The 72,089-nt window shown below is 37.9% G+C and overlaps 1 protein-coding gene across 3 annotated transcripts; it reads right to left on the reverse strand.

Moving 5' to 3' along the window:
• Window positions 1-32,893: 32,893 nt before the first annotated feature.
• LOC149202975 (cytochrome P450 78A4-like) lies at window positions 32,894-34,263 on the reverse strand. Of its 3 annotated transcripts, XR_016253590.1 has the most exons (3): window positions 34,162-34,263; window positions 33,718-34,014; window positions 32,895-33,616 (listed from the first exon to the last, which is right to left on the reverse strand). XR_016253590.1 is itself a non-coding variant. In XM_089400080.1 (2 exons), exons 1-2 carry the CDS (start codon window positions 33,888-33,890, stop codon window positions 33,533-33,535), a joined length of 201 nt encoding a protein of 66 aa, XP_089256206.1. In that variant the 5' UTR covers window positions 33,891-34,227; the 3' UTR covers window positions 32,896-33,532. The 3 variants fall into 3 exon arrangements, 1 of the variants encoding a protein (XP_089256206.1); XR_016253589.1 differs by having other exon boundaries at window positions 32,894-33,616; window positions 33,718-34,227; XM_089400080.1 differs by having other exon boundaries at window positions 32,896-33,560; window positions 33,718-34,227.
• Between the last annotated feature and the right edge of the window lie 37,826 nt (window positions 34,264-72,089).

Consider the following 72,089-nt stretch of genomic DNA (forward strand, 5'->3'; position numbering starts at 1 on the left):
TATAGTAGGTGACTCGTCTTCCCTCTTGACTTAGAACAACTCCTTCCACTAGTGTTGGTCTCAACCTGGAACAACTTGTTGAAATATGGCAAGGTTAAAATATGTTGTTCTATAATATTTTTCTTTAATAATTTGAAACTTTTATTAGCTTCTTATGTCCAATGGAATTGTTGATTTCTTTCTTTAATGGTTTCTACAATTGGGGCACATACACCACTGAAATTTTTGATAAATGTTCTGTAAAAACTTGCCAATCCATGAAAAATTCTTACCTCTTAAATGTTTATTGGGGTTCATGAATTGATTATGGCCTTCACTTTCTCCTGATCCATCTTTAGGCCTTGCCTTGAAATCACAAAACCCAAGTACACTAATTTTGTTTTCATGAAACTACACTTCTTTATATTGATTAACAATTTTTCTTGTTGTAACTTCTTCAAAACCATCTTAAGATGTCTTAGGTGCTCTTCTTTTGATTGACTTTAAACTAAGATATCATCAAGATAAACTATTACAAAATTTCCCATGAATTCTTTTAAGACCTCATTCATTAATCTCATAAAGGTACTAGGAGCATTGGTAAGTCTGAACGGAATTACCAAGCATTCATCTAGGCCTTATTAGTTTTCAATGTTGTTTTCCATTCATCACCTTCTCTGATTATGATATGATGATATCCACTTTCTAAATCTATTTTAGAAGAATATGTAGCACAACTTAAACAATCTATGAGATCATCAATATGAGGAAATGGAAACCTATACCTGATTGTAATTTTATTCATTTCTCAAGAGTCTATACACATTCTCCATCTGCCATCCTTCTTTGGAGTTAACACTGTTGGAACAATGTTGGGCGTAGGATCCCCCAAGGGTAGTTTTGGGGCTAAAAGCCCATATTTTGGTCAAATTTTGTAATCCAAGTGTAAAGACTCCACATTTTGTGGTTGTGGAGGGCGTAGATCTTAAAGAATCATAGGGTTGTCCGCCCTTATTTTGAAAATTTAATGTCGGTCGTAAAAGATCTACCCATGGTCCATGGACCATGGGATTGTATAAATAGAGCTAAGCTCTAAGTAGTTTGGAGGCAATGAAGCATCGAACATGTATGAGAGATAGGTCTAAAGTATAAGTCTAAGTGTTGGGTTGTAGCATAGGTAGAGGCTCTGCAGCTAAGTGTGCAGAGGCCTAGAAGTCTGCCCCTGAGTGTGCAGGGCAGGTCAAGTCTGTAATCATTTGGAATTATCAATAAAGAGAAGTATTCCATAATTTCTGCATCTTTATTTCTTGTTTATACATCTGTTATATTGGGTATGAATTTCACTTATAATGCTTATATGATGTGTGAATGTATGTAAATGTATTGGTTAAGTGAACACAAGTAAGAACATCTATTTACGCGAAGCTTACCAAAATTGGTTAATAAGATAAGTAAGACACTTAGCCTAGTTTGGGAGATATCACAGCTCGCTGCCCTAGCAATGCGAAAGTATATCAGCCCCAGGTTAGGGATGTGCGGAAGTCGATTGTACCCTTTCGCGAAGGTACTGAAGGGTGGAACAGAGGATTAAGAAACCTGCACGAAGGCAGGTCTAGCTGGAATAAACTAACATCACAACCATCTCAAGGGTGCAGAAACTTGGTTCCAGCATCCCCCCATACTACTTCGGGTGAGACTTCAGTCCACACTCTATGGGCTGATGCCGAAAGGGCCAGTAGTGTAGGGATTTGTTTGGCTAACTAACATTGAACCTAGGTCAGGCCCCCTCAAGCCAACAAATGGTTCCAATGCCGGGACCGGAATCTGCATTAGAGATGTGTGATCTCATATCACTGGAATCCAACTAAGAAATAAATCGAAGGCTGGTTGGACAGAAGGATTCACGAGTTCGCGACACATGAGAACAGAAACCTGCGACTATCAAAAGAACAGTGGTTGGACCGATACTTGTATACGGAGATGCATGAAATCTTTTTCACCTCCTTTCCTAATTAGCTATATGAGTGGATCGCGAAGCTAGCAAATAGCCAAGGAAGGTGGAAACTTGATGGTCCTATTGTGTGGACCCCAGAGCTAGTACGAAGGTTGGAAGCATCAGAGGATAAGATCGTGCGCGTTGTCGATCATTGGCTCGATCGCATCATATGAGGATTTGTTACTAAATTCGCGGTCAACACCTCAGTTAGTTATAGTGAGGTGGAGCGACGTTTTTTCAAAGGACCGCGAGGTAAGTACATAAAATCTCTAAATACTTGGATTAAAATGTTGTTGTGCGAAAAACGGGTTATGCATCTACCTTGATGTTTGGGACTACACGAAGGGGAAAAAATTACAGGAATGAAGGAGATAAGGGTCCGGAGTATAGCCCCTTGATTTCACCTCCGCGAAGGGACAAAGAAGGGATAGCAAAGGTCTCTCCGTGAAGTGCTATTTAGTTGATAAGAAAAGTATTCCCGTGAATACCACCTCCACCCACACCACCTCCATCTTCACCACCATCGCCTCCAACATCACCTGTACCACGTCCACCTCCACCGCGATTCAGTATGGCAAGAACAATGAAGTTTCCTTTGTTCAAAGGCTTGGGAAATGAGGACCCAGACCAATTCGGGTTCGTTGTAAGGGCTATATGGGAAGCTCAAGGTGTTATAGATGACCATATAAAGAATGCGACACTGGTTAGTGCTCTGCAAGATTGCGCGCTAAACTGGTATATTAAGTACTCCAATGATAACCTGAATGCTAGAGTAGTGGACATCTAAGCAGCACTAAATAGGGAATTTAGTAGGCCTAAGTCCGAGGCGCAGTCAATTGTGGGATTCGAAGAAATCGCGATGCGACTAGGCGAGACACTGTGGGAACTGGATCAAAGATTGAAGTGTCAAATCTATGAAGCCAATATGAATTTGACATATGGACAGCATCCCGAGTGGTTTGTGGCTTCGCTACTACCCCACTTAACGAGCGCGCTGTCGCAGAAAAAGATAACAACTCAGGCAGAGGCCTTGGAGATTTCCATGAGACTACATGAGACTCCGATGCAAGATCCTAATCTAGGAGTTCAGCAAATCCACGCGCAACTTGGAGATTTCGATGAGACTACATGAGACTCTGATGCAAGATCCTAATCTAGGAGTTTAGCAGATCCACGTGTAGCTGCATAATTTGTGCCTTGAGATGCAAAGTCTGAAGCAGGACAAGACGGTTCGACCAGAGGTACACGAGGAGGTATGGTGCTTGAAATGCAAGAGTCAAGGTCATGACAAAGACCACTACCTGGTCTTTGCAAATTACCTTGTAGGAGGAGGACTAATGCCTTTAAGGCCAGAAGCTCAAGCAGGACCTAGCGCGACGCCTGCTTTATGGTGCATTATCTATCAGGTAGCTGGAAAACATGCCACGGATAACTGTCACTTGCTGTAGAAGTATGTGCAAGTACCAAAACAGTTTTTTTGCAACTTTTGTAGGTCGGTAGGACATGATGAGCATACTTGCAGAAGCTATAAATTGATGATGGATAAAACTCCCGCCTATAGAGTTCAGTCCGAAACGCGACCCCTTGACCAGAATGCAGGGATGGCGTGAATAGGATTTCAGGGACGTGGACGAGGCCGAGGCCGAGGAGGACCTGGTAGAGGTTGAAGACAGTTGATTGGCTACAATTGCGAAGGGCCAAGACACTATGCCCACAATTGCACTAATCCAACGCACCCGATGTGCAAGTATTGCACATTGTTTGATCATGAAACAAAATATTGTTCTACATTGATAGCTAGGATACGTGACAAAGTGGTGTTACCGCCTCCCCGGACTCAGAACCTGCAGATGATGAGGTTTGAGCCGGGTGAGGAAGATCTGAAAGTAAATATAGTGCTTTAGAGTGGAATCACGATGAGAGACGACAAGGGAAAATAGTTGTAAGACAGTAAATGGGTTCGCAAAGCCCTGACGAAAGAGGTTGAGTTCGATTTGGAGCGCGCTCCGGAAGCCTTCATGGAAGCTAAGAAAAGATTCGCTGAGGCCTCCACCTCAGGAAGTAAGGATAAGCCTGAGCCGGAGATGGACCCTTCTATGCTAACAAGTTTCCTAGAAACCTGTATGAAGTTGTTGCGCGATAGTAAGGCTATAAAAGGGCTACAAGAACTCATCAATAGATGCATTGGCACCGCGCCAAGTGAGCCGGGCATAGTGCGAAATATTGGCAAGCATAAGACAAGGACAGGACAGGAGATGGGGCTGGCCGGTAAAATAGGAGAGTATGAAATGGATCAAGTCATTTTGGACCTAGGGTCAGATGTGAATGTTCTACCAGGGAAAAATTTAAGGATGGAAAATTATCTTGAAGTTTAAAAACATTGACGAATCTCACTAGTCCATAATATAAAAATATAAAATTTTTATTGATGTGTTTGTAAAATTATTCAAATTTATAATGATTTTTTTATATACTATCTATATAATGTTGGCGATTTTGGAGTAAAATATTTTATATTGTAAAATTTGGGCGAATCATTTCTATAAAAAATTGAAATTGGCGAATCATTTTTTGGGAAAAATCATGGAAAATTAGCCCATCTGCGAATATTAACCCCTAAAATTTTCCATGTGTTCTACTGAAACAAACTTGGGAGCGAATGGGGAGACCTACACTGCAATGGTCTCCAATTCAGCTAAGGATGGTGAATCAGCAGAAAATCATCCCCATGGGACGACTGTAGGTGGTGACCGTGGATATTGAGGGAGCGAGTGCACTGACAGATTTTGAAGTAACAGAGATTGTTGATGACAACAATCCCTACCATGCGCTCCTAGGAATTAACTGGGCTACTAATATGAACGGGGTAATCAATCTGAAGAAGCGAAAGATGATCTTTGAGAATAAATCTCTGCACGAAATAATACACCTGGATCCTGCTGAAGGATCGCGCTATACGGAACCAGTCCACGATTATGAGAGTGATGATGATCTAGACTGCATCTATAAGATAACAGTGCGACCAAGACCGGGTGAATCCCACCGCAGATGGACGGATTACATGGGATCACGAGAGTTCCTGTACTTCGGACTCCAATGAAGAAATAAAACATTGGCAAAATCAGTTACATGAAGTAACTACGCTGAATTGCAACATGATGACCCGGTCACTGCTCTCTGTGTCATCAGAGGAAAGAAACCTTCCTATTTATGATGGTCTAAATGAGGTAGATACCTTTTTGGATGCATTTGAAAGGGAGGTTCCAGAAAAAGAACGCTTCCGGGCCTTGGACTGGGCACTGCGCGTTATGCCTACAAGATGGTGGGGTACGCACAAGGGAAGTTTTGATGATTGGAACGAATGTAGGAGGATGATGAGAGCACGATTTGAGAATCCTAAGATGCAACTGATAGACAGGTACGATGGATAGAATTATCTGCACATGCATCTGGCCAAATGGACGGAGGCTTATGGAGAAAAGCCCCAACCTGAGTGGATGCCCCTGTTCTGCCACACCCTGGATGTTATCCCAATGAATTGGTATATAGAAACAGAGCTTCGCCATGGGACAGGTGAATGGGATATCCTGCGCAAAGGATTCATGATGACATTTAGTTTTGCGGACAGGTTTGATGGTATTGATGAAGTGCTACAAGAGGTGAAAGCAACCATCTTTAGGATACCGTAGGATCCTTTAGACCTGACGTAGCATGAATGGCTACTTAGCTGAGTCGTGCGCTGGAATGTTATAATGTAACTACTGAAGAGGAGGACGAGGATCCGAGGAATATTAACATTCCAGAGACAGAAGGCCACCGCGAGGTTCATAGACCGCAGATTGAGAACCCTAATATAACCGCACTGGTGAGAACTAAATAGGTGAACATTGGTACGGAGGAAGAACTGAAATTCAGAGTGATTGGAGACTACTAGGACGATGCGACAGTGGATAAGGTCGCTGAATTACTCCACGAATATCAAGACTTATTCCCTACCAAGTTTACAGATTTGAAAGGAATAATTGGAGATCTAGGAGTGATGAAGATCACGTTAAATCCCGACGCATATCCAGTTAAGCAGAGGCCTTTCCCCCTAAATCTGAAATACAAGGAGAAGGTCTGCTTGCAGTAGGCATCATTGAGCCTATGGAAGAATCTGATTGGGTAAGCCCTATGGTGGTGCAAGAGAAGAAGCAGAAGGATGAAATAAAGATATCCATGGATCTCAGAAAACTAAATGACGCTTGTGTGCATGATCCTTTCCCAACTCCATTCACGGATGAAGTGTTGGATAATATAGGTGACCAGGAAGCATACTCCTTCACTGATGGGTTCTCTGGGTACAACCAAATCAAAATAGCACCGGAGGATAGGAGCAAGACAACCTTCATGACTGAGTGGGGTTGTTTTCAATACACTATAATGTCATTTGGGTTGAAGAATGTGCCTGCTATCTTTTCATGCATGGTTGTTGCGACATTCAAGGAATTCATTCATACATTCCTGGAGGTCTATTTTGGTGACTGGACTATATTTGGGTTGGTTAACCGCCATGTAGCGAGCTTGCGCGTGATGCTAGATATCCATCGAAGATACCAAACCACGCTCAACCTCAAGAAGTGTCTATTTGCATTCCTTTTGGGAACCTATTGGGTTATGTGGTTTGCAGACAAGGGTTGATGGTAGACCCCATGAATATCACGGTAATTCTGAACTTGGAAGCACCAAGGAGTGTGAAACAGTTGTGTGCTACTCTGGGACATACGGGACATTACAGAAATTTTATCAAAGGCTATGCCCAGATCACCACGTTGATGGAAAATTGTTGAAGAAGGATGTCTCATTCTGCTGAAATGATGACTGTAAGAAAATCCTAGATATATTGAAAGAAAAGATGGTTACCACACCGATTCTAGTCTTCCCGAGCTAGAAGAAAGAGTTTCATGTACATGTTGATGTGTCATGTATAGCGTTGGGGGTAGTACTAACACAGGATGGTAGAGAAGGCTTGGACCACCCTATCGTGTTCGCAAGCCACAGATTATCCAAAGTAGAGAAGAATTATTCCACCACTGAGTGCGAGGGGCTAGCTATGGTGTATGCGCTCTAGGAGGTCACTTTAAGATGTATACGGATGACTCCGTGCTAAATTACTTGGTCAATAAGCCTGTGTTAGGTAGGTGAATTTGCAGATGGCTCTTATTGTTTCAAGAATACAATTTTGAAGTTGTTGTGAAGCTTGGACGATTGAATGCGGGACCAGACCATCTGTCACGCATCGTAATAGGGGAGGAACCCACTAATTTGGAGGAAGGATTACTTGACGTGTAGATTTTTGCTGTGCGCATTGCAAATGGTCATTTCAAGGATATAATACACTTCCTAACAACAGGCTCTACACCAGAACGATACTCTATCCAACAAAAGAAGGAATTAGTGGTGCACGCGGGAAATTTCTCTGTCATTGGTGGGCATCTATACAAGATGGGGACTGATGAGATATTGCAACGATATGTACCTAAATTTGAACGAAGAAGCATCCTCGCAGATGCTCATGGGGGTGTCGCGGGAGGACATTATGCAACGAGAGCAACTGCGCAGAAGATTCTACTCCAGGTTTGTGGTGACCAACCCTTCATGAGGATTCAAAAGCATATTGAAAGGCGTGTGATGTATGTCAAATAACATGAAGGCCATCATGGAGGGATGAAATGCCTTTGAATCCATAAATGACATTTCAACCGTTTGAGAAGTTGGTAATAGATCTTGTAGGACTGATTCAGCCATAAGGAAAGACATGCACAAGGTACATTATCACTGCAACAGAATACTTGACTCGTTGGGTAGAAGCGCAGCCGGTGAAGGATTGCACAGGTGCGACTGTCATGAATTTCCTATTTGAGCATGTACTGACATGATTTGAATGTCCAAAGATCTTAATGAGTGATCGGGGTATGCACTTCCTCAATGAGACAATCAACGCACTAACGGAGGAATTTCAGGCATATCACCAAAAGAGCACACCTTATCCCATAGGCTAACGGGATGTTGGAAGCATTCAATAAAGTGTTGGAGACCATGCTGACCAAGGTTTGCAATGCTCAGCGAAATGATTGGGACCTACGCATACCTGCAGTATTGTGGGCTTATCAGAAAACATGCAAAAAGCTGATGGGACAGACACCCTTTAGGCTAGTATACGGGGTTGAAGCGGTGATGCCTATGGAATACATCATGCCTAGTCTATGCATAGCAGCGCTCACAAGTATGACGAAACGCGGAGCCCTAGAAGAGAGGCTCGTACAGTTGGATGAGCTTGAAGAAGAGATGTTTTTGGCTAGATTTCATCAACAGGTCCAAAACCAGCGTGAAAAAGCGTGGCATGACCGACATGTTAAGCTGTGCACCTTTAAGGTGAATGACTTGGTGCTATTGTATGAAAGTAAGTTTGATAAATTTCGAGGGAAATTCAGAATGCATTAGTTGGGGCCCTATGTTATTAATGATATTACTGACGGTGGCGCGGTCCAGCTAGTTAAGTTAAATGGAGATCCCTTCCCAGGAATGGTGAATGGCAATCGATTGAAGCCATACGGAGGTGGCCCGACCATCTGACTATGTGACAAAAGCACAGTTTTAGCACTCCAAGCAGTTGAAAGGAAGCGTGGGGCTATAAACTATACTGCCCGGGTTGGGGAGTTCCGTGATTTCATAACTACGCAAATTGGCGAAGTGTCACAGGGTCCACGACAGCGCGAAGATAGTTGCACTAGCGTGCAGGTCTGCCAGAAGGTGACTATTAAAGTCACTATTCACGATTTGATGGTTGGTTTGAGGCCAAATGGACTGGGAGGCAGGCATTTAAGGCAAACTTTATGGATTATATTCTTGGAAATCTGTCGCGAATCTAGCATTAATGGGCCGAAGGTGGGGGGAACAGTCCAATTTGAATGCAAAAATCCCTATAAATCGCAAGTGGCTGTCTAGCGAAAAACACTTGGAATTTTGAAAATTCAGTTATTGCACTATCAAGTGTGTATGGACCTTACAAATTTTGAGGCTTTGAGAGCAAGTTCAGTGTTTGAGACATTGCCAAAGGAGACGTAGGACCTCCTAAATAGAATGATGTCGACACCCGAGGAAGCCGTGCAGGAAATTGCGGTAGTAGAAGCTCCTGAGAGCACCGAAGCGATAGTTGAAGTCCATAAATCACCTAGAATAGCAAGACCAAAGAAGGATAAGCAGACTATGATCCCAGTGTGCATCTCACCAAGAAACCCACTGAGGACCAAGCTCACTTTGCAAGAAAATGGGAAGGCCATTAATCTGGAGGCCGAAGAGGAAGAATCTGAAGAAATCCTAGTGGATGAGGAGGATTTCGAAATGGAAGTCGAAACCCAAGTTGTGAACCCTATTACCTGTTTACCAGAATATGTTCCTCCGCGCAAGGGAAAAGCCAAGGTACCGAAGGACATAGAGGAGAGCAAGACCTCCTTGCAAACTCTGTTTCTCCTAGATGACATTGTTTTTTAGGGGATGCACTTAGGATGAGTTCCTGTACTAAAATTCAAAGATTGGGACCTCACAGATCACGAGAAATTCCCGCATTTAGCGACTGAGTAGCTAATGCGCCAATGGATTGACGCGATTGCTGGAACAATTGAATTGGAGCCGCGGACCTGGCTCAAGGGTGTAGAGACAATCGGGCTGCTCAACCTACTCTAGGTGCCGCATTACCATCGTGCTCTAGTGACCATCTTTGTCATTAGGCAGTTGCTCTGCTTGGTGCATGATGGGTGTTTGTGGCTGGAGGAGCCCATTCCCATCACAGACCACTTGATCCATCAAATCACACAGCTACCTTACTCAGGGGAGGATCCAACCAACATATCAGAAGGAAAAGGTGGCGAGTTGGCCCTCGGGGAAGTTATGAATAAGAAGTTCAAGTTGGAGAAGAAGAAGCGAGGATATGCCATCTCCATCATTAACAACCCTACAGTCAAGGTCACAACACAAAGTTTAGCAGGGAAAGTGATGCAAAAGTGCCGCGTGAACGAGGTGCTAGCGCCTGTGATTGGACTAGCTGCCCAATGCGTAGGAGTCCAGTTCAACTGGGTGAATTATTTATGCGACGAGTTCCTTGAAAACTATCGTGAGTCACAGGAGCAGGGCAAGACGTTTCATTGCGCATGGTTCCTATTGTCGATCATACTGGTGGCATGGGAGCTGCCTGAAGACAGCCAATTCACTTCAGTCGCGATGGACCTTCCAGAGGTAGTGAATTATGCTTTGTTGTGGACGACCAAGGAGGTGCAATGTATAAAAGAAAGCAAGATCTTTTAGATCTTGATGGAGATGAGTATCCGAATGGGGATCAACCGCAAGCTACGGTTGTCACCCATAGTATATGCCAGTTTGTAGAGCTTTGCAGAATTCAAAATCGATTTCCACCATGTCTCTATCAGGGCATAGAAGGACCCTACGAAGACATGGCATAACCTACCATATTTGGCCACTGACGATGTTATTTTTTCAGTCCTTGAGTCTTGGCCGCCGGAATGGCACGCTCCAGCAGAATCTGTAGTGGAAATAGACAAGATTGTCGTGCAGTGTAAGAAGGAAGAAACAAAGCTCTGAATGGTGCAGCTAGCTGAGAAGCACAGAAAAGAAGAAGCTGAAGCTAAGGCCCAGGCAGCACGCGACGTCACGAAACTGGCAGAATAGCAGAAAATAGGAGGAGAAGAGCGCAAAGGATAGAAGTCACCTTCACCCGAGGCTGCGGCAAAAACGGAGACAAAAAAAGGTGGCGCGGACCCTCAGACGACATCCACCCAACTCAAGCATCCGCGCTCACAAGAGAAGGCATCACCGCGGAAGAAAACCAAGGCTTCAAAGACATCCTTGGACCCAATCACCCTCACTGAGGGGGATTTGCACGACATTGGAGAAACGGTGAGGGATGTCACTGCGGAGGCCCTCTAACAGTTCAAAGAACAACAACAGTTGGTATTGGAGGCTCTCCGAACATAGCTGCAAGGGTTGCAAGTTCATATTCCATAGGCTGGCACAGTGTCCACCAACCTCGCAATCGGTAATTCAGCCTCCGAGGAGATGTTGTGCACAAGGGTGACCAACACGATAGTGCTACCAGATGGAGCACTTACTACAGAGAATGAGGCCGACAGGCCCACGGTCAGCAGTCTGAAAGGGGTAGGATTGAATATGGCTGCGCTCCCTTGAGAGACTCTCTACCTCTTGCACGATGGAGTCACCACGGAACTTCGGGGCCGGGAGAGTCACACTCTACAGGCGATGAGCAAGAAATGCATAAACATCGAGCAGTTGGGCCTACAGTGCAATGAGGCAGTGGAGCAGAATAAGCATATCATGCAGGTAGTAGAGGAAGCCTGTCGAATGGTCCTAGAGTTGGACATTCAGGGAGAAGAACCGGTGGAGGCACGTGTCTACAAGTTAGCCATAGGGGTACACGACGCTTGAGCAGAGATGGCCGAGGTTCAGTTGGAGCTGAACCCACAGATCACAGAATTTCAGTTGCAGGCTCAGCCTTCAACTCTGTCGGAAGTCAGGAAACAATGTACTATCACTATTACAACAGCAATAACGACGGTTGACAGTGCAGTGGCAAACTCCATGTAGCTTTTTGAACAGTCATTCTAGGTCCTAACCACCCTGCAGGAGGACCCAAATGTAGAGTGCTTGGAGACAGAGGTGCGTGAGCTCAAAGGGACTGCGTAGACAGTTGTTGTTATGCAGAGGCTTGCACATATGCAGGAGGCAAAGGCGTTCAAGGAACAGGTGGATGCCGCTCGGCATGAATAAACTGTCCTAAAAGCGCGCCTACAACCATGGATATATGAAGCATATACGATCACAGCTTCCATTGATGGTAAGCTCACAACACTGTAGGCCACTCAGCAGAAGATTCAAGGCAGAAGTTCAGTGATAGTCACTGAGCAACGAGTGGAAGAAGTCCAGCAGGCGGCTGCTCAGTGCGCTGTCGAAGTTGCGGTGATCCAAATGGAGCTGGGAGGTCTTCGCGCTAAGATCTCCGCACCTGCAGAGTGACTCGAGGGTGAGTCACGATGTTTGTGTTGGGGGCCTGTTGGGTGCGGGATCCCCCAAGGGCAGTTTTGGGGCTAAAAACCCATATTTTGGTCAAATTTTGTAATCCAAGTGTAAAGATTCTGCATTTTCTGGTCACGGAGTGCGTAGATATTAAAGAGTCATAGGGTTGTCTACCCTTATTTTGAAAATGTAATGTCGGTTGTAAAAGATCTATGCATGGTCCGCAGACCATGGGATTGTATAAATAGAGCTAAGCTCTAAGTAGTTTGGAGGTAGTGAAGCATCGAACATGTATGAGAAATAGCTTTGAAGTAGAAGTCTAAGTCTTGGGTTGTAGCATAGGTAGAGGCTCTGTAGCTGAGTGCACAGAGGTCTAGAAGTCCACACCTGAGTGCGCGGATCCCTGTAGCAGAATTTGTAGGGCGGGTTGAGTCTGTTATCATCTGGAATTATCAATAAAGAGAAGTATTCCATAATTTTTTCATCTTTATTTCATGCTTATACATCTGTTATATTGGGTATGAATTTCACTTATAATGCTTATATGATGTGCGAATGTTTTTAAATGTATTGATTAAGTGAACGCAATTAAGAACATCTATTTACGCGAAGCTAACCAAAATTGGTAATAAGATAAGTAAGACACTTAGCCTAGTTTGGAAGATATCGCAGCTCACTACCCTAGCAACGTGAAAGTATATCATCCTAGGTTAGGGCTATGTGGAAGTCAATTGTACCCTTTCGCGAAGGTACTGAAGGGTGGAATAGAGGGTTAAGCAACTTGTGCGAAGGCAAGTCTAGCTAGAATAAACCGACATCACAACCATCTCAAGGGTGCGAAAACTTGGTTCCAACATCCCCCCATACTGCTTCGGGTGAGACTTCAGTCTGTGCTCTGCGGACTAATGCCGAAAGGGCTAGTAGTGTAGGGATTTGTTTGGCTAACTAACGTTGAACCTGGGTTAGGCCCCCTCAAGCCAACAAACAACACACGGACTTAAGCTTTCTCAGATGAGACCCTTATCCAACAATTCCAGCACTTGATTTTTAATCTCTTTATTCTCCTTTGGAGTCATTCTGTAGGCTGCTTTGTTTGGAAGGTTGACACTTGGAATGAGATCAATATGATGGCTGATACTTTTAATGGGAGGCAACTTATCAGGCAAGTAATCCACTACAATATCAATGAATTCATTCAACATATTTTTTAATTTCTTCTAGAAGGTCATTCAGATTTGTGCTTGTGATGACTACCTTTGGTTTACCATTCAAAGAAAAAATTATCTCTTCATTCTTGATTTCTTGAAGGAACTATTTTCCACTAAGTAACATTACCTTGGATTGGTCTTCTTATGGTGTTTTTTCATTCTTAAAAGGAAAAAGAACATGCTTTTCTCCATCCTTTTCAAAAGTATAGGTATTGCTCCTTCCATCGTGTATTACTTTCCTGTCATATTGCCATGGTCATCTAAGAAAAATATGACACACATTCATAGGCATAACATCACAAAGAACTTTATCTTTATAGCATCCTATATGAAACTCAACTTCACATATCTCATTAACTAGTATCTGATGTCCCTTTTGCAACCACGAGCCTTTGTAGGGAGTAGGATATTTAGTTTTTGTTAAATTTAAATTTTCTACCATTTCTGTCGATACTAAATTATCAGTACTCCCACTATCAATAATGACTTTACAACATTTTCCTCCTGATTTATAGATAGTTTTGAACAATGTTTTCCTTTGTGTAGGTTCCTTTACTTCTTTAGGAGACTTTAATAAAGTTATTTTCATCATTAAGGATTCACTAGTTTCAAGTGCATTTTCATGTGTAGAGGATTGTACACTTTATGTATCAGTTTTTTTGCCACATATATGCTACCCTGACTAGAAGATATTTCGGGAAATTCGTCATATTTATGGCCAATTTTATTACATGTATAACATATTACCACAAAATATCTACCTCTACCTCTTTGATATGGTCTCTGTCCTTTGAAATCTCCTCTTGATGATGATTCTGCCTGATGTGAACTGCTGCCTTCTTCTTTTTGAATGGGAAATATTTCGCTTGAATATCCTATGCTTGATTTTCCTCTTGATGGTCCTCTACTTGATTGTCCTCTGCTCCTTAATGTACTTCATCCTCTTCCTCTTTTAATTTGCTTCCTTGCCATCTTTTCTTTTATCTTGAGAGCTATCTCGTAATATTCTTCAACAGTTTTCAAAGATAAAATATCCAATTCATCTTGTATTTCAAATCTTAAGCCATTAATAGATCTAGCTAGTTTTTCATTATCTTCTTCCGCATGACCAGACCTTATACTCAATCTATAAAATTCTTCTGTATATTCTTTTACAGACATGGATTTCTGCTTAATATTTTGCATCTGTCGAAAAATATTTAACTAATAGTCTCGAGGAAGAAATTTACCTTTGAGCTTGGCTACCATCCGATCTCAACTAGTGAGCCTCCCTTTGTCTTTATTTCTCCGTTTAGTTTGCACATTTTCCCACCATAGTGCAGCGTGTGGTTTTAATTTGGTTACCGCAAACTTGACTTTCTTATCTTCAGCTACATTTTCATAGTCAAAATATTTATCCATGGCACTAATCCAGTCGATCAGTTCTTCAGGATTTAAACTTCCCTCGTACATAGGCACTTTCAATTTGGCCTTATTGCTTAATTCTGCGATCATCTTGACCATTTTCTCTTTTGGAGTTTCTTCCTCAACTTCAACATCTTCTTTTGAGGTTGCTTTTGCTTCTCCGATATCATCAGTGTCGATGTATCTTCTATGTGTTATCTCCAATACATCTAATCTCGTTCTAATATGTCCTACTTCATCGAATAAGACATAATTGGGAGTTGGTCTTCCTCAACCAATTCCAACTCCCGTGACTCTTCTAGCTCTATATGCCATCTTTACTAACAACCTTTCTTAATTTTTTTTTTTTTTAAACCCTTCAGTATTAACAACAATATTATGCATCCACTTTACATTTACATATAAATTATTTGAGATATGTGCTAAATATATATATATATATAAATTCCAAAAGTATTTTCTTCACCTTCCACTTATTATTTATGACATGACTCCACTCATTCTCTCTCATTAAAATAATACGAATCTCTTTTCATCCCTTTATGACTTAAAAAACTTATGAAACATGAGGTTTATGGTAATTTCGTTGACTTCTATACCATTAGTTTTAACTTTCAACGTGGCCGCACACAGCCTTTACATATAATACCAAGGAAACTTCGTGAAACTTGGATACGATGCTTTATGTCTCGTGAGCTATTGAATCTCCCTCCAGTAATCTCTGGTGCTCTCCACCCTTCAACCTTCGGGCTACCCCAGCATCACAGTGCAGTTAACTGCTTCACAATCTCGCTCATCTTTCACACTGCTGGTTCAACATTCCTTACGCAATCCAGCAATCTGATTTCTGGGAACAACACTTCAAAACTCCACCTAATTTGGCTCTACTTCAGGCTCGTTGCTCAGCTTCGCTTTAATGCAGATACGCAGGTAAGGATCAGCTCCACGTTGTGTTCAATCACGTCAGCACGTAGATCTCACACAGGGTTTCAACCATCATACGCAGGCCTACAACGCTGTTCTTCAATAGTTTATCGACTCTATCCCTAAAAGCTCGTATGTGCGTAGCTATGGAAAAAGTACGAGATTCGAATTCAAACGTACATAGTTCTCATGAAGGCTCGACACTCACTCTACGCAGTGTTCTCAAAATCATTACCGATTCTCTGAGCTCTGATCCACGTAATACATAGGCATATAAAATCTCTGAAATAATTCATTAATAAATAACATATTTACAAGAGAACTTTTGGTTTAATAATCAGTTTCTTATTCATCTCTATGCTTCATGGTTCACTTAGATTTATATAAGTAGATTTGAACCCAAAGTAGGTTCTAGATCCTAAACAAATTTCCACAATATCTCTCATGATCCCAAAAAACTCTCACCTAATCTCTTATATGTAGATAAGATTTAACTAACCCTCAAATCTGCAACTCTTCCAAAATACTCATGAACTTTCTCCTAATTACAGTAATTCTCATTTTCTCTAAAAATTATAAGAAAAATACATTAAATAACTAAATCCTAACTTTGGGAACTAACTCCTTTACTAAACATGTTGCTCTAGGTTAGAGGCTGCTGCATCAAAACGTGAGATACAAAGTATGCAAAAACCTTAGTTTCGTGTGCAATATCTCTCTCTCTTCTTCTTTTTCTTCTTCTTTTTGATTTTCCAAGATTGCAATATCTCTTTTAAAAAAATATGAGTTGTTTTTTAATCAATTTGTTTATATATGAAAATCCAACTTTCCAACATGCCCTGTGACCAATCAATCAAAAATTTATTATTATTGATTTTGGGTAGGATTGGATTCTTTATGTTGAAAATATTGAATTACAAATAACCAACTACTTCAATTTACAAATCTAAATTAACCTATTTCTAAAAAATTAACACTAATTTTTTTCAACAAGAAAAAACCATCTGTTTATATTAGGCTTAAAACAGTACATACATATGAAAGACAGATCGTCCTCATAGATCCTGTGGTATCCACAATTGACTATATAGAGGAGTAAAAACTAATCATTCGGACATTTGAAACTGTCTGCTAAATATAAACAGTGTCTATACATATTCTCAGCCTCATCCACAATATATCCACTATGTAAGTCTATAAAACTAAGATGTATCTCGAATCATTTTCATGTTCTATATATACCTACATTAAAGTAGTCATTCCTCTTTCTTTTCTATACAAAAAGAAATACAAAAATGTACAAAACTTTAACAAAAATACAAAAGATTTTCATGGAACTTATCTGCATTGGTGTTCTACTTTTTTGTGGAGATCTTCAATGGTCTATCCCTGCAGCTTGAGGTTTTCTACTTCTATCTCATCTCATTCTATTTTTATCAAGATATAAATGCCATCTTCTATGGCTAGTAATTTTTTCTTTGACAATTCATTGGCTATCTTATTGTGAACTCTCTTACATTTAAATTAGTGTTAACTTTTTTTTAAATTAACACTAATTTAAATTTAAAATTTTTACTCTAATTTAGTTAGGTTTAAACTAATCACCGAACACTAATTACTCTCTATCCTTTGTAAAATTACACAATTATTTAATATTTTAACGTAAACTATTTAAAAAACACTATTTAGAAAACTTAATGGTATAACGATTTTGAGGATAATTACACAATTATTTAATATTTTAACGCAAACTATTAAAAACACACTATTTTGAAAACATAATGGTATACCGATTTTGAAAAACACTCGAAGTTCCTTCTTGGACCATTTTATGACTTGTAGCAAGATGGAAAAATACTTGCATATGTTTTAAGTCGAGAAACGTTCGGAACATTAGAAAAGAAATATAATTTATTAGCAAATATTTTAAAGCAATATTAATTATTTAGATTTTCAAACAAATCGTTAATCTGTCAAATACTCATATCTAGCCAATTTGGAAGGTTCCATATCATTTGAAACAATAGTTGGCATATAAAGAGCTTTGCTTTGTAAAACTCTCTGACATAAATCGGACTTTATATCTATTACAAAATGCTTAGTTAATAATAAAAAGGGAATAAGTTAGTGTGTTATTACATATAATTAAATATAGGTGATATTATATTCCATGTCCAGATTATTTACTTTCATGTACCGGGATAAGCGAGCGGGAGGCGGTGCTGCTAGTTTATAAAATTAGGCTGAGTGTAGTTTTTAAATGATTTTTTTTTTAGAATTTTTGGTTGTTTTTCAGTTCTCATCAACAAAAATTGTGGCTAAATTTTGATTTGTATTGTTTAAATTAGTTTTTGGATTTTATGTGTGAATTTAGCTGTCTTAAAAAATTTTGGGAACTCTAATTATGAAGAGTTTACCAATCAAATTTATGATTTCACTGAATGTTTATGGAATTATAGACCTATTAAATAGAAAATAAACCAGAAAACTTTCTAAAAAATCTAACTTAAGACCATAATTACCAAATTCGGCCGAATCTGCTTGAAAAATTCGAATATTCGGCAGTTCGATTCGGTTCGATGATTAATACGGTTAAATTCGATTCGAGGGAAATATATTAGCTTTGGTTTCTTCTCCCAAATAATAGAACTGACGTGGATGGACTTGGTATTATTAAGGAGGGTGAGACTCGTAGTATTTCCACCGACTAGAGAACATTTCTAATTTCCCTTGCTCGAATAGAGAATGCTTAGCCAACATGTGTCCATGCAGGTTGCTCTATGTTACGGTTTGGGTGTGCTTCCATCCTATTTATTTTGGATTTATTTGAATGTGCAGCAAACAGAATTAGCAACTCCTCAAGAGTGTGCTTTTAAGGCTACTCGCTGGGAAGGCTCCTCTACACTCAGAGGTTTATTATTTTTTAATTATTAATTAATAATTAATAATAGCTATAGAAAATTACTGTGTTTATAAATTAAATGTAAGATGTATATTTCTAATTTTTCCTGTATTGAATTTCAAGTAATCTAATTATTTTCATATCCAAATCGAATTTAAATTCATATTTCCATTTGGTAACTATGATTCAAACTAGTAATTGGTCAAACCAAGTGGTTAGAAAAAAATTGATAATAAAACGGTAAAAAACCTTCTTGAAGGCTCAATTTGTATTAGTTAGTACCAAACTGGTGTAAACCATAGTTACCCAGTTCACCCGAATTCAGGCAAACAGTGCGGAAATTCAACGATTCGGTTCATCCGCCGAACAGTTCGCAGAAAATCAATCCGATTCGTTGCATTAAAGGTTGATCCTGGGTTAATGCAGTTTGTTAATTCAATCCGATTCGTTGCATTAAAGGTTGATCATGGGTTAATGGAGTTTGTTAATTCTGATGCCTTTTTAACATATATGGAAAATCTGAAAATGACAAGGAATTAGGGTTAGTAAACAGTCATCCATTTCAAAGTCAGTCGAACTATTACCTGTATATTTGGATAGAAGATGGTCGTAATCTCTGTAATTCTCTACAAGGAGTATAACAATAAATAAATAAATCGATGTAAATAATACAAATTCAAACCCCAAAGCATTACCAATTGAGAGGGTTTTAGTCGCAAGGTTTTCCTCCCAACACGTAAGGGACCGAATGAGGGAAGCAGAGTGAGACAGGAGGAGGCCGTTACTTTGTAACTCAATCTAGGTTCGTCATCGATGTTTAGCCAACACATCGGATATGGTACAAACGCAGTTGCAATAAGTAGAAATTTCCAACCAAGTTTCATTGAATAAATATTTCATCATAAAATAATGTATATGGGTAAGTAAAAGGACTGAGAGAAAGATTATTCATTCGTTATGCTTTGAAAAGAGAGATAGAAGCGGGATGGGATATAGAGAAAGAAGAAAAATGACCCGTACAAAAAAGAAAACAAAAATTGAAAATATCAGTGAAATTAGAAAAAATCTGTTTTTTCAATCTTCAATTTAGAAAAGAAACAGAAAATAAGTGAAAGTAGCTTATTCTTTCTTTGTTATAAGATTCTATGAATAGAAATAAATAGAGTTTAGATGGCATATATAAAGAAGAAAAATAAAAAGTTAAAAAGGCAGAACAAAATAGAAGGTAAAATTGATATTAGAAAATTTCTGTTTTTTCAATCTTGGAAACCGAAATGTGTGAAGTAACTTAATTTTAAGTAATTAGTTTTTATTTATGGAAGGATTGATGTTTTGGAGAGAAAAGATGAATAGTAAATTTTTTAGATAATTTTATTTTTAAGATTGTTATATTATTTAAAATTAATAAAAAATATTAATAATTTTAAATAAATCGAGAAAAAATAAATTAAAAAAATGTTTTTATGATGTTTATTATCGAATTTTTTGTGAATTGAATTTTTTTCATTCGAATTTTTATCGTATCGAATCGAATTCTAATTCGAATTCGAACTCGAACTTGGTAACTATGCTTAAGACTATTCGTAAAATACCACTCTACAAAATCAAATGGTTTTGTGAGATGCCCAAAACGTTTATTTTTTTTGCATGTGAGGTAAAGGAAAATTTTGACATTCCACAAAACCATTTTTTTTTAGCATTTGAGGTGAAGGAAAATTTTGACGTCCCATAAAAACGTTTATTTGTCCCTCAATCAGAAAGCATGATGTTAACATTAGTTGACTTGTTTGTGACCTGCTTCTTAGTGCCAGTTGAGGGAGTATACGAAAGATTTTTGGCACATAGTAATTTATTGTGTTATTTGGCCTCTTCCCGAGGCGGGAGGCAAAAACATAGGTTATATATATTTATTTTTTCCAATCAGTGTTAGAGCAGTTTAAAACATCCCATTAATGCTAGCATTGATTCTAGGGGTTTAATGTTTGGCACATTGTACTTTCAGACATACATGTTGCTGCATGAAGATGGGAAGACAAGTAGCCTGCATAAAGTTGGGTGTGGCAAGAGGAGGGCTCATGGGTGTGGCGAGAGGAGGCCTTGCATGAAGATGCCCATGCGTGTACTGAATTGACCTATTCATGTGTAGGTGGTTGGAGGCGAGGCACTTCCACAGGATGTACATGTCTTTCATACTCATGAGTTGTTGCTCCTATCTATTTTTTTTCTCAGCAATCTCCTACAAAGGCCAAATGGTTGAAAGAGAAAATCCAGGTACGAAAGCATGCCCGACTCAGGCAACCACAGGTTAAAGTGGCCAAATTTATCATGCACCGTGACAATGAGAGAAAACGGTTGCAGGCAAGTCAACCCATCGAGTGCAATGGTATTCGGAATACTTACAATGATCCACAAATCAAAAATGCAAAACTCAGGGAGAAAAATTTACTTCATGTACAAGTCGCTGCATAGTGTTAGACTAGAGCATACATAACACATAGCAGATTTATACTCAGAGACTTAGACGGCAATAAAAAAGAATAATTTCAGAGAGACAAATGGAGAAACAACAAGATTACTCAATCAAAAACAGCGAAATAGATAAAACAATCACTAGAGAACAGAAATCACTTTGCATTACATAACAGGCTTGGGCCTGGGTTTGCATTCCTTGGCCAAAGAAATTACAAATTTATAGAGGCAGAAGAAGGATCTAGAATCTTGTATGTGATTCAGATGGAGATCTGGAATGATCTAGAAACTAATGGTTGTGTTGAAGAATCTAGAATCCTGCATGTGATTCTAAAAACTACTGAGGGTGTAGAAGAATCTAGAATCCTGCATGTGATTCATGAATTTGGCTTCACACTTAACATTCTCCCACTTCAAGCCAAATAAGAGTCATCAAGTCACACCGAGTCCTACCATGCCTCTACATAACTCATGTTTATTTCATGGTATAATCTTAGTGAGCATATCAGCAGGGTTCCTATCGTATGGATCTTTTCCAAGGATAACTGTTCTTCCTCCAACACATGCCGGATCTAATGGTACCTTAAGTCAATGTGCTTGGTTTTTGAATGAAATGTTGGGCTTTTCACCAAGTGAATGGCACTCTTACTATCACAATATAACACATACTTGTCCTGCTTTATTCCTATCTCTCCTAGGAATCGCTACCTCCACAACATCTCTTTACAAGCTTTTGTTGCAGCTATGTACTCTGCTTCTGTTGTAGAGAGGGCTACTATTCTTTGTAGCCTTGACACCCAAGATACTGTTGCACCTGCAAATGTATACAAATAACTTGTAGTGGATTTTTTGGTATCCATATCTCCAGCCATATCCACATCTGTAATCCTTCAAGCACAGTCTCATCATGACCAAAACATAAACAATAATGACTAGTACCCTTGAGATACCTCAAAATCCATTTTACTGCTTGCCAATGTTGTTTCCCTGGATTGGCAAGGAACCTACTCACTACTCCCACTGAATATGGAATGTCTAGTCGTGTGCATACCATGGCATACATCAAACTTCCAATTGCTGAAGCATAAGGAATCTTGCGCATAATTCAATACTCAACTTGAAGTGGGCTGCAAGGGGTGTACCAACTGGCTTGGCATCCTTCATATTAAACCTGTCAAGCACCTTCTTGATATATTTTTCTTGTGACAACCACAATCTTTTGTTTTTCTTGCCACGCATAATCCGCATGCCCAATATCTATTGTGTTGGTCCCAAATCCTTCATTGCAAATTTGCTACCCAAATATTTCTTCAACCTATTGATCTTATTCTTATCATGCCCAACAATCAACATGTCATCTACATATAACAATAACATGATATACTTTCCTTGATCATACCTCTTGATATAGACACAGTGGTCAGCTTCCAACCTCTGAAAACCATGTTCCAACATGAATGAATCATATTTCTTGTACCATTGTCAAGGTGCCTGTTTCAACCCATATAGACTCTTCTTCACCCTACAAACAAGGCCTTCTTTGCCTTTTTCTATGAAGCCTTCTGGCTGCTCCATATAGATTTCTTCCTCCAATTCACCATGAAGGAATGCAGTTTTTACATCTAATTGTTCAGATTCTAGGTCTAAAGTGGCAACTAGACCAAGAATGACTCTAATGGATGACATTTCAACAACAGGTGAGAAAATTTCAGTGAAGTCAATGCCTTCTTTTTGGGCAAAACCTTTCACCACCAGCCTTGCTTTATACCTCTCCTTCTTTCGTCACCTTAATGCTTAATCCTATACACCCATTTGTTTTGTAGAGCCTCTCTACCTTTTGGGAGGTTTACCAATTCCCAAGTTTTATTTTCCTGCAAAGTGTTCACTTCTTCTTCCATCGATTTCTTCCACTCTTTACTGTGCTCGACTTTACAAGCTTCCTAAAAACAATTAGGTTCACCTTCATCAGCCAGCAAAATATAGTTTGAAGGAGGATACCTTTGTGAAGGCTTATGAGGCCTGGAAGATCTGCGAACCATCTGTGGTGGTGCAATATCAGGTCGAATCTCCTGTAAAGGTTCCTGCAAGATTCATTCTTCTTCTCGTTCATCATTTTCCACTTGTTGTTGTTCATGCTCCTGAATTTGCTGTTCATTTTCTTGTATTGTGGTATTTTTTCCTGCCGCTCTTCAAACCTGTCAATAACCTTCTTGACCTCCAACTCACCTACAATCCTCTTGAACATTTCTGACTCTTTAAATATAACATCCCTACTTCTAATAATTTTATGTTTGATTAGATCCCATAGACAATAGCTAAAAGTTTCATCTGCATATCCCAAAAATTTGCATTTCATAGATTTTTCATCTAGCTTAGTTCTATTTTCTTTGGGAATATGTACGAATGCTTCACATCCAAAGATTTTCAAGTGAGAATAATTCAAATTCTTATCAGTCCAAACTTCTTCAGGGATACCGCCATCCAAGGCTATAGTTGGAGATATATTTATGAGGTAGCAAGCGGTCCTGACTGCTTCAGCCCAAAAATTCTTCTCCAAACTAGAATTGGACAAAATGCTTCGCACCTTTTCCATAATGGTGTGATTCATCCTTTCTGTGACACCATTCTATTGAGGAGTACTAGGCACAGTCTTCTCATGCTTTATGCCAAACTTGTTACAATATTCCTTAAATGAATTTGAGCAATATTCTCCACCATTATCTGTTCTTAAACACTTCAACAATTTGTCAGTCTTTCTTTCAATAACAACATGGAATTTTTGAAATATTCCAAACACTTCACTTTTATTTTTCATAGGATATGCCCAAACCTTCCTAGATGCATCATCTATAAATGTTACAAAATATGATGCTCCTCCTAATGATTTGATGTTAACATGCCCAAACACATCTGAGTGTACCAATTCTAACACATTTTTCTTTCTGTCATGGTCACCTCTAAGGAATGAAACCCTTCTTTGTCTACCATATATACAATGCTCACAAAGATCAAGATTGTAGGATTTCAAACCTGGCAATAAATTTTTACCAACAAGGATTTTTAAGCCCTTCTTGCTCATGTGACCCAAACGCTTATGCCACAGATCTGCTGAATTTCCTTCTTTTGTGACAGCAGCCAAATCTGATTTTCCTATCAGTGTCTTCAATGTGTATAATGTTCCTGTTTTGGGTCCTTTAGCCACGACCAATGCACCTTTGCTAATTTTCCAGCCTCCTTTTCCAAAGCTTGTCGAATAGACTTCATCATCCAATCGTCCCATAGAGATTAAACTCATGCGCATTTCTGGTACATGACTGACCTATTTCAACAATATATCTTGTCCATCTTTCATCTTGATCTGGACATCTCCCACTCCAACAATACTGCAAAAATGATTATTCCCTAAATGCACTCTACCATAATCACCAGGATTATATGAAACAAAACTATCTTTGCATGGGGTTACATGGTGAGATGTCCCAGATTCAAGGATCCAATCAAAGCTACTGCTATATGTATATACACATGCATCCTCTACTGAAATAGTAAACAACAGATCACCATCTGTGGTTACAGCAATAGTCTCACCTTCATTTGTGTTGGATGACTTATGACTTGTACTAGACGGTCTCTGATCCTTTTGTTTTTTCTTCCAGAATCGACATTCTTTCTTCATGTGACTGGGTTTTCCACAATGAAAGCAGATGATCCTGCCTCTCCTTGATTTTGATCGGCCTCTCGATCTTGATCGCCCTTGCTAGCCTTGATCCATTCTCCTACCACGATCAGCTAGAGCTAAAGCTTCTCCTCCCTGGTTTTCCGCAATTGACTTGCGTTGCAGTTCCTCATTCATTAAACTACTGCTGACATCATCAAACTTCAAGGTCCCTACAGTTGTTGAAGTGCTCATAACTACAATTAAATTTTCCCAGTTGTCTGGCATAGAACACATGAGCAATATGGCTCTAATTTCATCATCTAAAATGATTTTAACAGAGGCAAGTTGATTAGTAATAATATTAAATGCATTCAAGTGCTCAACAACTGAAGCACCCTCCTTCATTTTGAGATTGTAAAGCTTCTTCATCAAGAACACTTTGTTTGATGCCGTGTTCTTCTCATATAGATCATGGAGCTTTTTCCATAATCCTTCTGCCGTATTTTCTCTAGACACATTGAAATAAACAGTCTTTGCTAAATATTGGCAGATTGTTGCAATAGCCTTTCTATCTAGTTTATTCCACTCTTCATTTGTCATCGATGAGGGTTTCTTTGTTGTGCCCTCAATCAACAAATACTGATCCTTTAAAATCAGTATATCCTCCATCTGTGATTTCCATAGGGAAAAATTAGCCCCGCTCAACTTCTCCATATCTGTAACTGTTGTCTCCATTTTCAATCAAATTCACGCCCCAAAACACAAAAACTCCACTTAAAAATAAAACTTTAATTATTACTCTTTAAAATTTAGTAATAATGACCTTCCTCCTTTTAAAATACCCTTTTCAAAATTCCTGCTCCTTTTAAAATATACTTTTCAAAATTCCAACATATAATTATATATTTTCATATATAATGTTTTAACCTTTTCACATTTCACACATACATATGTTGGTTTGAGAAAAACAATTGATGTATACATGCAAGCTTGATGTAAAAAAAATTTACGAACACCACGTTTCAACTCCAATCTCCACAGATCTCCGTATTTCAAACTCCAGCAACACGTACAGATCTCCATATTTCAAACTCCAGCAACACGTTTCAACATAGGTCCACGACCTTGTCTTTCTTGCAGCAACTGTCTTTTAGTTCCAGTGTTCCTCAACTATTTCCTAGACAAATCCTTCAACAGCTTCATGGGTAACAACCAACGTTTTAACGAACGCTGCCAGAGTAAGGCGATGGCACTAAGTGGCTTGCACAGTGGATATTCGACCCTAGCTCTGATACCAGTTGTTAGATCAGAGCATACATAACACACAACAGATTTATACTCAGAGACTTAGACGGCAATAGCAAAGAATAATTTCAGAGACAAACAAATGGAGAAACAACAAGATTACTCAATCAGAAACAACAGAATAGATAAAACAATCACTGGAGAACAGAAATCACTTTGCATTACATAATAGGCTTGGGCCTTGGCTTGCATTCCTTGGCCAGAGAAATTACAAATTTATAGAGGCAGAAGAAGCATCTAGAATCCTGTATCTGATTCAGATGGAGATCTGGAATGATCTAGAAACTAATGGCAGTGTTGAAGAATCTAGAATCCTGCATGTGATTCTAGAAACTACTGGCGGTGTAGAAGAATCTAGAATCCTGCATGTGATTCATGAATTTGGCTTCACACTTAACACATAGCTTGAGGAGCGCTTGAAGAAAGAGTTGGAGGACCTTAAGAAGAAAGAGGCTTTCATAAGAGAGAAGGAAATCGAACATTTTCTATGTGTTTGGAGCACATAAATTCTAGAAAAACATCCAGATATCACTCTGATATAATTGTATCTGGATCAATCCCTGAAGATTTGGAGTCTGTGCTTCAAAGCGATACAGGTGAAGCTTGTGATCTTGTTGGAATCATATTGTCTTTTCCTACAGAATCACTTATTATATGCCCAGAAAATCTTTTGCTGCCCTCCCTTCCTAGATTCCAAGGGCAAGCTATTAGCAAGCAGGTTCCCAAGCAGTACACAGAAGATGGGCTGGTTGGATGCTTTCGACACAGAAGAAACAGGGATGAGCCCATTGACCATCCTACACTGGGTGGAGTCTGAGAGGGGCACACATACTTATAGAAATTCCAGTACCTTCGTTATGCCCTTAGTCACTTAGCAGATGTCGATATGAATGAGTTACAGGACATAGATATGGCTCCCAAAATACAGTGCAAGCAAAAAGAAATAGTGAAAGAGGGTCGAGGGGTCGAGGGGCTGAAGGGCCGAAGGGCCGAGGGGTTGATGGAAAAATATTTCAAGCATTGGGTTGTCCCGAAGGCTTCAACTCTTGAAGATAATGGAATAGGGGAAGCATCCACTAACCCAATTAAGAGGCTCTCGAACATAGCTAAAGCCCATTTCAGGAAGGTTAGGGGTGAAAGAAGCTCGCTTGCTCTCTTTCCCGACATCCAACACTTTTCCAAGGTGTGGGGCTCCATTCCTTATAGAATCAAGCTTGACAACCCGACTGAGTATGTTTATCATGCTGCGTTAAAAGTTCTTGGGAGATTTTCCTTGGGGGATGATTAGGGGCATCCTTGGCACCATGGGCTGCTTGAGGAGGTGGGCTGGAAGAAGAAATGAACTGGCACTGGAAGAAGCTACTCTTTGCTAAGATCTAAATGAGAGCAAAAAAAATGAAACCTAAGCAATGGCAGGCTTACCGAGACGGAAAGGGAGGTACCATACTTTGCAAAATATCCTCTTCTGCTTCTCTTCTGGCAGAGAGCTCCGTCCCATGTGTCTGTCAGTATCTTGAGCTGGAAGAACCGAGGTCCTTAACAGTGCAGGGAAGGGCTGACAGTCAAGGAGGTTAGACTGTTAAACAGCCAACAGGGCATGGAGCTTAGATGGTTAAATAGCCAAGAGCTTAAACATTTGAGCCAGCAGCTAAGGTAGTAAGAGTCCATGTATAGAGTGACTAGCGCAGAAGGCCATGAAGTTGAAACTAGTGCACCTGCAATGGGCAGTTGGATTATCCTTCTGCCTCCTGTATTGACATTTGTGTTAGTTTTGAACTTGAACTTTCACTTCAAATACAATTCCGAATTTCCTACTCTTCTTTGCATTGTAGACAAGAGCATTGTAAAAATAGTAGAGCATGCCTACTGTATTATCCTTCTGCCTCCTGTATTGACATATGACCACGATACAATGTTAAGTGGCATGGTTTAGGCCCTGCATGCTATGCCATGGAGAAGGAGGTGAGGCATGTGGCCCTCATGGGAGGGCCCACATGGAGGTGTTTTTATTTTTAGTTTTTTAATCACTTTAAGTCAAATCACGTAGTTTCTCCCTATCGTTGGCATTTCAACTCTCCCTTGCACATCCATTGGAAGGATCAGTTAGGAAAATATATAGGGCCTTTACAGGCTATTTTTCTATCATACTGATCATATAACTTGATGTGTAGATGCTTCTGAGGAGGTTTCTAGAGCTGTATATGAACAATCATTTGCATTTCAATTTGGCAGCATAAGTCCTGGGTTTGTAAATGGCTTGCAGGTTCGTCAATAATTATGTATTATTTTTTCTATCTATCCTGGTGATCTTAATTAGTGCACATTAAATGGAGTTTAATTGTTGAATGCCTTCTGATATGTCCGTTGGATTGCAGATACCTGCTCGAACTAGCTCAACACCTCCCAACCTTGATGAGCAGAATCACCACAAGGTCTTTCTTTTTAAAACTGCTTGTTTACTAAACTATTGACTATTTATGTTTTATGTGATTATAATCTCTATTGTATAAACTGGTGATGTTGGTTTCTTTTGCAATAACTGTCAGTTTATTTCCTGATTATATCTGGTAATTAAGTGATTGGCTAATAAGTAATAACTTGTACTATATAGCTTAGTTATACACTTGTAATAGGAGTTGGACTTGCTGGCTGAATATTGTAGAAAGGCAAATGGCTTGAATCATCTTCACTTGTTGTGTACAACTGTGGAAAGAATTTCCACCTTCAAAACAAAGTCTTGGAGCACAAAGGATAGGTAACACTTTTAGGTTTTTTTTTTTTTATATATTGGAAGAATTTGTTTAAAAGGGGCTCTGGCTCAATTCTATTAAATTATGGTATGCTACTAAGCATCATGGGCTTCTCCTGTTCCTGGAAAGAATAAACGTTTGTTTTAGTTTTGAACTTGAATTTTCATTTCAAATACAATTCCAAAGTTCCTGCTCTTCTTTGCATTGTAGACAAGAGCATTGTAAAAATAGTAGAGCATGCCTACTATAGAATTTGAACTATCTCCTGGTCTATAGAAGTGCTACTCACACCATCCTCTATATAAAGTCATAGTCTCAAATCAATTTAAATTATTAATTATAGATTTAGGTTTAGAAGATAAACCAAAATTTGGATACAAATGCTGCTTCTCTCAATACACTGCCTGTTGTTTCAGCTGAACCACAAGCACATCGCCAAGTATGTTGAGAAATTTGCAGTAATTCTTGAACCTTCAACTTTTACTTGATTCTTCTCCATATTATCTTTTCACTCTTTTTTCTCTTGTCAACAAAATCAAATACTGGAGTCTTAAGTTCAAGGGAGGAAATATTTACATGATGGTGGTGGACATCCAATATCTCTGGCACAACAACACCCTACTTCTGGTGGCACAAGTCCTATATGCACCAAGTTCACAACAATTTTCGGGTACTCCTCCGCGATCACCACCAACATTACCATCACCTGCCTTGCGTTCACAGCAAGTGCTGATGCAACAAGGGCAACGTTTGAATGTTCAATCACATATACTGCCACCTTCACTACATGGTATGCCTCAACATATTAATCCCATTGGTGGTCAATTTTCATCGCAACAACTACCACAGATAGTCCATCATCTACGTAATCAAATGAGTCTTCCCATGGGGACCAAGCTACCAAGCGGGATTTCTGGTACACAGTTTAGGTCTCCAATGATGAATCACCATATTCTTGCCCATACCAATAAGGTGGTGAAAATTACTCATCTAGAGATTCATGAAGAGCTAAGGTTTGATTCCGGTGGTAAGAAATCTGAGTCAGATAATGCTGCCACAACTTCTCTTCTAGGATCTATTTCCTTGTCAGTGAGAATGGCAACAAATGGCTTTATTCTCTCACGTCCTCCAGGTGTTTCACATGCTATGAATTTTTACCCTATACAGACAGGATCGAATGGTCATCCTTCATCTACTTTTTATCCACATCCAAAAAATTTAGTTCCACCCCAAAGATCTAATTTTGTACATCAATCACCAGCACAAATTGTTTCCTCTAGGATGGATGCACAGTCCATTGTTCCCAAGCTTGAAACTTCCGGGGCTTCTAGCACTGAGCTTTCACGGCCTATTGTTCATGATGGTGCTGCAGTTCCAGTTTCTCTGACAAGGGGTCATGGCATAACACAAACTCACCTTACATCAACTTCAGAAAAGGATATGTCTGTTACTTCATCCTCTACTCAGACTCAAGATACTCATTTGCTAAGCAATGCAACTGACATGCCCCAAAGTAAACCACTGGATTCATCAGAACAACTTTTCACTCCAACTGATAGTGTTTCTTCAAAAGTTCATAATGTTGAACCTTTGGGTTCATCTTCATCATCTATAACAAACGAGGTATCAGTCCAGAGAAAAGGATATGTCTGTTACTTCATCCTCTACTTAGACTCAAGATACTCATTTGCTAAGCAATGCAACTGACATGCCCCGAAGTAAACCACTCGATTCATCAGAACAAATTTTCACTCCAGCTGATAGTGTTTCTTCGAAAGTTCATAATGTTGAACCTTTGGGTTCATCTTCATCATCTATAGCAAACGAGGTATCAGTCTAGAGCCGTGGTGTAACAAAACCTGTGGAATGAAGCTTCCATGAATGATTTACTTGTTGGCTAAATATTGTAGAAAGGCAAATGGCTTGAATCATCTTCACTTGTTGTGTACAGTTGTGGAAAGAATTTCCACCTTCAAAACAAAGTCTTGGAGCACAAAGGATAGGTAATGCTTTTAGGTATTTTTTATATATTGGAAGAATTCGTTTAAAAGGGGCTCCAGCTCAATTCTATTAAATCATGGTATGCCACTGGGCATCATGGGCTTCTCCTGTTATTGGAAAGCATAAACATTTGTGTTAGTTTTGAACTTGAACTTTCATTTCAACAATATAGCATAGCTTTAATCTGGCTCGACCCTGTATGGACATTGTAGAAACCAACTGATTAGGGAAATATGGTAGCATCTTTTCACTGTTCTTTCTAAGTAGAAACCAACTGATTAGGGAAATATGGTAGCTATTCAAAGGCTTTGTCAGCTTACTTAACCCGAAGCTAATCCCATATATATTATATACATACTCTATTAGTCTTGTTAAGGTTTGAGAACTAGTCTGAATACCATTTCTTTACTGTTATAAGAGGTTTGATAGGAGAGCATGTTATTAGCTGTATTAGGCTTAATGGTCACTATTACTTACCTGTATCAAGTAACCTCTTGCTTCATTAGTAGTATTACATTTATATCGATGGAATAGGGTGTGATATGTGTAATGACTTTAATGTCACACTTGTACCATGTTATTAGTATGATCTCCATTATACTGTATAAGCTCAACTAGTGTGCTTTCTTGTTATTACTATAAGCTTAGTAAGTATGAGTCATTCTACATAGATATGGTGTTACTTATCTCATGATGGTACAAAGATCATGTAGGTTTACAGTAAACATGGTGAATATCACAGAATAATTAATGCCTTTTCCTCTATTTGACCTACCTATTTCTCGTTTTTAACCCAAGCCAGGTAATTTGTGAATTTAGAAACTCAGTCACTGTTTTCTTATCGCACTTCAAATTTAAAAAGATGAATGTAGGTTTTTTAAATTTAGTTTTCATTGTGGTCACTAAGTTCTAAAGTTTTTTAGAACAAGATGTATTTGACATGGAAGCTACATAAATAAGTCTTTTACGGCCAGATGTCTTTGACCTGGAATATGTCGAGCTGAATTTCACAGTTTAAGAGTCTTTGAAGGACTAGTTAGTCTAATCCAGACGCTTGGGTCTTGTTGAGGGAAATATTTGCATGTGGTAACTAAATTGGCTTGTGGAGCTACAGGGGGGACTCTTGGATAAACTGTAGCTTATGCTCTTGATGCATTTACCAAGAAGAATGCAAATGGTTGGGTGGAAAAATGCTTCTTCTATTGTAACCAGAGGTGGGAGAAGAAAAGCTCCACTTCAATCCTCTGGTCTTGTGTGAATTAGAAAGCTTCATGAAGAAGAGGTACTTCGAGAATATTTCCATATAACTTCTCTATTCTAAATTTGCTAAATTTGTTGTGCAAGATTTGGTAAGTTTGCTTTCTGTTATTGTTAGATTTGTTCAGCTAATATTTATTAGTTTACCTTCGCTGAAACATTCACCTGCAGTGAATTTCAATTTTACATAAATCTGTTAAAAACATGTAAGTTAGTTTTCAGGTATCTATCTCAAACACAAGCTTGCTTTCTTACTGGGCATTAAACTGCTCGCTCTGAGTCCATAACTACCCCACTCTGTTCAGCCAATATTTATTAGTTTACCTTCGCTGAAAAATTCACTGAAAACATGTAAGTTAGTTTTTAGGTATCTATCTCAAACACAAGCTTGCTTTCTTACTGGGCATTAAACTACTCCCTCTGAGTCCATAACTACCCACTCAATGCAGGGACTTGCTGCGTCGCAGCTTCCCTTGTTTTTTTTGCATTTGATGGTGAAGGAAAATTGTGAAACCTCAAAAGTCACTCGTACAAACAAATTAAAACGTTAAACTTCTAAATTTCGCACATAAGTATTTATGTTGCATATTATAAATTCTAATAAGTAATCTAGACAAATTAATAAGTAGTTAAGTTGCATTATATTAATTTTAATAAATAATTTAAACAAATTGTTTAGTTGCAATATCTATTTCTGGTTGCCATTTTCTAGTAAATCTGCTGAAAATAGAAAATTTTCAGCCACACAAAAAAATATATAAAAAGAAAAATAATAGTGTTCTCTATTTAAACACAGCTGAAATACATTTTATAAACAAAATATCTGTCTTATAAAGCTACGCAAACTAGCTATTATATTTAGAATATTCTCCTTCTAAAAATAACTACCAGCAAGTATATAAAACATAAAACATAATGTCACATGTGAAAAATAAATAAAAATGACCCCTTCAAGTTTCCATGTGAAAAGCAAGATAAATTTGAAATTCCATTAATCTCGCCTTCTTTTTATTCATTCCATCATGTTTTCTCTCCAATGGAGAATCCTAGCAATTCCACTTCTTACCAGGAATGGAATACGTGGTTATTTCTTACAATCCACTGGCCATATTTCTGTACGGTAGCAGTGGCCTCTGAATATAGCACTGGATATCTCTGATGTTTGCGTTGCTATGGGCTCTTGGTTCAGCCCTGGAGGCTGTTCATGGGCTGGAAGACACAAGAAAGGAGTCGCAACGGCTCCAGAAGAGGACCGATAATCGTAAGCCTTATGGACATGAGCGTAAGTTTTCTCGTCGCAGGCTTCAATGTCTGGTTCGCGCTTATGACACCAAGAAGTTTATGACGTTTATAGCTTGGGCTCAACGCCGACCGTGATTACATCGGATCCTGATGTGGCCAGAGACTTGCTCAGCTACCCTCACTTCGCAGACCAATATGATCTTAAACAATCCGCTCAGCTATTGATGTTTGGAAAGGCGATGAGATTTGCGACCACTTACCATTAGTTTTTTCAAGAAATCCCATCATGAAAATGTTTAAATTGTTTTTATGGTGAAACTGAATCGATCACCATCAGAAATTCAGAAGCACCTAAATCGCAAAATGGTGGTAAGGTGCACTGTACGACAAAACTCTGCCATTGTCAATTATGTAAACAAAGCGCTTGTGTATGTGCTGCGGAGATCATTGATTGCATCCATTTCCAAAATAAATTAATAAGACTAAAACTGTAATTTATCTAAAGAATAGTAAAGTGTTTAGTTTAGTTATAATACCTTAGTCCCCAATAATCACCATTGGGCGCAAATGCCATCGCCCTGCCAAACATCAACTGCTGCGCGGATTGTTTGCCGGATCGGTCTGCAAAGTGAGGGGAGCCGAGCAAGGCTCTGGCCAGCTCAGGATGTGATGTAATCACGGCTGGTGATGAGCCCAAGTTAAACGCCATAAAATTCTTGGCGCCGCAGTCAGCAAGGCAGCCCACTCATGTCCTCAAGACTTCTGGTTATCGGCCGTCCACTGGGGCCAGTATTTGCGACGCCTTTCTTGTGTCTTCCTCGGCCATGCACAACCTTCAGGGCCGAACCAAGAGACCATATAAGCAGAGACAACAAGTGTTAATACAGAGGCCACTGCTGCCATGGAGAAATATTTTCAGTGAAATGTAAGAAATAATTACGGGCTCCAATCATTGTAAGAGGAGGATGGGCTATACTCACCATCCCTTTCCCCTATTGCAGAGGTTGCAGGATTCTCCATTGCATCAGATATAGAGAAGGAAAAGATGAATTGAGTGGAAGGAATGCGAGGAAGGACGTCTATTATATTGAGACGACAGAAGCGGCGGAAGGAGTCGGAAAGTTGGTGTGCTATCAAACGCAGCTGTGCGTGAGGGGCCCAGACTGGCCCTTCATGATCTACTTGTCACGGGGATTGGACAAGATAACGACATGATCTGACACGGCGAACGTATTTTATGGTCTTTGGTGACAGCGTTTGGAGGTATACAACTGGGTTTTGGCTGTATCCAGCTCGCTTTCTGTCTGCGCGAAAGGGACATTGAATACCACCTCCATTGAATGAGCTGCGCCGACAGCAATAATTCACCTCCGTTTATATGGCGACACATGATTCCACGAAATTCGTTCAGTCTACTGTCTAGGCTGGCAATTCAGTCCATTGTTGCACTCCACATCGATCACATCTTACTGTCGCTACACAGATAGATCATTATGGAATATATTTGTAAATTAGTGAGCTGTCAAACAGTGTCAAGCAGCAATATGGGGAAATTGGTGGGGGCGGCTGCACGTGTAGTGCTTATCCCTCAGGCTTCAGAAATAGCTTTGACGGCCATTAGTGCTTACCTCTCACGCTCAGGAATTTGTCATAATGAAAAGTCTATTTGATAAAAGTTGTTTGTGTTTTTTTTTTTTTATATATGCATAAAGTTTTTTGGTCTAATTTGTTCGAACTAGGGGAGGTTGTTGTTAAATTTATAAATATAATAAAAAACTTAGTTTAAATAACAAAAATCAAGATTTGAAACTCAAAAAAATAAAAATAAAATAAAATAGTTTAAATATCTAATAGTTAGATAATACTCATTTTTATGTGGATAAGTATGCTTCTTTTATGAGAGGATTTCTAAAATTTTAATTTAATTATTAACTAGTACAACCACATTAAAAATATTAATGTAGTTGATATAGCAAAGCTTTATAAATATAACCAAAAAAGTTATTGCAACACAAAGAATAACTTACTAATGCACACATTTTCCTTAACCATGTATAAAAAGGTTATGGGTCAACTTTAACTTAAGAAAAAATAAAATTATAAATGAATGTTATAAAAAATAATGAGGAACTTATCATGGAGGAACTTATTAATATTGGAATAATCTGAAATCCTTAGGAAATTGGTGGGTGGGGAGCTATGTGGCACTAATCTAATATTTTAAATTTATTAAAAATAATAGAGCAATTTTCTAAATAAAATTTGTTTATATATAAATGAATGTTATAAATAATAATGAGGAACTTATCATGTATGAACTTATTAGAATTGAAATAATCCTAAATCCCTAGGAAATTGGTGGGTGGGGAGCCACATGGCACAAAAATAATTTTTAAATCTATTAAAAATCAATGCAACCTAACGAACTCTTTAATACACTTCAATTGATAAGCATTAAGAATAAGTTGAGCATATTCCCTTGAGAATCAATCTAGCCCTCAATTAACAAAAAAAAAAAAAGAAGTCAACATCCCCATCCACCTTAAGCTGAAATAAGAAGCCTTCCCCAATATTGAAAAGGTGAATGCTAGATATTTAACTCAATATCTATAGAATATTTTTAAGAATAAGGAGGATATAAGGGTAAGATATATATATATATATATATATATATATATATATATATATATATATAGAGAGACACGGTCTGCACCTAGTTAACCTATGTCATAGTATCTATGTTCATGGTATATTAGAGAATACCCTAATCTCATTACATATTGATAAAAACCTTCCAAAATATTTTTGTTGAACCTCCTCCCAATATAACTTTCTAATAAAAGTAACCCTAATTTTATTGAATACCCCTTTTTATACTGTCGAATACATATAACTTCTCCCTACCCCACATCCCCCAATACCTAAAATACATTGAGTCTATTTTTTACAATTTAAAAAACGCCCTTTATGAATGAACACAATGAGATACTCCTCAATGAAGTGAATCCCCCATTGTTTGACCATGTTTGACCATGGTTGATTATGGTCAACATATGATTCCTATGGCTAAAAATGGTAGACCATGGTTGTTAATATTTACTTGTAGATGATTATGGCTAACCATGGCTAACCATGATGCCCATGTTGACCATGGTTGACCATGATTAACAATTTTCAACCATGTTGACCACGTAGACCATTATTGACCATGTCTTGGCCACATTGACCTTGGTTGAATGTAGTTGTCCATCTTCAACATGTTAACCATGGTTGACCTTGTTATCTACCATTAACTATGCTCAACCATATACGACCATGGTTCACTATGTTGAAGATCAACATGGGTGGCGTTTCTCAATGTTGTTTTTGATCTGGTAATTTGTTGTTTAGGGGGGCTTCAACGCTCTTGGATATCTCCTATGCTATTGGATTGAAAGTGGGGGGCAAGCGCGAGGGAGGGGGGCTCTAATTGGTAGATTTCATCGGTCTTTGTGGCGTCGATTGTATTGGCCTTTTGTTGGGTTACTTTTCTCTTTTTCCACAACGCACAACCATAGATGTGTAGTTGCAGAGGGGCTGGAGGCCATGGCTAGCAAGGCTAATGGTGTGCCTAGACCAATGCCCACGAAACAACTTCCATTTATCATTCAGTGACTTCTCCTAGCATTTGGGAGGAGATTCATTGGCATGAGACTTATGCTACTCATGACCACTAAGCATACTCAGATTCAAAAATTATGGAGGAGGTTTCTAATTGGATTCTTGACCCTCAACATACCAAGGGAAGAAGAAATCAATACATGCATTCCATTGTTTTACCCGATAACTGAAGACCCTGTTAGGTCGAGTGTTAAAGGAGAAATATGAGGACATAAATGGTATCATCTCCTTTGTTAATGAAATCTAGAGGGTTCAATGGAAACAAAAGTCTTCTCCAGAGAGATTAGATGCTTTCTTGGCACACCAAGACATTCACCTCCAATGTGAGTTCAATTCCTCTATGCCAGTTGGTACAAGTGCAAAGGACCCTACCCAGTGACATCTTCAGAGTCATGAATATGTTGTTATGTTGTTTTTCTATTATAATGCTAGTCTCATTTTCATATGGCACCGCCATGTTCATTTATTGTTTCTTTTATTTTTCTTGAAACTCCATGTCTTCTTATATCAACCAAGAGATATGATTTCCCTTATGGTAGATTGAGGTCTATATATTTTTTGACAAATGGTCTATGAGGATGTATTTGGATTTATGAAATTAATACAAATCTAACTTACATAAAGAAAAAAGACATAAAAAGTTATATATAACATTATTTTTCTTTAATATTTATTATGTTTACATGATTAAAAAGAGGATGTTAAATAATAAAACATAAGCTACTTTTATTGCCACTAAAAAGGTAATAAAATGATGAATTGTTTTTCTCCTTCACTGGAAATAAAAAAGTGAGAAAAAGTTAAATTTTGTTTCTCCTCCTCTACAATTGTAGAGGACCCTACCTTAGTGACATCTTCAGTCTCATGAATATTTTTTTATGACAATTTTTTGTTATATCGTGTAGTCTCATTGTTATATTGCACCACCATGATCATTTGTTTTTTTTTTTATATTTGTTGAAAATCCATGTCTCCTTATAATGACCAACATATTCCATTTCCCTTATGGCAGACTAAGGTCAACATATTTTTTTACAGTTGGTCTATCAATGATGTATCTGGATTTCTGAAGGTAATACAAATCTAAATTATAGAAAAAACATAGATACCTATATAAAACATTAAATTTCCTTAATATTTGTTACATTTACATGATTAAAAAGAGTATGTTAAATGACAAAATATAAATTGTTTTATTTTCATTAAAATGTGATAAAAAGTTGATTTTCTTTTCTCCTTCAAGATCATGAAATAAGTTGTGTGACAATAAAATTTAATCTTAGTGCATCCATATAAATACTAATGGGACTAATATGCTTGCCTGATGACACATCTCAAATTGTCATTATTTCAAAAAACCCATAAAAACTAACTAAATAATAATTTTATTTTACATTATTATTAATTATAAGAGAAAGATATATGAGTTAACCATATATACATTTAAAAAAACATGTAACAATATTCTTAACCATGGAGATTAACCCCCTCTTTACTATGGAGATTCTTAACAGATATATAGTCTTTGCTACAATAACATGGAGTACTAATACCACATGCCCAAGAAACCATAACTCATGTTCATGCTATATTATTTTAATTAATTAATTAAATTAAAAGAGTAGAAAGTGCATAGTTAATTTTGAGATAAATATCAACCTTTCAGTGACCCTTCTAATTACTCATCAAGACAACCAAAAGAATATACATTTAATTGTCAACTCAAGGCTCATTGGAACTTATCAATTGACATACACCATATATGTAGTTCACACTTTCTATTTCCATTTGTTTGTGTTGTAATTGTAGTATAAAAGATTAATTTTGTAGATGGAACATAGTCAATTTATAATCTTAGAAAGGTGTTGGGAGATTGACAATAGTGAGAGGGGAGGGGGTGAATCAATATTGTACCAATGGATCACCAATTATAGTTTTTATATTTCCTTTTAATTAACTGATCATACAATTATTAGAAGCACAATATAATATCAGATTTGAACTCAGCATATGAGTAGAAATTAATACATAAAGGCATGTAAACCAAGAGAGAAACACATAAGCACATGAGAACAGTAGATATTAGGCGGAAAAAATTCTAGGAGAAAACCCACCAAACACTTTGTCTTCTTTTTCTTCTTTGATATAATCTTATGTTACATCAACCACTCACACCCACTAGTGTACAAGAATCGACTTGCAATATGCGAGAACCTACTCACTCCAGGCCACTACCTGATGGAAGCCACCACTTCCATAACTATATTTAGACACCCATATGTTAGAGGTACAAACCCCCAATGAGATGAAGGAACCCACCTGCTTGGAAGCACCCACTCCTGAATGGCTTTGCAGACACTGATATGTTAGAGGCACTAAACCCCAAATATTTTTCGAGGCCACCACATGAAGGAATCCACTACTCCTTAAATCAACAAGACACCACTTGCCCTGAAGGCCCCAACCTTCAAACCCTTGTGTACCACCTTTCATATATTTTCATACTGGACCCATGAATCTTTGGTAAAAAAACTATAGACCATGTTTCATCGATTTTCATATTGGATCCACTAATCACTCTATGCTCAATCATAACAACATCAAAACTCAAAACCTCTCTGCAACATAAAAATTCTCACTCAACCATAAATACATAAGAAAACCCCACATACTCTTATCTCTTCTGAATAAAGCATCTCACTATAAACATAGGAATCAACATACATACATATTTCAATCAAGACTAGAAACAACCTACACAAAAACCTCAACAACAATATCACACCATACAATACACTCAGTAATTGTGATAACCTGAACAATGGTTCTCTCATAAAAATGCATTGTAATTATTTTTACATAAATAAAATTTAAAAAGGGGACTGAATCAAGGGACACGAATTCCAGAGTTGAGGAGGAGGTTGCTTTCTTGGGATGTTGAGGTATTCTTATGTAGTAAAATTTGAATTGGAAAACCATTAAATGTTGGTTGGTGTGTTTAATGAATTGGTTTTGATCAAAATTAAATGCACTACAAGAAGAGGTACATATGCCCATGTTGCTTGGGAGATCACTCATAAGGCAACAAGGACAAGAAGGAAATTCTAGAGAGAAAAGAATTCAAGGAAGGTACAGGAAAAGGAGAGGGAAGGCAGGAAAGAGGGAATTCACATTCATGATAGCATCAATTAGATAAGGAAGAAAGAAATTGGCTGGAGGAAGGAATTAAGCCGAAAAAGAGCATGACAAAGAGGAATAACAGAAGAAAGAAATTTGAAAAAGAGAAGAGAAGGAAAAAGGGAGTGAATCGATTTTGGTTTAGAAATTTTGGTGGATAGATGGTCTCTCCTTGGTGAGGAATAATGCTTCTGTATTCCCTGTAAATCTAGAGGGTGGATATAGTTTTATCTAGATTCCCTTAGTGGTGTTGGTGGAGGATTATGCCCTTGGATTCCTAAAGGGAGAACCTCCGAAACCTCTTATTGTTGTAGTGGATTTTTGATTCCCCTAAGTGGGTGTAACCACTGCGTTAGTGTAAAGAATTATTCTCTGGATTCCCTTGACACTCTTGGGGTAAAGGAAGTGGGGCTTTGTATTCCCTGTGTGTACTTGGGTGGAGAATTAGTTTATGGATTCTGTGTGTGCTTGGGTGGAGGTTATGAACCTCTAGATTACCTGTATGCACTGATTGGTTTCCATTTGGTAACTAGAGGGTGGAGGAAAATGGCCTATGGATTCGATGTATGTTATTAGACTATTGAGTGGTTGGTGGATGGAGGAAGGAGGTCTTATGGATTCCCTATTTCAACAGGAAGTTGTTGTTCATTCCGTTGAGCAAGCCCCCCTGAATTTCTATAATCTGGATCGGGGGCAACAACTGCAAGTGAGCTTGCCTGCATTTGCCTATGGTTGGGTGGATAGTCTTTGTCCCAAACTCAGTTTCCTACAAATTTAAAGATAAATATCCTTTTATAATTTTTAAAAGGCTAATGATTTTATGATGTGTTTCTAGTTTGAAATGGATCTGTATTTTTGGACTGTAACAATGTTGTTAATTTAATGAGTATGTGGTTACATTCTTGTGTGAAAATTATGGAAATTTTATTTGTGATGAAATTATATATATAAATATATTGCATCTTTGAAATGAACGATGATGATAAACAGGTTGAGTAAGTGTGTGCTTCTGGATTGGAGTGAAGTTTTCTGTGGACTTCTTGTTGGCGTTACTCATAGCATATAATATGCACCAAAATGTTTAATGCTTTACATGATAACAAGGATTATGCTATATCCCTGAACTAGAATTTCATTCTATATGAAATTCTAATTGTGATGTTAACCACATATATATTAATAACACCAAAAGTTATGAATTGATACAAGCAGAGGAATGATCCATGAGAATCTGAATTCAAACCAGGAAACGTTGGGCTTGAAGACCCCTTCCATTAATAAATATCATTGCAAGGGAGACAACCTCCCTTGCAGGGTCTATGTATATATATATATATATATATGTATAATTTTTCGCTTAGTTACAAGATTTTGAATCCACTTAGGTGACATTACACAAACATTGAAAGAATGGTTTCCTCTTTTAGGTGTAAGGGTAGCCTAAAACCCTTGCATGAAAGCTTACTCATCCTTACATTTTAAGCAGCCTGGAGGTCTTCTACAGGCTTCCTAGTAGTTGGTTAGGACCTATAAGCCCCTTCATAGTTCCATGGAACTGTTTGTAGGCTTGGTTTGGAGTATGGTGCTTCTCGAGTGTGGTGATATAGGTGGATCCCATTTAGGAGTTCACTGCAAGTCATCAGTAGAGAGTGGTCATAGGAGCGCGTATGCCAACCTTCCTAAAATTCCTTATTTCGATACAGGGAATGCCTAAGGGCTAGGAAATCATTGGAGTGGGTTTCACCCAAGTTCGGAAGGGATAGCGCTATAGGTTTCTTTAGCAACCCACCACCACCAGTACAAAATGTTGGTGTTGATATTGATGTTTACAAAACCTATATGGTAGAGTCATGGTCAAAATAACCAACGAGAAGTGACTGACAAATGGATGGAGCAAGTTGTCATGATGACCATTGAAATCTAAATTGGGTGCATCACATAAAGCTTAGAAAGGTTCCCCTGGTCAAGCCATGGAAAATTTCGAGTGCAACCTTTGATGTGGACCATAAAGGAAAAACCGTAAACTTATAATGCAATCAGAACATCCCCTGGTTGATTTTCTATGTAAGTAAAATATAACCAAGGTCATGGGACATGTATTCCAAGTTGAATGTTGGGAAAAACATAGTGATGTGTATCATTAATGATTAATTAATGTCTATGGAAATTGGCAAAGGAAAAGTGGCAATAATTGGCATTTATTTATGAAAATAAAGGAAAATATGAGAAAATTAAGATGACGAGACACAAATTTTCATGAGGGAAATTCAAGGCAAAATAATGAAAAATGAAGAAAATAGAGGCATGAATGATAAAAAGGCTTTTAAGGATAATTTTCTAGCCTTTTGACAGTTTTTGGGTGGAGCTCTCACTTCATTCTCTCATTCTCTCACACTCTTGCACACTTAGAGTATTCTTGGAGCATTCTTGGAGCATTTTCACATACATTGGATTTGGAGGAAGAAGGAAAAGAAAAGAAAGAAAGTGCAAGGGAACAATTGGATTGACAACTATAGCTAGATTTCTTAGGAGGCAACAAGTTGCATGTGTGATTTCCTTGTTGAATTTTGATGCATGGTATATGCATGCAATTTTTTGGTTATATGCTATCATTGGCATGGATATTTTCCGAAGATTGATAGTGGTTTTAGCCTTGGATCTCCATTTCTTGGATAAGAATGGTGTTGTGGGGTTTCCACTTGATTGTTTTGTGATTGGTGCTCATAATTCCTTATGGTTGTGGGTTCAAACAAATGCTCTGGAAGCATTGGAGAAGCTTGGGTTGAGTTACTAGTCAGGGAGCTTAGGTTGGGAAAAACACTCTAGAGCCCTGGGTAGGTTGTGTTACTAGTCCCTGGTGCCAAGTTGGATAAATTCTCTAGAGCCCTAAAATGTTGTGCATTGAGTTACTAGTTCCTAGGGCCTTGGACAACTTGGGTAGAGATCAATTTGGTTGATGTTAGTGATGTCTAACTGTAGACTTGGAATCATCTTGGTTGACGGTTGAGGTGGTTTGGCCTCAGGAAGCTTTGGTTTTGTTTTGTTTTGGTTTATTCCATTATATCCCACATTCATGTTTGGAATATGGCACAAGGGTGGTTTCCTGAAAGAGAGATTTGGTTCAGCCCAATCTATGGTCGAGTGGTACGTGGATGTCCCTGACATGGTTTGTATTTTCACATGTTAATATGATATATTTCCTTATTGTGATCTATGATAATTTAGTGTTTATTTGGTGATATTATGGTTGAGTTTCCATGGTTTCTATGTTGGTTATATGACGAGTATTATCTATGGATCTTGTCCTGAATTGTTTAGTTGTTGATTAGTTGATGAATGAATGGACTAATAAGCATTGTTGCAACTATGTGGAGAGGGAATAACACCTTCTTAGTGATTCTTAGAGGAATCTAAGACTATTATGATCAGATATGCATTCATGACTTGTAGCTTACATGTTTGCCATGTGTTTGACGAAATATCTAGTGTGTTCTAGGAAGATTAGCTCAAGTTTTTGCTTTGAGCTTGAATGTTTAACTTTTTCCTCATGTCAATAATGATACTGTAAAGTCTCATGCAGTTATGGGTAGTAGTCTAGAGGATGGCCTAGAATTGCAGCTTGGATATTAATACTGCACCCTCTGAACTGGGCAAGTTAGGTCGCAATTGCATGGAGGAAGTGTTGTGCATGCGGTTGTGTTAAGTGGAAAAATCCCTCTTGTAGACAAGAGTGATCCCCCTAGACCTCAGAGAAATCTAGTAACAAACAACAAGGAACTAGTATCTTTCCCTAGGCTACAATTGGGTGAAACAAACAATATGATAGAGGTCACTTACCATTTAATCAAAATGCCTAATTAAGTCCCTTTCAGAGCTTTCAACCATCCACTTCTCCTCAATGCTTTAGAGATCATTCCAGTGCCTCCCACAAGTTCTCCATGTTGTCGTGAAGGATATCTGCATAGAAAGAAACATACACAAGATCAAAGCATACAATATATAACATAAAAGATAGATGAACTAATTAACTCAATCATATATCATAAATTGATCAATATACAATCATAAGTTGTGTGGTTGATTAGGGAATCCCACAAATGATATCAAAGAAGAAATAATTTCTGATGAACAATTTCTTTAATATTAATAAAAAGGAGAATAAACTTACAACCTCAAATCCTTCATGTTGCAAGTCTCTTCTCACAATATCCAACCTTCCCCTTGAATGAATAGCCTACCAGCCTTATTTTTGCGGCATAAGCCTACTTCCAGTAGTCCTCCTCAATCCTCAAGCTTGTGTTAGCTTTATAGGCCAAGAGTGGGAAGTTTGGGATCCATTTCCCAAGGGATGAGATCCACTAATGGTGGGATAGGGGTTCCAAAAAGAGAGGGAGTAGCTCCATGATGGGAGGGATCAAGGATGAATAGGCATCCATTTGAAGCTTGTTAGTTGGGAAAGATACGACTAACAATTCTTCTAGACTTTACTTTTATGTTTACATGCATTAAGTCATGAGCGCAGGCCATAGTGTAAGATAGTGCACAATTATGCGTATTTTCTAATGGACCCTTTTGCGTATGTGCAAAAATTGACTAGGGAACTATGCAAGAAGCTAAACATAGGATTTTGAGCCATGGGATCCAGAAATTTCATTCTCTTTGGGGTAGTATGGGTTCTAGCCTTGCGAGGGGATGATTTGGAGAACATTTATGGGCAGCGAAAGATCCAAATCGTTGGTCACTTTCCCAATACAACAAAATGACGTGTAACAGATTGCCTCCTAAAGTGAAAAGTCAGAAGAGATGTTTTGATGACTGAAGTGCTTTATCATGCCAAGGTTTGGGTTAGAGAATGCAACCTGAGACCTGAAACAATCAATCAAATGTTACAATGAAATATATAATCATCATAGAGGTATGCATTCCCATACTCAGAGTATAAATGTCTCAAAGAACCAATACAGAAATACATCTGAAGATCCATGTCAACAGAAGACATAGTATGGGCACAACCATTAATGGATCTATGTTTACAATCATGAATATTTAATAACTCCATGCAACTTGGATTGATGAAATTAGTTATAGAGTCTTGATCTCCATCTCTCGATCCATAATACAAATCTAGCCATGCGAGTGAATGTATCGTCGTCGAACATGGTAGAAACCACTTGATTATCAGTCAATGATGTGAATCGTTAACAAGTGCAAGAGCAATCACAAATAATGACAATGGCTCTCAAGGTACTTCCAGTACAATCTATGAAGTGTGAATAGATGAAAAGATGTTGAATACTCATAGAATCATTCGATTGAAGGTAAATGATGAGAACTTGTTGTTGAAGGCGAGCAACATGGCATTAAGGCATGAAAGCTCCAAGGTACTAAAGGTTTCTAGATACAATTACTAGATAATGAGTTGAAGTTGATAGGAAGCGACCCATTGTATGAGGGCCTACGACAAGAAACTAATGTCAAGTTTTGAAGAACAAAAGTTTTGAGTAATCAAGGACTGACTCAGGGATGGTCAATGCGACTGAAACCTATAAATGGAAAAGTAATTTGACTGAGTTTGGACTTCCCTTGAATCTATTGGTGACATGACATGATGAATTGGTAGCATTTGACTCAAAAATAATATTCAAACCAACTTAATTCTTTCAATGAGGTATGGTAAACTAAGAGGAAAATCGATTTCCCAACCCGGACACAAAAAGTGATGAAGTGTCATGTTTAATAGCAACATAATTCCTTTTACAATACAAAAATAAATGCTCTTTCCCAATTTCCCCCCACCATTACTGGAAAGTACCTTTTTATTTTTTACAAGCTTGAGGAGGATAACATATGCTTGTCCTATAAGCTCATCCTTTGGATGAGTCCTTTGAAGTATTTTTAACAAACCCTAGGAAGGATTGGTTCGGTCTTGTCATGCTTAACTAGTCTCGCACTATTTAAGTTTTATGAGTACAGTGAAGGGGTAACTCGATGTAATTTTCATGTTTAAAGAGTTTTAAAAGACAAAAAAGGAAAACTAGTTTATTTCTTTCAACGTAAACTTTAACGAGCCTAGAGAAAGTAAAGCTCAGTGTTTTTCACTTTTAGGTAGTCAAGAGAAAAACCTAAGTAAACTCCATAGTGTCCTTCTTCATAAATTGAGTCCCTCAAGCCCGAAAAAGGGTAAAATAATGCAGGAGAGAAATCTATTGACCGTGATTAGTCAACGTATATCTTTTTTGTAAATAGTCTAGTTCAGCCTGTAAAATGGGTAAATGTATACTGAATAGACAGTTGTTCATTTACTTTTATGAGTTCGAACAATCAAGTACTCGACGATATTTTCATGTTTAGGGAGTCTAAAGAGGGTGTAAAGAGAAATCCTTATTTCTCTTTTTCGTAAGTTTTAACGAGTTCGAAAAAGTGATAAAAATATACTCAATGCCAAAATGATTTGTTTTCATAAATAACCTATGATCTGCACACTTAAACTCAAAAATCATCATCACTACTCAAAAATATAGTCAAAAACATTATAAATTTGGATTTTAAAGGCTAATAGGCAAAAAATAATATTTTAATAGGCCTAAAAACTTATAAAAAACCAAAAAAGTAAAAACTTTTTACCATTTGTGTTTTTTACCCTTTGAGAGTGATAGAGCTCATTTTTCACCAAGAACTTCAAAGGTGGATTTTGGGAAAACTGTTGGATGAAATCACGAGTCATCTTCTCCAAGTAAATAATCTCTTCGAGCTCTTCATTTGCATGGTTTTTATTTGACATTTCACAGTGTGTTTAGGTTTTTTGGGGAGGGTTTACAAATAGAAAATCACCCTCGATGTGCGCAGTTCACCCTTATTGGGCCTGCACACATCCATTGCGTTTTTTACATTAAAAATCAGAATGTGCATTTTTTCTAGGGCTAGAACTGCACACATCCGCACTCTTTTTCTCAAGTGGTTGTGCATAGTTTCGAGGGCATAAAAAAGTTAATAAAAAATGCCCAAATTTATCGCAAACTTTTACCATAATTGTTTCTAATGCTTCTCCATGTTTTATTGCAGGGTTTTGAGCCACAAAAATGGAGTGGAGAGAGCATGAACATTAAGAACATGACATAGCCTCTTGGAATCATCTAGAGACGATATAGACATTGACAAAATGTGGCCTGTAAAAGTTTTTCACTATTCTGGACATGAAGGCCCAACTAGACTTGCTAGAGTGGATGGTAAGAAAGTGGAATGTACAAGAAGAATGCTTCATAATTGGAGACCATAGGCTCATTATTGATGTTGATGAAATTTACTTCTTATCTAGGCTACCACACCGTGAGGTGGAAATTTCTCTGTATGGACATAGGCAAGGTGGCGAAACAAATGCCACCTTTCTGATACAACATTACACTCCAAGAGATGCTCTCAAAGATGGGAGAATTGACATCAAAACCTAAGTGAAGCTTCCTTTGAAAGCTATTGGGTACACTATTGCACAACTATGTGGAAGCGCAACTCTTCACTTGCCTACAAAGGCTCAGATGAAAATTGTTGTACAGTGTTGGCAACCTACAATATTCAACTGGTGCGAGGTAGTAGTTTTCAATCTGAAGGGCAACTAAATAGAGTCAAAACTGACAAACTAAAGAGTTTTTGGCATGGTTCTTTTGTCATCTCATTTTCTCTAGAGTGGATCCCTCTTCTCACTCCACAGGTAGCAATAGAGAGAGGAGAAACTCAGGACCATTGCATGCTGAAAAGGGTCACACTGATGGCACGCCATGGAGATGGCGAAGGACCAACAATCCGATAAACTCTTGATTTCTTTGGGTGGATGGAAAATCAAATCAGCATGATTGAATATTTTCCATACACAAGCATGGATTACACAGGTGACCTAGATATGCCATTGCCAGCTGGGATGTCGTAGGGCGATCTAGGTAAAACCTTCACACTTTGGTTGTTTTTAAATTTTTGAAATTTTTGTTATTTTTTGGCATCCAAAACTAATTGTTTGAAACGATCATGCAGATGTGGGCCCAGTGAGACCACCTACATAGATATAATAGATGTGGTGAGCAGGAAGTAGCTCCCACAGTGCAGAATGTGGATGTAGCAAAGGAATTGACTGAGCTGGAACACAACCTCGAGAGGTTGACCCTAGACATCCTGAATTTCGGGATTGATGTCTTGTGTCTTGCCTATTAGAGGCACACTGTAGGGTTTCTTAGACATATTAGTCACTTGCTATGACGAGTAGCTTGCGATGTTGTCTTCTACCATGATCATCATGCACGACTTCTAGTCTTAAGGCTATTTTTTGTTTTCTGATGATGTATCAACATGTCTGGATAATAAAGGCCATGAGGCCACATGACTTTGGATGATATTTTTGTAAAAAAACACTTTTTATAGACATTTGACTAATGAAAGCTACTACTTCTATTTCAGTGTATCTTGTACAATATATAGATGAATATTGCTTTTGATTTTTTACAGATGTTTTACAAATTCCAATTTAACACATAATTAGCTAATGCATTAGTTAATGTTTGTAAACTTCCCATAATGTGTTCATACTCGATATAATCAAACTCTTTTCCAAGAGATGAACCCGCAAAAAAATTATTAACATTGAAGCACTTCTATTTGAATATAAATCATTTAAATGTAATACTATGAGTTGTGAATCTAACCTAATGATTAATCAATGAATTTCAAATGAAATGGCATCAGATAATAGCTCAATCACTGCCTTATACTCTATAATATTATTTGTTGTTCAACCAAGGCATATCCCATGAATAGAAACTAACTCATATGTGGGTGAATAAATGACCTAGACTACGAAAGATAAATTCTGAGTACTATGACTAGTGCCATCATCAAAGCCAATGTAAGTTCTAGGTACCATCGACATCTGCAAATCAAGTGTAACACAAGATAAGTAGGAGAAGTAGCAGGAAATCATAAAAAGCTGCCAAAAATTTCCACACATAAAATATGGTACAAAAATATATAAATTCTTCACTCGACAATCTAAGAATAATATTTCTTTAGGTAAAGACCATTTATGGGCTTTCCTAAAGGAATCCCATCATAATCAACTAGTTCATAGGCCCCTTTTTCCAATGCATGTTTTACAACATAAGGGCCATGCCACATGGGCTCGAATTTACCAGCGCCTAACTTATCGTGCTCTTGATCATATACCAAGACTAAATAATCTTTTGAATATGAACAAGGTTTTACATTTTGATCATATTGTGCCTTAAATCGTTTCTTTTGGGCCTCACTATTTAATGCAGCATCAAAAAAAGTCTCATCGAGTCGTGCTAAGTACAGGAAATGTTCCTCCTTAGCAGAAGTGGCTGGTAATAATTGAATTTCCTATTTCAAAGATGGAATTTTATATTCAATAGGAAAAATTGCTTCCACGTCAGAAACGAGCTGGAAGGGAGTAAAACCAGTTGAAGTTTTTGCTGTGGTGTGGTATACCCACAAGGCTAGAAAGAGCATTAGATGCCAATCTCGTTTATGCATCCCGATCATCCATTTAGTGTTTAAAAGCTTGTTAATGGATTCTACTTGGCCATTTTCCTTTGGGTAATAAGGAGTAGAACTGTCATGATGTAGGCCTAGCTTCACAGTAAGATATGTCATCATAAAGTTTCGATAATGGCTACCATGGTTCATGATGATGTCTTGTGGGACTCCAAACCTAGCAATCACATGATTGAATATGAAAATAGATGTTGTTTCTCCATCATACTTATATGTAGGCATCACCTTGGCCCATTTCATTAAATAATCTACTACAAGGATAATGTACCCATGCTCCTTGGCTGAGTGAGGGTTAGAAGTAAGGAAATTGATGCCCCATTTAGCGAAAGGACTGAGAACAATGATTGGGTGAAGAGGAGATGGGTGTGCATGTAGTTTTTGATTGTAGATCTAACAATTGTGGCATTTCTGGACCGTAGTTATACAGTCTTTGAACATAGAAGGCCAGAAATACCCCACTTGCAGGATCTTTTGAGCAGTGGAAAACCCTGACATATCACCACCAAAAGCTCTAGAATGGTAGTCATTCAATGCCTTTTCGACTTCCTCGTGAGTTAAACATATGTACCACCCTCCTCCCACATCTACCCAAGCAACCATCCAGTCGAGGTAAACATGCGACAAGAGGCCACTATGATATGATTTGAACTCCCAAGTCGTGTTAAGGAAGTGGAACTGGTGGAAACACACCATAGAGACATTCAACATAAGCAATATGACCCTCAGGAACCAATCCAACCTTTCTGCCAACCAACCCCTGGGTCCCACTGAGATTTTGGATCACTTGATCTCTGGATGCTCTCATGCTATGGCATGCCAGCATTGAGGGACCTCTAGATGCTCTCACAGGCCTACAAGCCAACATCCAAGGACTATTTTTCATAGTGTTGTGACAGCATCCCCGATATTTGAGCCACCTTTTCAGGCCGAGAGCCCATGTCACTGCCCATAATTGAATGACATATTTAGGATAGTAAAATAATAGAGAAATGATAGTACAAATGCAATTACTTGAATAATACCTTGACTAGACCCCTACTAGCCATGGCAGGCATTTCCCAAACATATCACGAATATGTAATCTACATGTGTAAATAACATATTTCAGCATATGGGTCTCATACTTAGTTGAGAATCACTAAGAAACATTGATGCCTCAACAGATCAACTGCCATTTCATCCATTAGGTCATAGATACATTTTTCATTCATTTACTAGTAAAAACTTGATGAGAGGCATACATAGCTACTGTCATAAAACATATACGTAACCGCCATATTAGTAAAAAAAATACCAAGGAAATCACAACCATATGATCCACATATAAAATAGTATAATACTCATAGAAATACAAGGAGAAATAACCTCATATTGTTGATGCAAAATACAAACCCGGGATGGGACTACCGCATTCGACTCAACCGTAGAATGGTTGAGCCAAATCTCTCTTTAGCCATTCACCTTTGTGCCATATTCCAAGCATGAATGTGGGATATCAAAGAAAACATTAATCCAAAACCATCTAGGGCTTCCAAAGCCCAACCACCTCAACCCATCAAAAAATGATTCCACCTCACGGTCGGACATCACAAAACCATCATCAGATTGGTCTCTACCCAAGCATTCTAGGGCTCCAAAGTGTTTGTTCCAACCAAGATTTCCAGGACTAGTAACTCAACCCACAACTTATTCAAGCTTCCATAGCATTTGTCCAACCAGGGCTTCTAAGACTAGTAACTCAACCCACCAAGGGCTTCTAGAGCATTTGTCCAACCAAGGCTTCTAGGACTAGTAACTCAACCCAAGCTATTATAGGGATTCCAGAGCATTTTCCCAACCAAGGATTCTAGGCACTAGTAACTCAACCCAAGCTAAAGGAAACATGAGAACCAACCAGAAAAATAAAGAAATAAACCCACAACACCATGGTTATTCAGGAAACAACAAGGCTAGGTAAATCCACTGTCAATTCAGACAATCCTCCATGCCAGTGACATATCATGACCAATAAACCACATGCATGCCAAAACTAGTGAGGAAAACATACATGCAACTCGGTACCTACAAGCAAAATCTGATGTGGCTGCTGATCCCGATGTCCTCTTGTGCTTTCTTGCACTTCCTTTGCCTTCTTGCTCCAAAAATCCAAGTATGCCACACCCTCCAAGAGTGCTCCAAGAAAACTCTAAGTATCCAAGAGTATGAGAGAGAAAGAATAACGAGAGAGCTCCAAAACTGAATAGACCAAGCTTACACTGGCCAAGCCTACCTACCTATCCTCAAAAGCATTTTTATTAAGGAGGCCTCTATTTTCTTCAATTTCCATTATTTTCATTCATCTTCCTCCTCACATGAAAATTGTGACCTTTCACCTCCCTTTTCTCCTAATTTCCATTATTTTCATAAATAAATGTGCCAAAAATTCCATTTTACCTTTTCAAAGCCTTAGCCATTGCCTTTGCCAATTTCCTTAACCATTAATAAACCAATGAACACCCACACTAGGATGTCTTGCCCAACATTCAACTTGGAATAGGTGTCGCATCAACCATGGTTATTATTTTTGCCTTTATTAACTTTTATTACATGGAATTTTCACCAAGGTTGTTACAAAAACCTTTTCCTTTGAGGAACACCGTCCTTGGTGTTCAATGACACCTATAACCTAAAGAACCACTAAAAACAAAACATACTTCCCATGGATCATTATAACATAGCTCTTTTTAGTATTTACAATGACCATCTGCTAAAACATGACAAACATACCGTTTACTCAAGCTTTATAACACAACTAATTACGATATTTACAATAATAACCACATATACACACATACACATTTGCTTCACCCATAAAATAATCATACTGTCTATGCAGCTTTATAAATCTAGCTCGATACAATATTTACAATAATACACATCTACACATATGCACATTTTCTCAACCAAAAAATAAAAGGATACGATGTCTACATCCATAACAAGGGAATCCAGAGGCTAACACCTCCACCCTCAATGTAATACCAGGATTCACCTACTTCCCAGGAACTCCAGAATCCACTACAAGGTCAAATCTGCATCTAATGTCTAGTGTTATAATCTAATGCCACTTGTCCTCTCAGTGAACATTTAACGGCTCATTTTTCCAGGGCGCACTCCCAATGTGCATTCGATTCCATCCGGAGATGATAATGACCAAAAAAAGTCCATCCTCGACCTTCCCTTCTCTGCTACACAGTCCCTTGGGAAATCTAGTCGTCCCTTATGTGCAGTCACACACCTTCCAAGTTCCGTTGGCACCCCCATTTCGGGCAATCCATCCCTTAGCAAGTCTTCCTTGCATCAGAAGATACAACAACCAAGGCATATATCTGCCTTAAAACCTTCATACTGGTCATAAAATGCTCATGGAAATTAATGGACATTATTGGGTACTAGTGTCCCACAATGGCCCTACTCCTAAAGTGCTTTACCAACATACTACTACCTGTTCTAATATCTTTTGTTGTTGTTGCTAATTATTGCAGTTGGTTTCGACCACCCAACCAGGCATTCATGCTTTCCTATATCAAGCACATAATTTCCATTAGATTCAAAATAAATTCAAATAAATTCAAATCATACCTCATTGATGTCCTGTCAATAGTGTATACTTGCAATTATGTTTTCTTCCTATCACAACAAGTCAAACTAGTATCTTTGACCAAATCAACATGCATAGAAATATCACATGAGGTTAGCTCAAAACACAAACATCATAGATCGAAATCATTAATAACATGTAACCATCATAAACTAGAATCATAGTTCACATGTAATCATCATAAACCAAAATCATAAATCTCATGCATAATAAAAATGAAATAAAATATTGATACTTATCCTTTAATCAATCCATAGCTTCTACCTTTGCCCTTATTCTGTACACACATCTGATTGGTTGCCACACCCGACAAACACCCAATGCCTTCTCCTCAACCATGTGCACATACACATAGTGTGAATCACACACATACAACCAAACACGACATACAACACCATGCGCTACATGCACCTACACCTGACATACCATATATGCACCTACACCTAGTGTACAACACAACACAATACATACACCTACATTTGATGTACACCACAACACAATACGTATGCTTACACCTGATATACAACACAATACATATAGATACATAATGTACACCATAATGAATACACATGTCACGATGCCACGACTCCAAAATACACATACGTAGTATTGCATCTGCACAACACAACATGTACGATATGTACATAATATCACATGTACACGAGCACCACATGTACAACCTGTACACAGTACGACATATACATAGAACCACATGCACAACATGTACATAGCATCACATGTACATAGAACCACCTACACAATGCATACACACGGCCACATGTACATCGTGTACACAATGCTATACGTACACAACACCACATGCATGACATGTCCATGACACCATATGTACACAACACCACATGCATGACATGTACACAACACCACTTGCACACAACACCACATGTACAACAAGTACATGGCACCACATGCTCACAATACCACTTGTACAATCATGCACTTAACACCATATGTACATAGCACCACTTGTGCAACATGCACACAACACCATATGTACAGATCACTGGATATACAACATGTATGTAGCACCCTATGTTCACAACACTGCATATCCAACATGAAAACAACATCATTTGCACACAACACCGCATATCCATCATGCACACAATACAATATGTACATAGCACCTCATATCCACCATGTACATAGCACCATCTATACCCATCACTACATATGAAATATTCACACAACACATCTGTACCACCCTATACATAACATTGCATAAATAACATGTACACACACTATATATACACTACGTTGCATGTGCACAACATCATAGATGCAACATGTACAACATATATAACATACACGCAATAGTAGTACCACACATCCAAAACCACAATGTCTCTACCAGGAAACCTTGCTTTCAGTGTCTCTCTGCCATCCATGTTTATCTTAACATCCTGCAGACCACACTTCTTTAATTTTGTTGATGTATCCCTCAGTATATCCTATCCATAACATAGACATAATATCATCATATAATATCAACTCATAACTACATGATACTGACGTCATAGATTTGTCAGGGCTACTCTTCCCAATTGATTCCTTGTGAACCAGGAACCCCTTCATGCCATTCACCTGGATAAGCAATCATTCCTCCACAAGAATGATTCCTGATGACCCTATCAAATAGTGACATAGATACATGGATGTATACATACATATACATAAAAATTAGCATAAAACAATCATGATCCTAATGACCCTATTAGACATGACATACCTACATATATGCATATAATCATTAACATAAAGCAATCATGATCATAGAATAATTACTAGATATCATAAGATTAAGGTTAAGTGAATGCCCTTTATCCATGCACAACATTGATTAAAATTGTTCCCAACATAGGCAAGGCATCTGACACCTCAAATCTATTTACTTTACCTTTCTTATGACTATCTTGCCATCGTCCATTTACCCAATGGACTCAACCAATCCAACTAGTTGTTATACTCTTTCCCTTAACTTCCCTTATACATGCACCAACTTCATCTGATTCTTTCATAAAATATGAAAGTAAGGATAAATATTTACAGTCTCAAGGGAAAAGTATACATCTTTTGGGAAGATGTGAAGCGTGTCATAGGTATCACGATTGAGGAGTTGAATTGGCATGAATTCAAAAGAATTTTCAGAAAGAAGTATTTTTCAGAGGGATACTATGATGGTAAGGCTAAGGCGTTCTATGAGTTGAAGATGGGATATATGATAGACAAAGAGTAGATGACTAAGTTTTTGGAGTTATTGAGGTATGTACCATATCTTAAGAATGAGAATATGAAGGTTCGATGATTTTTTAATGGACTTCCATTAGCATTTAAGGATCATATTGAGTATTATGAGCATCAAACATTGGAGGAAGTAATTGGGAAGTTGAAGCCGTGTTATGAGCAGACTAAGCATAAGTTAGAGCCTAATGAGGGTTGGAAAGGTAATGATAAGACTAAAGGAATGTGGAATAAGAAGCGAGGAAGACCTCACAATGCAAGTAATAAGTAGAATGTTGCATCATACAAGAAATTCAATGCAATTAACAAAGGACAAGAATTTAAGTCTTAGGAGCAGAACAAGGATGATGGAAGGAAGCCTTTGCCGTGTTGGACCTGTGGAAAGGATCATCACAGGAGAGATTATACACAACATCAAGGTTATAGCCCTGAGATTTATAGTGCTTAGGAGGCAGAGACAGATGGGGATTTTGGACAGAGTATTCCTTGGATTTATGCAACATTGGATAATAGGCAGGCTGATCAACAAGAATCTATTATCGATATGGAAGGTAAGCTTTGTGATAAATTTGTTTTTATTTTTATTGACCATAGATTTAACTATACTTATATCAGTCTTGGCCTATTGGATAAGTGTTGCTTGACTAAAAAAGTGCATGTAGAGTCTTGGTTGGTGCAATTGGTTATAGGGACCAAGAAAAGAGTTCATCATTGGGTGAGATCTTATCCATTTGAACTAAGCGGCATGTCTACATTAGCACATCTAAATGTGTCTCCGTTGGGATCATATGGTATGATGTTGGGTATGGATTGGTTTTACATTCATAGGACTAAGGTAGATTTCTATGATAAGACTATTGAGTTCCTAGATGATGATGTAGAGAAGAGAATATTGTAGGGTAAGAAGAGGCCTACGTCAATGAGAATGGTTACAACTATGCAAGAAAAGCATAGTCGTAGGAAAGGGTGTGTATTTTTTGTAGTTCATATTTCTAGTGACAAAGGAAAGGATGTTGAGGATGTTGAATTCTTGAAGAAGTATCTAGTTTTGCAGTAGTTTCAGGATGTCTCTCCAGTAGAGATTTGAAAGTTTTTGCCTCATGGGGATGTGAACTTTTCTATTGAGTTGATGTCAAAAGAAACTCGAGCATCAAAGGAACCTTACATATTGAGCACTCCATAGTTAGTGGAACTGAAGTTGCAGCTTAAGGAAATTCTTGATAAAGGACACATTATGCCAAGTGTGTCACGTTGGGGTGCATCAGTGTTGTTTGTGAAGAAGAAGGATGGTACTATCAGATTATGCATTGATTAAAGGAAGTTGAACAAGGTGATGATCAAGAATAGGTACCCTTTATCACAAATTTATGACTTGTTTGATCAGTTGAAGGGAGAAACAATGTTCTTGAATATTGACTTGAGAACAGAATATCATCAAGTATGCATCAAAGAAGAGGACATCTACAAAACCACATCTCTAACTATGTATGGGCATTGTGAGTTTGTAGTAGTTCCTTTTGGTCTTACTAATGCTCTAGCTACTTTCATGTGTTTGATGAATAGAATGTTGCATTCTTTATGGACACGTTTGTGATAGTATTCATTGATGACATATTGATGTACTCTAAGAATGGGGAAGAGCATGAAAAACATCTAGCAACAATGTTAATATTGTTGAGAGAGCATCCGTTGTATGACAAGCTTAGAAAGAGTACTTTATTTTAGACTAAAGTTCACTACTTTGGATATGTTGTTTCCAAGGAAGGTATAGCAATGGACTTGAAAAAGATCAGAGTTGTCATGGACTGGGAATCTCCTAAGAATGTGGATGAGGTCAGATCATTTATGAGACTTGTAGGTTATTACAAGTGGTTCATTGAAAACTTATCATAGATTTCCTATTCTATTACATCCTTTGAGTGAAAAGGGAATAAGTTTGAATGGACTGAGGTGTGTACAACTACCTTTGAGTAGTTGAAGAACTTGCTTACAAATGCTTCGGTCTTGAAGATTGCAGATCTAGAAAAATAGTTCATGGTATGTATAGATTATTGTAAGAGAGGACTTGGTGGAGTCTTGATGAAGGAAGGACATGCGGTATGCTATGAGTCAAGGAAGGTGAATGAGGATGAGTAGAACTATGTGACTCACAATCTTGAGTTGGGAGTTATCATTCATTCATTGAAGATGTGGAGACACTCTCTTCTTGGTAGGAGGTTTGTCTTGATGACTAATCAAAATGGGCTAAGATACTTATCTGACCAACATAATATGAATGTCAAGAAAGATAGATGGTTGGCTACTCTTAGTTATTTTGAATTCGAGATCAAGTACATTAAGGGAAAGGAGAATAGGGTTGCATATGATTTTAGTAGAAGAGAGTAGGTGAATCACATTGCAGCAGTGAGTTCTTATCGGATAGACTTGTAGGAGTAGATCTTGCATGTAGGGAAGAATGATGAGAGGTGTCAACAATTGAGGCACAAGTTACAAGAGTAGGCTATAGGTGATCAGGAAGTGGATTATCATCTCATGGTAGATGGCTTGGTCAAATTTAGGGACACTATTTATGTATTGGATGATAGTGAGATCAAGAAGCTTATCTTGATTCATGTTAAGTCATATTCAAGTCACCCGAGATATCATAATACTTTGAGAACAGTCAAGAAATTCTATCATTGGCTAAACTTGAAGAAAGATGTGGCTAATTTTGTTGTGATGTGTTTGGATTTTCAACAGGTAAAAGAAGATTGTAAGCATCCAAGTGGTTTATTACAGTTGATTTCGATTCCAGGGTGGAAATGGGAGGTCATTTCCATGTACATCATTACATGTTTTCCAAGGACATCGAAGCAACATGATTATATTATGGTGGTGGTTGACAGGTAAAGTAAGGTAGCTCACTTTGTTGCAGTTAAGTCTACAAATTCAATCAGTTAGGTAGCTCATATTTTCATTAGGAAGATAGTGAGATTACGTGGTGCTCGTAAGAAGATTGTATTCAACAGAGATGCCAAGTTCACTTCTAGGTTTTGGAAATATTTGTTTACGGGTTTGGGGATAGAGTTGGCCTTCAGTATAGCTTGTCATCCACATATAGATGAACAAACAGAGAGGGTCAGTAGGATACTTGAGGACATGTTAAAAATGTATGTCATGCATTAGTAGTGGAAGTGAGAAAATTATCTTCCATAGGTAGAGTTTGCATATGATAACAAGTATCACGGGTCCTTGAATATGAGTGTGTTTGAGGAACTTTATGGGCAGAGTTGTAATACTGCTATTAGTAGGAGTGATCTACTGAATAGAGTTTTGATTGGACTTGATATGTTGGCAGAGATGGAACAATAAATGCAGGTTATAAGAGGAATTTGAAGGTAGCACAAGATAGACAAAAGAGTTATGCAGATCAACACAAGGTATTTAAGGAGTTTCAGGTTGGGGAATATGTGTACTTACACATGAATCCCAAGAATAAATCCTTGAGGATTGGGTCATGTGGCAAGATGGCACCTCGCTATTTGATCCTTTTGAGATATTTGAGAGGATTGGACTAGTGGCCTACATAATTTCACTTTGTTCGACATAGAAACTCCATGATGTTTTCCATATTTCATTGCTTAAGAAGTATGTCCTGGATTTCGATCATGTGATTGAAAGGTTTGTATTGCAGGTGGAACAAGAGGGAGAATTCCAACCAAAACCACAATGCATATTGCAGTGGAAACAACTCATGCTCTGGAATATAGTAATCTAGCAGGTTAATTTGCAATGGAAGCACTTTAGGCCTAATGAAGCTTAATGTGAGATGGATAATGAGATGCAAGCTTTGTATCCTTCATTATTTTCTAGTTCGATAAAATGAGTTTTCGATATATGTATATGAAAATGTACATATGGATGTTGTTGTTGATACCACAACGAGGTGTGTTATAAAGCTCCAGTGACATGTATGATTGGGATGTTTGTCATGTTGGTCACGATTTTCAAGTTGTCATTAAAAATACTGCATCAATCTATGTTATAAAGCTCCATGGGTAGTATATTTTCTTTTCAGCGGTTTGTTGGTCATAGGTGTCATTAAACACTGAGGAAAGTGTTCCCCCAAGGGGGATGGTTTGTAACAACCACTGGTTGATTTTATATGTAAATAAAATATAACCAAGGTCATGAGAAGTATTTTTGAGGTTGAATGTTAGCAAAAAAATAATTATGGGTATCACTCGTGATTAATTAATGGCTATGGAAATTGGCAAAGGCATTGGTAAAGGATAAGTGGCAATAGTTAGCATTGATTTATGAAAATAAAGAAAGATAGGAGGAAGGGAAGATGAAGAGACACAAATTTGAATGAGAGGGAAATTGAAGGTAAAATGAAGAAAAATGAAGAAAATAGAGACTTGAATGATAAAAAGGCTTCTAAGGATCAATCGACATCCTTTGAAACTTTTTGAGTGGATCTCTCATTTCATTATCTCATTCTCTCACACTCTTGCACACTTAGAGTATTCTGTTAGAAAAATACATATTACAAAGCAACGGAACACATAAAATATATTGCAGAAATACAAACACAGAAAACATATAAAACAAGAGAGACACAGATATACGTGGTTCACCTAATTTGGGCTACATCCACGGAGAACAACCAGTCCTTCCTTTTATATTATCCAGCAAACTGAAGAGATACAACCTATAGCAGATCCGTTGTAATTCCCTCTTTTCTCTCACATAATCTCCTCTCTATTTCTCACTCAAAATATAGATCTACATAGACGCAATACAATTCCCTCATATATAGCGAGGGGTTTCCTTCTAAGGAGAAAAACCCTAAATTAAACATAACATCTACTGTCAGATCTTCGCCTAATGAACGACCTAAATTGACTACGAAATTACAACATTTTACAAGGCAATTACCTATTATGAACTAGGCGTCCAATGCGACGATACCCTTGAATACAGAAGATAATCAGGCTCCACACCCAACAATCTCCCACTTGGAGACTGATTATAGCAACTCCATCGCTGATTCATTTGTTGGACAATGACTCCACTTTGGACCTGGCTGTTTCTCATCTTCTTCATCATACTTGAAGACCAATTGAAACTGAGTAGACTCTCAGTTTCTCCCTGGTTACAACTTTTGTTAACATATCTGTAGGATTCTGGCTAGTGTGTATCTTTTCCATCTTAAACTGTCCATCTTTCCATGCTGACCGTATGAAATGGTACTTGAGTTGTATATGTTTAGCCTTGGAATGAAATGCAGAGTTCTTTGCAAGATGTATGGCACTCTGCTTGTCACTGTATAACCTGCCCAACTCCTGCTTCTTACTCAATTCTTCCAGAAACCTTTGTATCCAAATCATTTCTTTACTAGCCTCTGTAGCAGCAACATAGTCTACTTCTATTGTTGAGAACACAACAACACTTTGCAATTTTGAGACCCAAATGGCAGTTGTTCCACCTACAGTAAACACATAACCTTTGGTGCTCCTCCTGTTATCTCTATCACCTACCATATATTCATCAACATATCCCTGTAGAGCAATGTTTGAACCACCAAATCATCATGCTTGGTTTGTGGTACCTCTCAAATACTTGAGAATCCACTTTATTTCCATCCAATGTTCTTTTCTTGGATTGTTCATGTACCTACTTACAACACCCACTGCATGTGCAATATCAGGCCTTGTGCAAACCATTGCATACATTAAGCTTCCAACTTCTGATGCATATGGAACTTTAGACATATCAACCATTTCTTCCTAAGTGTTGGGACACATTTTCTTACTTAGTTTGAAATGGCTAGCCAAAGGTATAATAACTGGTTTTTCATTCTGCATATTAAACATTTTCAACACCTTTTGTATGTACTCACTCTGAGACAATGTTAATTTGTGATTCTTCCTGCCTCTAGTTATTCTCATACGAAGGATTTGTTTTGCAGCACCCAAATCCTTCATTGCAAATGATTTTGCCAATTTTCTTTTGAGCACATTTATTTCCTGCATGTTAGAACTTGCAACAAGCATGTCATCTACATACAATAAGAACATAATATAACTGCCACCATTTTGTCTTTTGAGATAAACACAATGATCAGAGTGACATCTAGTATAACCTTGTTCAGACATAAACTTGTCAAATTTTAGATACCACTGCATTGGAGCCTGTTTTAAGCCATACAAGCTCTTCTTCAACCTACACACTAGTTTCTCCTTCTCTTTTATCTCATATCCTTATGGCTGCTACAAATATATCTCTTCCTCCAAATCCCCATGTAGAAAAGTTGTCTTTACATCTAACTGCTCAAGATGCAAATCTTCAGCTACTACTAGACTTAAAATAGTTCTGATTGAAGTCATTTTAACAATAGGAGAAAATATCTCATCAAAGTCTATATCCTTTTTCTATGCAAACCCCTTCACCACAAGTCTAGCTTTATACCTTTGTCTACCTCCATCTTCTTCCTTCAACTTGTAAACCCATTTATTCTGTAATGATGTTTTACCTGTAGGCAACCTGACTAAGTCCCAAGTTTGCTTATGTGATAAGGATTCCATCTCTTCTTTCATGGCTTGCTCCCACTTCTTCCTGGTTTCTACCTGTACTGCTTCTTCATAACATTCTGGTTCACTAGAATCAGTCAACAATACATAATATAATGAAGGAGAGTATCGTTCATAGGGTCTACTTATCCTGGTAGATCTTCTAACACCTCTTTCAGGTGTTTAAGGTGCTTGTTGCTATTTTGGTTGTTGTTCTGGCTGTTGATCATTATGATTTTCAGGCACCATCACTTTTTTTGTGATCTCATCAAGCACTGTGTATTCTCTGTTTTCTTTTTCCTATTTATTTTCCTGCAGCAGATCCTTATACAAAACCTTTTCATTGCATATGACATCTCTGCTCCTAATGACTTTGCGTTTTTCATAATCATAAAAGAAATAACCAAAATCATTAACACCATATCCAATAAAGGTACATTTCTTTGATTTTGCCTCAAGCCTTGTTCTATTTTCTTTATTAATGTGGACAAAGGCTTCACAACCAAAAGTTTTTTAAAAGGAGTAATTTACCTTTTTACTTGTCCATGCCTCCTCTGGAATACCATCATCCAAGGAACTTGAAGGCCCTCTGCTTATTAGATAAACATCAGTATCTACAGCATCTGCCCAAAATTGTAAAGGCAATCCTGCATGCAATCTCATGCACCTTGCACACTCCATGATTGTCTTGTTCATCCTTTCTGACAAATCATTTTCTTGTCATGTTCCTGGAACTGTCTTGACGTAGGAATCATCAATTACCCACAGTCTGCATGTTCATTGTATAAACTCTATTTGCCTAGGAATGATTAACTCTTCAAATGAGTCAGACCTTTATTAAAGAATGGTTAAGGCCCATTAATCAATTCCCATGCGGAATGAATTTCTAATGCCAACATAGGAAACCCTGGGTCCACTCTTATCAAGACTTAATCACCTCTCAATCCTTCTGTAAGACCTTATTAAGGCCTTACTTTTAAACCCTTATACCCGAGGCTTATTAACCTTTCTATCGGGACTCATTCATTCCCATAAACCTTTATTAATGCTTCATTCCACTCATATACATATAACCTTCCCTCTTACATTGGTTACACATATATTATGCATAAAACCTTCCATTCAACGCGATTTTCCTTTATAAACTGTTTACAAAGGATTTACATGCATAATACATATATTTCCACCTTGGTACGCCTATGCATAGATCTCGAGGAAACCCTTATCGTAGTCGGAACCTCACAACCCCGCATTCATCTCTCAAGCCTCTATCGCATCCAATAGATGACCATATTACATAAAAACACTGGAAACCAAAGGAAACATGGAAAAATATGCTTTACCATAAAGCCGGATGTCAAAGGTTATACAACTGCGTATATAAATATATCGGTCCGCACTTTCTATGTTAACCTTCTACCGCATCGATTTCCCAACTACCGATCGGTCCGATCTCCAATCACTGATCGGTACTTCGCTATCATCAATATCGGAGTATCGCTTATCAGCGTATTGCCACCGCTAATGCCACTGTCCAAGTCCTTTGCCTCTCCGATATGCAATCGTCGATCGCATCTCTGCCATTCATCCGATTTTCGATCCAATGGTCCTCATTTCTTTGGAGATGTCGCAATCAGATATTACAAGGGTTAGGTCCCATTCCACCCATAAAGACTCCCACCGATGCGATAAATCTTGAATGTTGATCTTATAGATCTAATGGCCACTGGGCCTTCTCGCAACTATTTCCTCTAGTCTTGATCCCTCTTATTTTCAATGAACTCTACGTTAAAATGATTCTCGGCCACACTCTGTCTTCAATTATGATTCCTTATATAACTTCTCCGGGAAGTCTTTGGATAAATGACTGGGTATAAAATCGCTCAAACACTACTATGGAACTAAGGATACTCATACTATTTCGAACAATATTATTTGTAATTTCATGCGTAAAACAAAGAAGAAGGTATAGTTTCTCCCATAGGCAAACACACAAAGAAAAGAAAAGGATCCCAATACAAATGGCCCATTAACACATGCACTGAAACATTTATTCAATATAATACTATTTACAGAGTCTCGCCCTCTGGCTTGACTACAGCAATTAAAAACTTGTTTTAGTCTTGAAATCCTCGCTGTATCTTTTTTGCTTCTCTCAAACCTCTCGCTAACCTATCCAGTCTCTCTCTCCTAGTCTAGCTGACCTCTGAATTAGACAAAGCTCACAATTTATACAAAAGTGGATTCATGAACCAATTCTAGTTCAGAACCAAAAATCTCTCACTCTCTCCTAAAAAGTGTCTTCAACTCCACTCTTTTCTAAACAAACACTAAATCAAGCTTTCAGTTTCCTCATTTTCTATTTAAACCAAATAAATCTAACTGTTTGGCCTGATCTCCACATAGGGAGGATCAATCAGCCACTATACCCATTTTCTCAAAATAAAACATTCTCAGATATTTAAATAAATAAAATTAACTAAACTCTTGCCTTCCAACCCTTTGTTAGTCACAACATGTGATCATCCCATCACATTGTTGACTAGGTCTAAATGCTCCTGCATTAGACTCCCAAGGTTGAAATATTTCATGGACTCCTATTCATGAGTCTTTCTACTTCCTCTGTTGTAAACTTCATCAGATTTCATTTCCCAACTGGCTACTTGATCCCTTTCATCTGCAGGTGTATTTACTGCCTCCTTTGTTTCTCTTGGGTGCCAAACTTTGTGTTGTGGATGTCTTTTTGCTCTGCATTCATAAGCATCTCCTTTGCATAATGTTTTGGTGCTGATACTATACATAAAAACCTCCTCAAACAACATAAATCTCTGCTTCTCTATCTGTTGTTGTCTTGTCATCATATCAATAGAATTGATCTCCATCTTCATGTATTTTCTCTTGTGCTGTACCTGACTTTTCCTTTTGATTTTTGACTTGATCAATAGCATCTCCTTCTATCTATAAACCAATTTCTTTATGCTATTATGTATATCCTTCCATCTTCCCTTGATTCGCTGACTTTGAAAATTCTTTATACTCATCACCTTTGTAGTTTTCATCATCCACCTATGCAATAGCTTAAGTAGAGTCCTTCCAATCTCAAAAGAAGATTGGGTTTTGGTTAATACAAGAACATATAGCCTTCCAACTATATATTGTTCTCTAGCTGCAAATATTTTAATTATTGAACTTTGTTAAATTTCCTCCATTTTCCTATCAAACTTAGTTCAACTGTTCACCCAATTTTCCAATTGTATCCTCAAGATAAACTCTTGACATTTAAGCCTTCTTTGTATTAAGAACAAAATATGTCTGTGGACTGTACTTCCACATCCCCTAAAATCTTCTTCCTCTTCTACAATAACTTGTTTAAGAGCTATGCCAACTCTCCTTCCTCTATTCCAAGCTTCTAAGTCAACTCGTTGCTTACTCTCATCTTCTTGTTTCCATAAGGAAAACTAACTTTCTGCGGCTCTAGAATTTACACCTTCCTTCATATTTATTTGTACAAACATATCCCCAAGAGTAGTTTGTCCTTCATCCTGAAAACCACATGCAACAATTAATAATTCAAAGTCAGAAAATATATTACATTTTCCATCTTTGTCCTCATTAATTCTGCTCCATAAGTTTTCTTATTTGTCATCCTCTTGATGTATATATGACATGTCAAACTAGTCACGTTGTCTTGTCTTGAGAAAATATTCTTTGTCTTCACTTTGTTCTGAATGTTGTCTAAGTTCTAAATTCCGTGCTCTGCTCTTCTCCTTGGCCTTCCTTCCTTTCACACTCCTTTTCATTCTTCATGTTCCTTCCTTACAAATCTGTAAGCCACTAAGTTGGCTTTTCCATTCCTCTTTTGTTTCAATCAAAATTTGCCAATCTCTAAGTTTAGAACCTAAAGTTCTATTTTTTTCCATACAAGAAACAAAATCACCATATACCATAGGTTTTCCATTCCACTGTTGAGTCCCTTTCACAACAGTGAAAATTATTGTCAACACCATGAATATCACCTTCCACTGTTCCCCTGGGTTTCTCACTGCGTACGAATAGTTCATAAAAGCATCCTTACCTTCGTCCTCTAAGATTGCTTTTGTCTATTTTCAGTTTGTTGTTTACACTCACCTTTACTCTTTTGGCACTTTGTACAAATAACATTGTCTTCAATTTCCAGCTGTGCATCAGTGTCTACCAACCTCTCTTTGAGTTCTTGTTTATCCTCTTTTCCTTTCTTCTTCATAACCATGAATGGATTAATCGTACCTCATTGGGTTAAATTTTCTTTATAATCCTTGGTTCCACCATTTTCCATAATACACTCTTTAGTAAGAGTCCTCTCCATTAATGATCCATTATGTCCTTTCAAGATAATTTCTTGTCCATTAACTATCAATACAGGTTCATAATTTTTGAATAAAAATTGAAGAGATAATTCCATTACCTCAAGTGTTTGTATTGCATCTTCACTCTTGTTCACTCCTTCCATAAGGTTGTCTTCATACCTCTTTTCTACTTCTCCTTTTACAATCTGCAATTTCCTTTTGTCTTCAGACTGTCTGCCATCTTTCTGCCAAGTCTTACTGGATTCATCATCTTCATCTTCTTTAGTAGTCTTCAACATTTGTCCATCTCCAGTGTCCTTGAACACATGGTTAATCAAGAATTGTTCTATGACATCCATCTCTTCTAACAGTTTCATTTCTTCAGCAACTTGCATAAACATATCTTTTGAAGGTTGTTCATCACCTGCATACATGCACAAATCATTAGTTTCAAAAATACTAGGCTCCTTTTTCTTTGATGTTTCAATCATCACATCTCTCTGCTGATTCGAACTTGTCCAACAGTTCAAGAAATCATCAATGATTCCTTCCTCAGTAAGGTAAACCTCTTGCTTGTGTCTACAATAGCTATCTTCCATCTCTAACTCAGTTGTTCTGAGTTCTTCTCTTAATTTGATATACTTTCTCCTCTTTATCTGTTTCTGCAACAACTTCCACTTTATCTTCCTTCTTTTCATAGTCCAACCATACCTTTAGTTCTCTTCACATTTTTCTAGCAACACTATCATCGCATCCATAATTGCCTTCAATTCTGTGATTTCTCTGTCAAATACTTCTTGACTCATATTCTCTCCTTTGCCTTTTTCCTTGGCATCCTCCTTTCTTCCGTTGTGGCTTCCCTCTGAACCCCGACTATGACTATCAGTAGTCATTTCCTCGTTATCTCTATGAGATTCTCACTCACTATGAGCTGCACTAAACCTCTGCAACAACAAGTCCTCCCTGTTGTCACTTACCTCACCAATCCCTTCTCTGGACTTGGTCTTTGGCAAGCACTGGTTCTCTATCTCTGGAACCTCTTGAGCATTCTCTTCTGCTCTCTTTAGGCTTGTATCCTCAACTCACCTTCTCTTGATAGCACTTTAACTGTCCTCCCTATCCAAATTTCAGTTGGAATATTTAGGTTCACTGCCACTAACACAACTCCTCTCTTTCTTTACACAGTATGCTACTGTGTGTTGCTGCTATCACTCTCTTCCCTTATAAAAACAATTCAAATGAACCACATCAAAATACAACTCATACTTGTTGATCTATCTCTTTCATCTTTCACTCGCTGGACAATACACATGCTACTTTACTTTTTGCTTTCTACACTTCAATCCTTTTTTGAACTAAATTTCTGTTCTTGCGGAGTACATCCATATTAACTTTCTTTCCTTACAATAGTTTTGTTGCAATTTCATTACCTACATTCACCTACACATACCATTAAAACTTTAAAACTTACAAGGTCCTTTCGTATCCTATCTTCCTCAAATCCCTTTTCCACAGTCTCTCTTGAATGAATCAACTGAAGTCTTCATTGTCTGTAACATTTCAGAACTCTTCTATGCATGAATCCTTGTACTCTATTCTCCCTCTATGTCAGATCCATTACAATGCCAATGATATATTTACTGGGAATAAAATTCAATCCCTCAATCAATCTACACAGAGCATTAGTCTTGCTCTGATACCACAAATGACGCAGGAATCATCAATTACCCACAGTCTGCATGTTCATTGTATAAACTCTATTTGCCTAGGAATGTTTAACTCTTCAAATGAGTCAAACCTTTATTAAAGAATGGTTAAGGCCCATTACTCAATTCCCATGCGGAATGAATTTCTAATGCCAACATAGGTAACCCCAGGTCCATATACTCTTATCAGGACTTAATCACCTCTCAATCCTTCTGTAAGACCTTATTAAGGTCTTTCTTTTAAACCCTTCTACCCAAGGCTTATTAAACTTTCTATCGGGACTCATTCATTCCCATAAACCTTTATTAACCCTTCATTCCACTCATATACATATAACCTTCCCTCTTACATTTGTTACATATATATTACGCATAAAACCTTCCATTCAATGCAATTTTCCTTTATAAACTGTTTACAAAGGATTTACACGCAGAATACATATATTTCCACCTTGGTATGCCTCTGCATAGATCTCGAGGCAACCGTTATCGTAGTCGGAACCTCACAACCCCGCAGTCACCTCTTGGGCCTCTATCGCATCTAATATACGACCATATTACATAAAAACACAGGAAACCAAAGGAAACATGGAAAACTTCGCTTTACCATAAAGCCAGATCTCAAAGGTTATACAACCGCGTATATAAATATATCGGTTTGCGATTTCTATGTTAATCTTTCGCCGCACCGATTGCCCGACTACTGATCAGTTTGATCTTCAATCACTGATTGGTACTTTGCTATCGGCAATATCGGAGTATCGCTTATCGGCATATCGCCACAGCTAATGCCACTGCCCAAGTCCTTTGCCTCTCCGATATGCGATCACTGATCGCATCTCTGCCATTCATCCACTTTTCGATCCAATGGTCATCGTTTCATTAGAGATGTCGCAATTAGAGATTACAAGGGTTAGGGACCAATCCACCCATAAAGACTCCCGCAGATTCAATAAATCTTGACCGTTGATCTTATAGATATAATGGCCACTGAGCCTTCTCGCAACTGTTTCCTCTAGTCTTGATCCCGTTTATTTTCAATGAACTTTGCGTTAAAACGATTCTCAGCCACACTCTGTCTTCAATTATGATTCCTTATATAACTTCTCCGAGAAGTCTTTGGATAAATGACTGGGTATAAAAGTGCTCAAACACTGCTATGGAACTAAGGATACTCATACTATTTCGAACACTGTTATTCATAATTTCATGCGTAAAATAGAGAAGAAGGTATAGTTTCTCCCACAAGCAAACACACAGAGAAAAGAAAAGGATCCCAATACAAATGGCCCATTAACACATGCACTGAAACATTTATTCAATATAATACTATTTACAGAGTCTCGCCCTCTGGCTTGACTACAGCAATAACAAAACCTGTTTCAGTCTTGAAATCCTCGCTCTCTCCTTTTTGCTTCTCTCAAACCTCTCGCTAACCTATACTGCTTCTCTCTCCTAGTCTAGCTAACCTCTGAATTAGACAAAGCTCACAATTTATACAAAAGTGGATTCATGAACCAATTCTGGTTTAGAACAAAAAATCTCTCACTCTCTCCTAAAAAGTCTCTTCAACTCCACTCTTTTCTAAACAAACGCTAAATCAAGCTTTCAGTTTCCTCATTTTCTATTCAAACCAAATAAATCTAAATGTTTGGCCTGATCTCCACACAGGGAGGATCAATCAGCCACTATACCCTTTTTCTCAAAATAAAACATTTTCACATATTTAAATAAATAAAAGTAACTAAACTCAAGCCTTCCAACCCTTTGTTAGTCACAACATGTGATCATCCCATCACATTGCTGACTAGGTCTAAATGCTCCTGCATCATGTTTTCTCTCTGTGAATTCCATTCTCTGAACAATACATCTCAAACTATTTGCTGCAATATTCACCTCCATTGTCTGATCTGAGACACTTCAACCTTTTTCCTATCTCATTTTCAACCAAAGCTTTCCATTTCGTGAAAGTATCATATACATCAGATTTATTTTGAGTACAATAAATCCAGGTCTTTCTGTTTGCATCATCAATAAAAGTAACATAACCACCGAGTTACATTTGTATGCACAAGCTCTAATTTTTCACTCTTGTTTTCTTTCCCAACTTTGAGAAATCTGACTCTCTTTTGTTTTCCATAAACAGAATTCTCACAGTATTCCAAATCAAAATGCTTCAAACCTGGCAAAAAATTTCTTGAGTGAAGGATCTGCATCCCCTTCTCACTCATATGCCCAAGCCTATGATGCCACAATGCCATATCTACTCCTGTAGAGGTTAAAGCTTTAACAAAATTAGAAATACCATTGCATAAATAGAATGCACCAACCTTTTCTCCTTTTGATATTACCAGGGCTCCTTTAGTGAGCTTCCAGGTTTTATATGTGAAAGTAGTTACGCAACCTTCACCTCCCAACTGGCTTGTTGAAATCAGATTTTTCTTTAGATCTGGAACATGCCTTACCTCCTTCAATAGCGATTGATTTCCATTATGATGTTTTAGGAAAACTGTACCCATTCCAATGATTTTACAGGGTTTATCATCACCGAATCAAACTTGTCCAAAATCTCCTTGAACATAATCATGAAAATGTTTCCTATCAAGTGTGGAATGGAATGAGGCCCCTGAATCTACCACCCAGGCATCAATAATATTTCCTAATGAAATAATCAAAGCATCTTGCAACACATCACCTATCACATTCACTTCATGATTGTTTTCTTGTTGCGTGTCTCCTTCTTTTCCCTTCTGAGACTTGCAGTCTTTCTTTAACTGTCCTTCCTTCCTGCATTTCCAGCACACTATCTCCGATTTGGACTTGGATCTACCTTTCCTTGACTTACTGTGATATCCTGGGCTCTTTCCTCTTTCCATTTTTCTTCCCATAGTCTCTGCATTTAAAGCATTACCTGATGTCTCACTAGAGATTTTTCGTTGCATTTCCTCGCTAAGGATTGCATCGACAACATCATCAAACTTTCAATTACTAGATCCAGAGATAGAGTTACTAATGGCCATAACTAAACCATTCCAACTTTCTGGCAATGAGCATAGAAATAATAGAGCCCTAACTTCATCATCAAAAGTTACCCCTACAAAACTTAACTGACTCATAACTTTATTAAATTCATTTAAATGATCAGCAACAGATCCACCTTCTCACATCTTCATACTAAATAAACGCTTCATAAGAAATACCTTATTTGAGGCTGAGGGTTTTTTATATAGTTTGGCCAATGTTGACATTAAACCCTCTATTGTCGTTTCCTTTGAAATATTAAATGCTATCGACGCCACTAGGCACAGTCGTATTTTTCCAAGTGATTTTCTATAGAGAATATCCCATTCCGTGTCTGTCATACTCCTCGACTTCTTTGCCTTTCTGCTCAATGGTTGGTACAAATCTCTCTGGTACAAATAATCTTCCATCTGCATCTTCCATAGCTAGTAGTTTTGGCAGTTAAATTTTTCAACCCTAAACCTACCATCTTCCGCCATTGCTCCCACTCGAACCAAGAACCCTTTTCTCCCTCGAGTTTATTAGGCAAATAGACCTTTGGCTCTTATACCAGTTGTTCGAAAATTATATATTGTAGAGCAAAGAAACACATAAAATATATTGCAGAAATACAAACATAGAAAACACATAAAACAAGAGAGACATAGATATACGTGGTTCACCCAATTTGGGCTACGTCCACAGAGAAACAGCCAGTCCTTCCTTTATTATCCAACAAATTGAAGAGATACAACCTACAGCAGATCCGTTGTAATTCCCTCTTCACTCTCACACAATCTCCTTTCTCTTTCTTACTCGAAATACAGATCTACATAGACGCAATACAATTTCCTCATATATAGCAAGGGGGTGCCTTATAGGGAAAAAAAACCCTAAATTAAACATAGCATCTACCATCAGATCTCCACCTAATGAACGGCTCAGATTGAGTACAAAATTACCACATTTTACAAGGCAATTTTACATCTATTTTTAGTTTCGGGGGCGCTGCCCCCAATCCCCCCACCAAGG

Source organism: Pinus tabuliformis, chromosome 2_1 (genome assembly GCF_031772625.1).
Source record: "Pinus tabuliformis cultivar Carrire ecotype Pingquan chromosome 2_1, CPIR1, whole genome shotgun sequence".
Taxonomy (NCBI): Eukaryota; Viridiplantae; Streptophyta; class Pinopsida; order Pinales; family Pinaceae; genus Pinus; species Pinus tabuliformis.

What these genes read in the sequence shown, in the direction of transcription:
- LOC149202975 (XM_089400080.1), bottom strand. Translation starts at nt 33,890, where the DNA reads ATGGCGTTTAACTTGGGCTCATCACCAGCCGTGATTACATCACATCCT. An exon ending in GGTGATTATTGGGGACTAAG is followed by an intron (nt 33,561 to 33,717) that starts GTATTATAACTA and finishes TTTGTCGTACAG; the next exon opens with TGCACCTTACCACCATTTTG.